This window comes from Manis pentadactyla, chromosome 14 (assembly GCF_030020395.1).
Source record: "Manis pentadactyla isolate mManPen7 chromosome 14, mManPen7.hap1, whole genome shotgun sequence".
Taxonomy (NCBI): domain Eukaryota; kingdom Metazoa; phylum Chordata; class Mammalia; order Pholidota; family Manidae; genus Manis; species Manis pentadactyla.
Genome location: NC_080032.1, coordinates 56086057 through 56157363, shown reverse-complemented (window position 1 = coordinate 56157363; position 71307 = coordinate 56086057). Strand labels below are relative to the sequence as shown.

General features: G+C 43.8%; 2 protein-coding genes and 2 long non-coding RNA genes across 7 annotated transcripts in view; 3 read left to right on the top strand and 1 right to left on the bottom strand.

Annotated features, from left to right (window-relative positions):
* Positions 1-6569: 6569 nt before the first annotated feature.
* Positions 6570-7886, bottom strand: LOC118922810 (uncharacterized). The gene is made up of 2 exons (XM_036905965.2): positions 7466-7886; positions 6570-7164 (listed from the first exon to the last, which is right to left on the bottom strand). Exons 1-2 carry the CDS (start codon positions 7648-7650, stop codon positions 6570-6572), a joined length of 780 nt encoding a protein of 259 aa, XP_036761860.2. The 5' UTR covers positions 7651-7886.
* Positions 7887-20995: 13109 nt separating this feature from the next.
* Positions 20996-59472, top strand: ACP3 (acid phosphatase 3). Of its 3 annotated transcripts, XM_036932503.2 has the most exons (10): positions 20996-21382; positions 31886-31981; positions 35461-35547; positions 35985-36137; positions 40828-40926; positions 47275-47367; positions 50199-50331; positions 54291-54373; positions 56197-56300; positions 57858-59472. In XM_036932503.2, exons 1-10 carry the CDS (start codon positions 21275-21277, stop codon positions 58048-58050), a joined length of 1149 nt encoding a protein of 382 aa, XP_036788398.2. In that variant the 5' UTR covers positions 20996-21274; the 3' UTR covers positions 58051-59472. The 3 variants fall into 3 exon arrangements, with proteins under 3 accessions (XP_036788398.2, XP_057348574.1, XP_057348573.1); XM_057492591.1 differs by lacking the exon at positions 35985-36137 and having other exon boundaries at positions 21176-21382; XM_057492590.1 differs by lacking the exon at positions 47275-47367 and having other exon boundaries at positions 21176-21382.
* On the top strand, positions 50338-54267 carry LOC130680884 (uncharacterized). Its single transcript, XR_008993908.1, has 2 exons — positions 50338-51137; positions 53028-54267. It is a non-coding gene; the product is annotated as an uncharacterized LOC130680884 (long non-coding RNA).
* A 10982-nt stretch (positions 59473-70454) lies between the features above and the next one.
* LOC130680683 (uncharacterized) overlaps positions 70455-71307 on the top strand; it is a 7690-nt gene continuing 6837 nt past the window's right edge. The window contains exon 1 of one of the 2 annotated variants that reach the window (XR_008993722.1): positions 70455-70658. This is a non-coding gene — a long non-coding RNA (uncharacterized LOC130680683). The remainder of the gene's footprint in view (positions 70659-71307) is intronic. The other variant, XR_008993721.1, reaches the window with a different exon arrangement.

Genomic DNA, 71307 nt, shown 5'->3' with positions numbered 1-71307 from the left:
AAGATATGATTGGCTTTATTAAGTGATTTGTGAATTGCAGCATCCCCTCCAGCATGTAGAGAGATGCTCTGAGGAATTGTACAGAATGGAAGAGTTTTTATAGACATGAGAGTAAAGTTATTAACAAAAGAAAAGAAGGGATTGTTTAAGGCAAAATCATTTTCTCTTAGGGGGACATGCAAGGGGCCTTACAATGCAGATGACTTAATATTTTAGGGCAGATGGGGAAGGCTCTGTGACACCTTATTTTATCAGTGACACTGACCAGAAAATTCTTGACTGACTGTGTTTCTGGGGGAAGTTGAAATGGTACTTGGGTTTAAGTACTAGGCCCTGGTTTGTTGACTCCATGATGGGCCTGTGTCTTTCTTTTTAACAAGACTTATGGTCATGTGATGAAGATAACTCCAAGTTTTGGGGTCAGTTTTACTTACAAATGACCTAGGTTTTCAGAGAATAATGAAAGACTGTGACACATGCATACAGAGGTCGATTCCACTGTTTTCCAAGCACTTCATGCCCACATGTTAAGTAACTATTTATGATTTCACATGCCTCACTTGGAAATACCTCCCAAAAGTGAATATGCTTTGTTTGTTTCTGTATGACTAGCATCTACCAACCGAAGTGCTCAGTAAAGTTCAGATTTAAATCAATATTTGTTAAATAAATGCATGAAAGAAAAACAATACTTTTTGCTAAGTTAAATATCAAGATAATACTTGAAAAAATTATCATGACTTTAAAATTCTGATTCTACATACCTTTCAGCAGAGATATGGCAGAATGATTAAAAATACCAGCTTTATATTTAAGAAATCCTGGGTTCAACCCTGACCCTTAACTCACTGTCCTGAGAAAAATCTGTTAACCTCCGAACTCTCTTCTTTCATCCATATGTTGGGGATGACACAGGAGGTCACAGGAGGTCATCAGAAGGATGTGACTGCTACTGACTCTTGAGCTGGCCCTGGGCAATGGAGGCTTCCAGCCCCTCTGTACCCTTGAAACGTGACTTCTGCCCACCTTTACCAGGGAGGGGGCTACTTTCAAGGACACAGTCTTGAGAGAGCAGCATGTTGTTGAGACCCTCTAGAAGGCAGGCATGCCTAAAGCCAGGTAAGGCTTCTATATAAACTGAGATTCTGTTTGGCTGATGCAGGAATGTCCTATCTTGGGGTGCTCAGGACAAGCCTCCCCTTGCTTATTACACTTACCACCCACCCTTCTGGAGCCTGCTTCTCCTTCAGTCTCTCCCTGCCCTCCCAGGGCCTTTCAGACCCTCACCCCCAAACCCCACGACTCCCAAAGTTGTAAACCAACCCTTTTAGAGTTGTTCTAAGGATGGTGTGAAGCCCTGGCCCCAGGGCCAGACAATAAAAGCTTTCAGAAGGTGCTGCGTATTGCCCTCTGGACTGTTTTCATTTAATTGTCTGAATTTAGCCTCCACAGATGGGCCTTATTAGAGATCTGGTGAGAAATTCACTAACCATTTTCTGTGGTTTAAAAAGTTGAAAGAAAAAAAAATGATGTAATGACTATACAAGAATGTAATACTCTAGCATGTCAAAAATATCAACAAAATTTAAACAAACTATGAAAAGTATTTGTAATACATAAAATATTTAATATTTAAAGACACGAATCAATTAACATGAAAAATGTTTAAATCCTGTAAAAGTGCTAAGCAACATCAACAAAAAATTTACCAAAGAAGAAATTTAAATGGCCAAGAAAACAGAAATTTAAAATAAACCTTTTATATTTACCCATGTTACCAAACCCCCAAATCCAAATTTGCCTCATTCACAGTCAGCCAGCCTCTGAGCCACGGGTTTAAAGCAGAGAAAGCTTTCTTATCAGACGGGCAGCCCGACAAGAAGGCGGGGGACCTTTCTCAAGTCTGCCTTGTCTCCTTGGGCTGAAGAGTGGGTTCACATATGATGGCAAGGGAGTGTGGAGGTCAGGGCAGAAACTGGAGGAGGCTTGGAGCTTCTCAGGATTGTGGGCCATTCCCAGCACCCTGGCACTGCCTGAGGGCTCTCGGCATGGTGCATGTTGACTCCATGTCTGGAATGAGCTCTGCAACTGAGACATTATCCACCATCAGCCCCCTCTCCCCACCTCCACCTTCCTACAACCACCTTCAGAGAAGAGGGCAAAGGACAAGACAAGGTTAACGATTCTTGCAAGGTCCTGCAGCTGTAAGATCACTATGGAGGCAGAACCTAGTGAAGGGGTAAGTGAATAAAGAAATACATGTTTGGGTTTGCCAATAACTGCAGGAATACCTAACAAAACAACAGAATCCTATCTTTTATATATCATATTAGCAAGCAAGAAAGAGAGAGATAGGGAGAGAAAGGGAAAAGAATAAGGGAAGGAAGTGTGGGATAAATGGAAGTTTGCACCCAGAATTTCCCTCCCTATTTGAGTATCAGTAGGTCATGGCAGGGCCAGAGCCAGGGCAAGGGGTGGAGAGCAAACAACCTTCTCTCCTCCACTCTGCTCCTGGTATATGACTGGCCTGCTGCCTGCCCATGGGGTTCCTCTCAGAAGGGGTGGGCAGGGGAAGCAAGCAGCCAGCAGTGGGAGGGGAAGGAGGGGGGTGAGGCAGCTGGTTTGCAAACCCAAGAGAGCTGTGGGCAATAGAAACCCTTTCTCACGACCTGCCTATCCCCTGTCCTCCTTCAGTGTCAGCAAACTCACAGGGAACTTGCCCCAGGTGGAGACCTGCCCTCCCCACTGGAGCCACAGGAAGGAAGGAAGGCTCCAGAGAGGGAGGGAGGGAGGGAAGAAAATATTAAGGTATAGAAATAATACACTTTCAACTGGAGTGACCTATGGCAATACAAATTGAAAGAAGTTTCCTAAAACAATTTTGCATTTCTATGAACAGCTTTATAAAAAGTCATACCTTTTAATAAAGTAGGTGCAACTGTGCAGGAAAAATTCATTAGTCACCTTGAAATAAAGATGAGTTTTATTTGAGCCAGAGCAAGGACTTAGAAGCATGGAAACATGAACTCTTATGGAGAGGAGAAATGTTTCAAGGAGCCCAAGTCTTACAAAGGTTTTTGTATCCTTGGGGAGACAGGCAAGGAAGACAGGGTTTCAGAGCGGCTCTTCTACTCACATAAACTATGTGATGCCAAGGAAAGTGGGTTGAAGGCAGTGTACATCTGGGCGCCAAAGAGCAGTAAGGGGAAGGGTGAGCTTCCTGCTTGTCTTCTGACCTTGAGCAGGAATCTGGACAGCAAAGGAGAAGAGATGTGGTGATGCGTACTTTGTTTAGCTTTAACTTGGTTTTAATTAACAAATGGCATTAGAGAGGACAAAAGTTTAAATTTTCAAGGGTGGCCATTTCGAGACTCCCAGAGTTGATGAAATTTCAACACTTAGGCCTTAGAAATCTTTTTGGTCATTCTTAGTATGGTGATCAGCTTTTCTTTTTATCTACACAATTCTGGAATTTATCCTGAGGAAATAATAAAAAAATACATATTATTTATATATAACATTTATTTCAATGTAATTGAAAATAAGGGGAAAAATTGGTAAAATACAAATGTTGAAACATTACACTTTATTATATGCAACATTAACATAATTTAAAAAACATATATAACATCTTAGGAAAATACTTAAGCTAATGTTCAGAAAAACTGTGGGAAACAAAAACTGGTGTGATTTTTGGAATTTGGGAGATTCTCATGGAATTTTGTGGTTCCAATTCTGTACATATTTATGTCCACTATATATATATGCCATATTTTATTGATTCTAAGACAGACATTTTCACCTTTTGAAACTGGAATCCAGTTAAAATCAATGATGTCTTAAATGCAGTGAACTACTGTTCATTTATGATACTGTTAGAGGCGCTAACAAAGCCTAACTCACTCTATTTTGAATGAAGCTAGGAAGTTAAACCTCTTTCTACATGTTGCTCTCTAACCAGAACTTTCTGAATTTTGGGAATTTTGCCTGGAGCCCCCTGGAAGCCATGGATATGAACATAAGGCAGCAGCGAAGCACACAGCCTTCCTGACCACGGGCAAGTCTGCCATAAGCCACTGATTAACTCCCAGGCCCTGCCTGTCTCCCCTCTGTTCCCCTTTAAAACACTCTTGTTCTGAATGGCCCTGTGGAGATGGTCTTGGGACACACATCTACAGTCTTCCTGCATCACCAGCTTCATGTGAACAAAGCCATCTTTGCTTTTCACCAACTCTTATCTCTCAAGTTTTGAACTTTCGAGTGACAAGCAGCTAGACTTGTGTTGGGAACTGGGCTATGACCTAGTAACAATACTATTTTCTCTCAACCACTTGTTGATGGTATTATGGGTAACTTTTCTTCTTTGTACTTCATTATTTTCATAAATCCACAATGAATGGATGTTTAGTGTCCTAATAGTATTTAGAAAGTAAAGAAATTGTAAAAAATTGACTGCCTGATCGATCACCCTGTGACAGAAGTGCTAACCTGTCAGTGAAGAACCAAAATCAAGCAGTCCAAGGCAAAGGAGAGAGCCTGTGGGGCGGTGTGAGCAGTGACAGCAGACGGCGGTGACGGCTGCGCCCTGGAAGGGAAGGAGACGGGATGTGGGTCTGATTATGTCTCCCCAGCAGGTGTTGGAGTCCTGATCCCTGGACCTGTGAAGTGACCTTATTTGGAAATAGGGTCCTTGCAGATGTCAAGATGAGGTCATTAGGGCAGGCCTTAACAGATATGACTTATAAAAGGGAGCATTCAGACAAAGACACGCTCCCAGGAAGAACATGGTGGGAAATGAAAGTAGAGAACTGGGGGACCATCTACAAGCCTCGGAGCACCAGAGGCCATGAGGAGCCCGGCTGGCTGCTGTTCCTTCATCTTCACCCCTCACTCCCATCCCAGGCGGTCTGACTGCTCTGCAGCCCTCAGAGTCAGCATGACCTCCTCTGGCCAAATCCAGTGGCCACTGCTTCTGTCCTCACTGCTCTTCTGCAAACACTCAGGGATTTCAAAACAGCCGAGCACCGCCCCCTGGGGCACCTTCTCTCCGGGGCACCTCTTCCCCAGGGCACCTCCTCCCAGGAGGACTCCCAAAGCCCAGCTGCTGTGTTCCTGCCCTCCACGTCCCTCCAAGGCCTCATCACACCTTTGCAAGCCCCCCTTCTGTTTGCACTGGAAATGTTGCCATGCCACCAAACTCTGTTCTCTTTCTAACATTATTGAGGTATAATTTACATATCATAAATTCATCCACTTTAAGTGTACAATTCAATGTTTTTAGCATATTACAAAGTTTTGCAACTATCACCACACTCTAGTTTTAGAGCATGTCTGTTGTGCCGTAAGATCCCTCCTGTTCTTCACAGCTAATTCTGGTTCCCACACCGATCAACTTTCTCTTCGTACAGATTTGCCTCTCCTTTTCTCTTTGACATCTCCCCATTAGTGATTTCACTTAAGCCTGCACTTTATAGACCATCTCTACACCCAGGATAAGCAGCTTTATGTCAGTAGTCCCAATTTCTCTCCCGGATTCCAGATTCACATAAACTATGGCCGCTCAAGGTCTCTACTTGGATTTTTAATAGGCATTTCAAATACTTCTATACAGGATTGTTGTTTCTTTATTCCACATGATATAGTGTCTTAGAGCATGGTATGTAGCCAGACATCCAGAGTTTGAATCTTGGCTTGATCTTAGGTAAGGAATTTAATCTTTCTGTGCCATAATTTCCTCATCTATAAAGTGGAGTTTAATATGGTACCTTTCTCATAGGACTGTTAAGAGAATTAAGCAGATTAACATTTTTAAAGCATTTTAAACAGAACCTGCCATGTAGTAAATCAAATTTTATGGCACATTAAGAGTCACTTGGGGCAGCTTTTAAAAATCCAAATGCCTAGCCTACACCCCATATCAATTGAATCAGAGTCCCTGGAGGTGACACCCAGACATAGGTATTTTTTTTATTCCCACATAATTTCATTGTGAGGCTGAGGCTGAGAGCCAGGGTGGTAAGAGCTATAACAGTTGCATTAAATAAGTAAACCTCCTGCTCTTCCCCATGTTCACAAATCTGTACCTGACATGATTGTCACTTGCTCACAGCATCCACAAACATTTTTTCTTGTGGAAAGGAGGCAAATCTTTTTCAGGAACCAGATGGCCATGTGCTTATGGGACGAGGCCCCTTCCTGTCTCCAGGGGATGGCTCATGGGTGGTCGGCCAGTCGCAGCGGTCCCTCGCGCACACCGCAGGTCGGTCAGGTGCGGCGGGGTGATACGGTTCAGTCAGCAAACATCTGTGGATGACAGGGTGGGGCTCTGGAGAAGGTTTTCTGCTCTGAGTGGATGAGCTGCGCCCGTGTCCTCCCCTGTATCCGTTGCCCTACCTGCCTGCCCCGGGGAGAGGTGCTGCAGGTGCTGCAGCTGCCACACCCGAGGCAGCCACCTTGTGAGTAGAGTTCATCTGAGGGAGAGAAAAGACGAAAGAATGCCCTAGACTCTGGGTGACATTGTTGAGCCCCCACACCCCCCACCCTCCATCATTCTGCCTCTGGGCTACGTGTTACATGGAGACTGAGGGAGTTCCCAGCAATGACCGAGCTTGGTGGGACACAGAACTCGTGCCCAGCTCCGGACCCCTCTGTTGCACCGGAGTTCCCACTCTGCGGGCTGAGGCTTCCTCAGCGCTGTGCTGCGCCTGAGGCTCTTTCTCCCTGGCGCCCTCCCGGCCACCTTGCTTTCCCGGGCGTTGGACCGTCACCTCCGCCTGGGCCCCAGCTGCCCGCTCCCTCTCCCTGTCCCCTTCGGGGGCTCTATTCCCAGTGAGGGGCTGTGCCTCTGACTCTTGGCATCCGCCGGGCTGTGTCTGGCGCCTGCGATCCTCTGTGTGTGTGTGGGTGGGTGGGGGGGCGGATGGGAGAGAAGCTGCGGGGCCCTTGCGAACAGCAGTGGCGGGGGCGGCGCAGAGCCGGGCGCCGCCTCCCTGGGGTCTCCTCCGCCGCCTTCTCTTCCTTCTCCCTCGCTGGGGCTTCGCATGGATACGCGTAAATCTGATGTTCTTTCCTTTGGACTCCTGCGTTTGCTTCCACATTCCTTCAGCTGCCACACTGATTTTCCTGTTGCTGACACAAAGCCGTCCACAAAGCTCTTGGCATTTCCTGAAAAAGGAAAGAAGAATTCTCTCTCATCACAAGAGTATCTCCGGTCCCTTGGCAACCCCAGAGCTGCCCTCGGGAAGCGGCCTCCGAGCAGAGGGCTACCTTGCCTGGAGCTGGCCTTGCTGGGCTCCCCCGCGGTGATCTTCCTTTCATAGATGCTACTTGGTTCTCAGTATTGTCTCCTTGGTTTTTGCTCCCAGATACCCCTATTCCACTACCCTGTACGTCTTCTATTCTATCCTTGGTTGATGAAATGGAAAGAGCAAAGATTTTGAAGCTGGACTTGAGTTTGCATTCTTACTCGGCACTCTTTGAGGTATCTGCCTTTGGAGCATATGACTCCATGTGACACGTATAGATGACATACAATGTGCCATGTGCCTGGCAGAGTTCACAGCGTGCAGTAGACACTCCATAAATGTAATGCCCTCTCTGAGGAGCGCCTGTTTCTACCGGGTAGCATTTGCTCTCTGAACTTGACTTCATAATTACTATTCTTCATGCTCTTTACCATAATTACCCATTCTTTTTATGTTTGAGGCCTTGCACCACCCCCCACCCAACCTGTCTGCCACCCACTTCCTTGCATAGCTACATTCATACTGGAACTTTACAGTTCCCCACCTGGCTCTCAGTCAGAATGTCCCATTTTCTTCCCTCCAAAATGAGGAAACTATGATGACACCATAATTAACAATGTGGTACTAAGGAGGTGGTGGATCCACTGGTATGCTGAAGCCAGTTTACACTGGCTTGCAAGAACAAATTGTTAAATTTTCAGGAAAAATTTGCAAGCTGGTTGCTCAACACAGGCCACTATTAAAAACTAAACTACTATTAAAAAATAAATGTATAAATTAAACTTAAAACTAAATTAATTATATTAAAAATAAAGATGATATTCAAAACTCACCACTTTCAAATTATTTTACTGCATTGCATTATTATCTGTCTCTTAGGGTTTTCACACTCACAGTAAATGTATTAAGTATGCTGAGCTACTACACACGGACATATTGGTGGTGTGTTCCTCTCTCTCAGTCCCATGCTCAGTGGAGACACAGTGGTGGCTGGAGAGCAGCTGGGATGGGAACATTCACACCACAGAGCTGGGCAAATGTTACAAATCAGGTGTCTTTTTTTTTTCAGATCCAGTTATTAAACATTTACAATATATCATTCAGTGGGTCATTTTGAATATAGTCCAATAATAATCACCAGATTTATGAAAATAGCTGAAAACACAAGGTATCGGATATCCTGACCTGGCCCCTTGCAGTTTCCTTGAGGGCATCAGGCTCTCTCACTCCTCCATGTCTTTCCTGTTGACTGAAATACTTGGTCAGTAAATGATTAAGTCAGTGTTCCTCTTCTTAGCAACCATAATATTCTGTGCTTGTTTCACTGGGTTCATCACATTATAACTGTTTGTCTTCCCCAACAAGGTAGTATTCTCCTCAATGGAGGGATTGTGTCTGCTCAAACCTGGTGCTCCCATAGGTCTGTTCAGAGTGGGCACTCGACACAGGTTTTGAATCATTAACTTGTTTGTAGCAATAGTTCTCAAACATTTGGTCCCAGGATTCCTGTACATTCTTAAAAATAATTGGAGATCCTTAACAGCTTTTGTTTGTGTGGGTTATATCTGTTGATATTTACTGTATTCAAAATTAAAACTGAGAAATTTTTTAATGCAAGAATACACAAGCACACATTCAACTTGCTGTCAGAGTAATGATATCATCACTTTTTCTGCCTTTGGAAAACTCCAATAATATGCATGAGAGGATGAGAGTGAAAAAGAAAATAATATCTTAGTATTGTTATAAAAATAGTTTTGAACCCATGGACCCTCAGAATAGATCTCAGGAATCCAGTGAAAGGATTTCAAGGACCGCCTGAAGGGTCTCAGCATCCCTAACCCACACTTTGAGAACTACTGCCTAATAGTAATTCGTCATCTGAACAAACTGATTAAAAAACAAACCACTCTGTCCTGGTTACAGTGGACATAGCAAAAAGGATGATGATTTAGGTTTTAGCATAGCAACTAGGTTCCAGTGGGGTCTTTGAGAAGAGGTGGAGTTGGCAACCATTTGATATGTATCATTGTTTTGTGGATTACAAAATGGGATTTTGTAAAGCCATACCATGGTACTAAATATATTAACCAAACACATTTTTGTTAGAACGTCTCTAAGCTAAGAATTCTTTTTTATACAGGTTACTTGCATTATTGAGCAACTGATATTTAGTATATATCTTATGACTCGCATTGCTTTTCCACAATGCCCATAGTAGCACTAACTTTAAAATATTTCAGATGAACAACACACTTGATCAGATAGACTTAACAAATATATATAGAACATTCCACCCAAAAGCAGCAAGATATACATTTTTCTCAAGTGCACATGGAATGTTCACCAGAATAGATCACATATTAGGACACAAAAAGTGCCTCAATAAATTTAAGAAGATTCAAATTTAATCAAGCTTCATTTCATATCACAATGTTATGAAGCTAGAAATCAATTACATGAAGAAAATAAAAACCCACAGACACATGGACTCTAAACAACATGCTTCTAAATAATCAATAGATCAATGAACAAATCAAAGAAGAAATCAAGCAATACATGGAAACAAATGAAAACAAAAATACAGCAGTTCAAAATATGTGGGATGCTGTAAAAGCAGCTCTAATATGGAAGTACATAGCAACACAGGCTTATCTCAAGAAATGAGAAAAACCCCAAATAAACAGTCTCACAACTAAACTCACAACTGAAGAAAATAGAAAAAGAAGAAAAAAATGAAACCTAAAATTAATAGAAGGAGGGACATAATAAAGATCAGAGGAGAAATAAATAAAATAGAGGAGAATAAAAAAAATGGAAAAAATTGAAACTAAGAGCTGGTTCTTTGAGAAGACAGACAAAATAGACAAACCCCTAGCCAGACTTATCTGAAAAAAGAAAAAAAGAGAGAGGACACAAATAAACAAAATAAAAAACAAAACAAAAAAAGGAATAGTTACAACATGCCACAGAAATACAAAGAATTATTAGAAAATTCTATGAAAATTCTATGCCAAAAAATTGGACAACCTCGAAGAAATGACCAAATTACTAGAAAAGTACAACTTTCAAAGACTGACCAGGGAAGAAAAGAATCTGAATGGACCAATTACCAGTAACAGAGTTGAATTGGTAATCAAAAAGCTCCCATCAAACAGAAGACCAGGTATAGATGGCTTCACAGCTGAATCCTACCAAACATTTAAAGAAGAGCTAATACCATCCTTCTTTTTTTAAAATTTTTTTATTGAAGGGTAGTTGACACACAGTATTACATTAGTTTCAGGTGTACAACACAGTGATTCAACTTTATATACATGATACATGTATTTATATACATTTAGATACATGATTTATATACATGATAATTTTAGGTACCAGCTATCACCATACCAAGTTGTTACAATATTTGGACTATATTCCTTATGCTATACATTACATCCCGGTTACTTATTTATTTTACAATTGGAAGTGCATGTATATATATATATATATATATATATATATATATACTTTTTTTTTGTGAGGGCATCTCTCATATTTATTGATCGAATGGTTGCTGACAACAATAAAATTCTCTATAGGGGGGTCAATGCTCAATGCACAATCATTAATCCACCCCAAGCCTAATTTTCATCAGTCTCCAATCTTTTGAAGCTTAACGAACAAGTTCTTACATGGAGTACAAATTCTTACATAGTGAATAAGTTACATGGTGAACATTACGGGGGCAGTCATCACAGAAGCTTTCGGTTTTGCTCATGCATTATGAACTATAAACAGTTCAAATATGAATATTCATTTGATTTTTATACTTGATTTATATGTGGATACCACATTTCTCTCTTTATTATTATTATTTTTAATAAAATGCTGAAGTGGTAGGTAGATACAAGAAAAAGGTAGAAAACATAGTTTAGTGTTGTAAGAGATCAAATGTAGATGATCAGGTGTGTGCCTGTAGACTATGTGTTAATCCAAGCTAGACACGGGTAATAAAACATCCACGTATGCAGAAGATTTCTCTCAGAACGGGGGGGTGGGAGGTTCTAAGCCTCACCTCTGTTGATCCCCATTTTCTCACCTGATGGCCCCCCTGCGACTGTGCCTGTCTTAGGTTGTTCCTCCCTTGAGGAATCTTACCCGTCTCCGGCTAACCAGTCATCTTCCGGGGCCATACAGGGAAATGTAAAGTTGATCAGTGAGAGAGAAGCCTTATTGTTTGAAAAGGTTAGCTTTTTACTTCTTTGCATATTTATGCCCTGTGGCTTCTATGCCCAGTATTTGTCTTGAGGTGTCTTTACCCCTTGGAAGAATTATGATACTCGGTAAATTCGATATATGGCACGAATTCTATTTAAGGGTTGTAATTAGGAAGGAAGAAGAAAAGCTATAGAGGTAGCAGGCGGAAGAAAACATGGGAAGATTGATTATTTCTTTGACATACCTTCTTGTAGAGTAACTTCAGCATGTATAGTTTTTAAACTACTAAGTAAATTGTGCACACACATTAACATAATAGGAGTATAGTTACATAACCAAAGCATACCTGTAATTACCAGCCATCTCCAGTGAAACCAAGAAAACCAGTTAGGCACCTTAGGCATTTGTGAAAACTTATCTATGATATGGTGGATAATGTCCAACTGAACTTGAACAGTCTGAGAGAATTCAGATAAATTAAAACAACCCATTCCTGGGGACTGTTCACATCCCACATGTTCTTTTAACAGTAAATAGTCTGTAGTTGTAAGATTTTAGAGTGCTACAATTTGCACTTCTCCTAATTCTTGTTTGAGTTCCAACCGTATAGATCCAGTCAAATTTGTTGTTTTACTGTATGCACAGGCCAGCTTAGATATCTCCTTCTTCATTCCCATGGCAAGTCCAGGAATTGGTGGGATGAGTGCATCTACACCTGTAGCAGTGCGTGAATCTTTGTTGGGGTTTTTTTGATGATCATCTTCTGGCAAGAGTCCTCCCGAGAGTGCTGATGTTGAAAGTTCTTTTTCATATCGTAATACCATCCTTCTTAAGTTTTCCAAAAAGTAGAAGAGGAGGGAATACTTCCAAACTTATTCTATGAGGCCAGCATCACTCTAATACCAAAATTAGACATACACTATAAATAAAGGAAAAGAAAATTAAAGACCAATGTCCCTGACGAACAGAGAAATAAATAACCACAACCAAATATTAGCAAACGGAATTAAAAAGTACATCAAAAGGATCATCCATCATAACCACATGGGATTTATTACAGGTATTCAAGGATGGTACAATACTTGTAAATTAATCCATATGATGTACCATATTAACAAAAAGGATAAAAACCATATGATCATCTCAGTAGATGCTGAAAAAGCATTTGACAAAATCCAACATACATTCATGATAAAAGCTCTCAACAAAAAGGGTATAGAGGGAACATACCTCAACATAATAAATGCCATATACAATAAACCCACAGCTAACATCATGCCCAAATGGTGAAAAGCCAAAAACTTTTCCTTTCAGATCAGGAACGAGACAAGGATGTCCATTCTCACCACTTTTGTTTAACATTGTACTGGAGGTTCAAGCCACAGCCATAAGTCAAGAAGAGATTAAAGGCAACCAAATTAGTAAGGAAGAAGTAAAACTGTCATTATTTACAGATGACTTGATACTATATATAGAAAACCCTAAAGACTCTATCAGAAAAACTATTAGAACTACTAACTGAATTCAGCAAACTTTCAGGATACAAAATTAATACATAGTAATCTGTTGTATTCCTCTATACTAACAATGAAGTAGCAGAAAGAGAAATCAGGCAAACAATTCCATTCACAATTGCATCAAAAAGATAAACCCTAGGAATAAACCTAAAGAAGCGGGGGAAAGACCTGTATTATGAAAACTAAGACATTCATGAAAGAAATTGAAGAAGGCACAAATAAATGGAAATCTATCCTATGCTCATGGATAGGAAGAATTGTGTTAAAATGGCCATCCTGCCTAAAGCAATCTACAGATTCAATGCAGTCCCTATTAAAATACCAACAGCATTTTTCAATGAACTAGAGCAAATAATCCTAAAATTCATATGGAACCACAAAAGAAACCAAATAGCCAAAACAATTCTGAGAAAGAGGAACACAGCTGGGGATATTATGCTCCCTGACTTCAAGCTATACTACAAAGCTACAGTAACAAAAACAGCATGGTACTGGCAAAAGAGCAGACCCATAGATCAGTGTAACAGAATAGAAACCACACATATATGGTCAATTAACATATGATAAAGAAGGCAAAAATATACAAAGGGGAAATGACACTCTCTTCAATAACTGTTGTTGGGAAAACTGGACAGCTGCATGCAAGAGAATGAAACTGGATTACTGTCTAACTCCATTTTACAATCCATTTTGACTTTATAAAGGTAAAGTTGAAATGTACTGAAGACCTAAATGTAAGACATGAAACCATAAAACTGTTAGAAGAAGATGTAGGCAAGAATCTCTTGAACACAAGCATGAGCAATTTTTTTCTAGACAAATCTCCCTGGGTAAGGGAAATAAAATTGAAAAGTGGGACTATATCAAACTAAAAAGCTTCTGTTCAGCAAGGGACACCATCATCAGAACAAAAGGCAGCCTACAATATGGGTAATATATTCATAAATGATTTATCTGATAAGGAGTTAATATCCAAAATATGTAAAGAACTCATATGACTCAACAACAAAAAAACAAACAATCCCATTAGAAAATGGGTGGAGGACCTGAACAGACACTCCTTCAAAGATTCTTCTGTTGGCCAAATACAGATGGCCAATAGGCACGTGAAAAGTTGCTCCACATCAGTAACCATCAGGGAAATGCAAATCAAAGCCGCAATGAGATTATCACCTCACACCAGTCAGAATGGCCACTATCCAAACAACAAGAAATAACAAGTGTTGGCAAGGATGTGGAGAAAAGGGAACCCTCCTACACTGTTGGTGGGAATGTCAATTTGTGCAGCCACTGTGGAAAGCAATATGGAGGTTCCTCAAAAAGCTAAAAATAGAAATACTACATGTCCCAGTAATTCCACTTCTAGGAATTTATCCAAAGAAAACAAAATCCATGATCAGAAGATACATGAACTCTCATGATTATTGTCACATTATTTACAATAGCCAAGATATAGAAGCAGCCAAAGTGTCCATCAGTAGATGAATGCATAAAGAAGAGGTGGTGCATATACAGAGTGGAATATTATTCAGCCATAATAAGAAAGAAATCCTGCTATTTGCAATAAAATGGATGGATCTGGAGGGTATTATACTAAGTAAAATAAGCCAGGTGGAGAAAGACAAATATATGATTTCACTTATTTGTATAATCTAAAAACAAAACAAAATGAAAAAAATAGCAGTAGATTCACAGATACTGAGAAAGGACTGGTGGTTACCATGGGGGAGGGATTTGGGTAGATTAAGTGGTGGGGAGGTGGATGGGAATAAAGGGGCACAAAATTCTCAATCATATAAGTTGGTCGCAGGGATTGTAGTACAGCATGGAGAATAAAGCTGATGATTCTGAAACATCTTTCTATGTTCACAGATAGTTAGGTTGAGGATTTAATAATGGGGGGAACTGGTGAACCACCGTATTGTATACTTGAAACTAATATAAGATTGGATATCAACTATACATCAATTAGAAAAAAACAGTTAATGACATTTAAAAAAAAATCCTTCAGCTGTAAGGACCCCAGTCTTCTGTCACACATTCTGACAATGAAAAGAAGGGGTCAGGGAATGGAGTCTCCTGTGGTTTTCATTTGAGTCACAAGACTTTTCTGATTGAAGCAGTGTTGTAGCCATGTAATCTGATCTTTCTGTACATTACTGCAATAATTTCCATGAAGAGTTTGTGTTATCCAAAACTGGGACTATAAAAATCTTGTTTCCTGTATCTAAATGATATCCAAATACTTATGTTACCAAAGTGCTTGAATTTTTCTCATGCTAAGAATATTTTGTGTTTATTATTTCTAATGAACAGTGTCAGGTAAAGTACATGAACTTCAGGTTATTCAATTTTATTTGAGTAAATTTATTCTAATAAATTTGTTGAGAAGTGAAGAAGGATGAAATGGGGTAAAACAGATATATTTAGAACGTTTTGGAAGCCTATGGGCAACCTCACGGTGATGTGGCAGAGGCTACCCTGCAGCCCACCATGAAGCTTTCCCCATCAAGCAGTGTGTGGTGAACCACTGCATATTATAAGAAAGTTTCAAAACATGTTGGCAGTTTTTTGTAATAAAGGAGTTGATTAGTAAGCCTTTCTCATTGAACAAATGTTTACTGAGCCCTTCTGTGTGCCAGGTATTGCTGGGGGACCCAGCAGTGAACTCCCCTGCCCTGGTGGGGAGACAACAGGCCAAGCACAGGTAGATGCCATGGTGTCAGGTATGAAAAGGGCTATGCTAGAAATGACACGGGCTAGAATGACGGACTTCTGGGAGCTGCTCGCTTAACTGAGGTGATCAAGGAAGCAGTGAAGTAAGAGCATCTGCCCATCTAAGGAAGGAGAGTGTCAGAGGGGTCTGCAAAGTGCATGTGGAGTGTGTGACATGGCCCATGGCAGCTTGTCTGAGGGGCACTGAGGCCCATGTGGCCACAGTGCAGTGAGCAAAGGAGAGAGAAGGCATAAACTGGAGAGGCAGCAGGAACCAGGCTTACATGGGGGGGATTTTGGATTTTATTCCAAGTGTGGTGGGAAGCCAGTGGGAGGTATTTAGTAGGCAGTGACCTGATTTGATTCAGGAAATTCTTAAGGACAAACTGAGGACTTTCTAAGTGGATATTGTGTTATCCTGGGAGGTTCATGATACTCCAAGGACTTGTAGAGTCTTTTTAATACAAGACACATCCAAAGAAGGAAGATGGGGACATGGGCACAAATGGGAGCAAGAAAATGAAAATGTTCCCTCTTATGGCTTAGGAACCAGCCATGTGATAGGAATAGACAGGTGAACAATGATATATACTGAGTTAGCTTTCAGGCCCACCTTCTATAACTGAGGACAATAATCAAATGAGAAATGGTATATAGTTAATATTAGACACTTTAAATTTTCTTTTCTGATTTTAATAAAAATATCTGTCATAAGAAATTTAGAAAGTAGAGAAAAGTAGAAATAAGAAAATGAAACCATTTATAATCACATAGGCCATAAAAACTCACCATTAAAATGTGGGTGTGCAGTCTTTTCTTCAATACACATTTATACTAATGAGAGAGGACGGGCTTTTGTAAGTTGCGAGTTCTTTCCCTTCCCTTTGAAGTACTATAGAACTGATACCATGCTCAGCATTTAATGCTGTAGTACCGGTGAAACAGCACAGGACAGTGTTTGCCTGGTTATTCCAGTAACTAGAGCCTTGGAATGACACACAAGGTGATGTGGCCAAACACAAGTGCCCTTTTTCCTGCCAGCACCTGAACAATGGAAGCTCATTCCCAGGGGACAGTTTCAGAAAGACTGGACCCAGCCGTGCTTTCCAAGCTCCTTCTCAGTTAGGAGTCGCTGTCACCTCTTTCTCCCGGGCTTTAGGTTCTGAAGTGTGAGAAAAGCAGCTTTGTTACAAGGGGAGGCCTATGAGAGGGGCTGCCAGTGCAGGTAATTGCAGTCCAGGGAGCAGTGGAGGCTGGCTCTGCTCAGTCCAACACTGGGAAGGACCTGCTTCCCTTTAATTCTGATGCCTCATCTAGTCATCCAGACCTGGCCTACCTTCCTTGGAGACAGAACCAGAGGAAGTCGATCATCTCATCTCCAAAGGAAAGAGTATTTGCCCCCCATCTGCTAATAGAATCACATCTGGGAACCAGGGTAAGGAGAGTGAGGCATTAAGGTAAAGGAGGGTCAGAAAACTCCCTGATCAAGATAAATAGTAGTTAAACATAATATTTATCTTAAAAATACTGATTAATGTACAACAATTTATCATTAAAAAAAAATCAAAATCAAAAATTTTTCCTTTTGCCTCAGGTGCCAGTATACTGGTTAGGTGACCACTGTAACCAGTCCTCACTGAGCTTCTTGAACTAGGCCCAGGAATTTGCATTTTATTAGGCTCCCCAGCGATGCTTATCCAGGTAGAGTTAGAGAAGTTCAGAAAAGATGACCTCTGAAGTTGCACATGACTTTTGTGACGTTCCAGTGACATAGTCATTGGTGGTCTGGGGGGTGTTTGTCTAAATATAAAACAATAAAATAGTCACCTGATGCCAAGGGCAAACAGAGATGTGCGTGCACGCACATACATACACACACACACACACACACACACACACACACACACACACACACGCACACACAGAGTGACTGGTTGAGGTTGCGGGGAGGGAAACTTTTACTCCAAGCCCATCTTATATTATTAAATTTTGTCTCAAGGCAGCTAACAGTGCAGTAAGGTTCTGATGCAACAATTTGCCTGTGTATTGACTGTTGATTAATCAGTATTATTGAATGCCCAATAGTCCAAAGGGCACCAAGTGCCAAATAATACAAATGTGAAAAACAGCAAGTCAGAGAGTTTAATCACAGCCTTCCTACCTGAACAATGAAAATATACCCACTGATGGATCTTAACTCCAACCCAGAATTTTACTATGAGGCACATTTATGTATTCATAGCCCTTTACCACTGAGGATCATGAATTTTTCTCCTATAATTGTTCCTGTACAACTTTTTCCTACAGTTGTCCTATAGTGTCACGGATTCTGCTACACCCCCCAGGTCTCCCCTCATGAGCCAAAGGATGAGTTCCCCACAGCTCTTGGGAATTTGTTGTCTGACATCACTCAGCTGCCAGCTCCTTGGAGAACTGCCATGGCAGAAGGAAGCCACCTTGCCTACAGTCACTCTCCCTGCCAGGAGCAGTCTCTGTTGAATGACTGGCTATCTTGCCCCAGTTCGGGAGAACTCCAGAAGGCCATGTCAGCATCAGAACTTCTAGCAGATCAGCTGAGGACCTCTCCTTCTGCCCAGCCCTGCTTATTTCCCTTCCCCTTACCACTGTGGACCCAGAGGGCATCCCTAATAAGTTCCTTATTTGCAAATCTGCATCTGGGAGTTTGCTTTCCAATGAGCCTAGGCTGCTCTCCTGGTGGAAGCCCCACACTACTGATTGGATCATGTAGTGGCACACTTAATGTATGGAGAAAGAATTGCCACAAGGGAACAAATGTGATTCAACCAGTAAATTCTGCTAATCACTGGCACTAAGATCATCGACACTCTACATGAGGAAGTCCTTACCGAGGAGGTAACACAGAGAAAGTAAGGTCTGGGTTGGAAGTAGGGTTTATCCAACCACACACAACCTGGCATAGGTGGGTTAGGGAACCAGAGTTATTGCCAGGGGCACTAAGGCTATATAGCCAGGATAGAACCAGGCATCAATCTAAGGGTGAGACAAGGAAGAAGATAGAACAAGGAGCCAAGCTGATCCTTGAGAAAATAGGACGTTGAGCAGAATCAGGTGTCAGACACAATGGAAGGCGCATGGCTCAGAAATAAGCAGCACCGACGCTGGGGTCAGTGCGGCCGCTTCATCTCTGCCCTGAACCACCTCCCAAATCTTCATCCCCTTTCCCTACACCCATCTCAAATTTCCCTGCATCAAAATCTCACCCATTAAAAATGACAGTGGGGATTGGCAGGTGGAAAATGTGATGGCAAAGAGAGGGCTACAAGCCCCCTTAATGTCTGATTTTAACCACACACACATTCACTCTTCATACATTTTCCACTCCAGAAACACCAGCTGCTCCCCCATACACATTCTAGGGTGTCTTATGATCACACAACAGCAGAACCCTCCTATCGCAGGTATGAGCAAGTAGAACAGGCTGTGGGAAAAGCCACTCTGCCCCCTCTACTGAGGGGTGGAGGCAGTTCAGTGGGCAGCTCCCCCAGCAGCCTGTGCGGGCAGGGCCCGCCGCCTGGGGGAAATGGGGACAGATTCCCTCAGCCCACGATCCTCATTTGCAGTCTCGATGGGTTCACAGCTGGAGAGGCGGTGGTATGACTCACCTGGAATGCAGGCTCATGGCCCGAGCTGGTGGGTGACAATAGAGTTGGAGGTTAGTCTGTAGTTAAACTGTGCCAGGGTAGGAACGGTACTGCTAATCCTAATTCTGAGATACCACAGGGGAGCCCCAAATATCTTACAGTGCGACTAAAAATGTTCAAAATTCATTGCTCTTAACTTTTATTCAATTTAAAAATACCTCTTATAGGCCATGTTGAAAAGGAAAATTTGCCCCTCCAGGTTCTTCCCATGCCTGAGAATCAAATGGACATGAGAAAGATGAGCAGGAGAAGATCAAATTTAATTTTGTACACATGAGAACCCCACATGCATGAGATGTTCAAAGCAGGGCCAAATGCGGTGTGCCTGCCGTCCTGAGCTAAGGAATAGGGCGGGTGCCTGGGCTTCAAAGGGGAGGCGGCTGACTCACAGGGTAAGTAAGAGCAGAGGCTTGGTGATTAGGTGCCTGCCTACAGATGGGTCACTCAGATAAAATTTATCTCCGGTAATAGCCCTTATTTTGGAAAAGACGCCAGTTTAGACTATTCTAGGTAGTTAAGGAAGAGGCATAGACTTCTCTTGAGCCCCCCACAGTCTTGATTGCTCAAAATAGTTCATATGCCAAAGTGGCATGTTTTCAAGAGGCTTGTTCTGAACCCCTTCAGTCACATGAGAGTTTTAGAAAAGGGAGCCGCGTTTGTCCGGAGGAATAGATCCCAAATGCGCCCTCCCTGCAGGTCCACCGTGATTCTTCCCCTGTGATTCTGGACTCAGAGAAGATGAGGAATCACTAAGCTAAGGTTTCCAAAGCTGGTGTAGACCCCTTTCCCAACTCACAAGACGAATGCCGTGTCATACTGATGTCGGGGTTCTTGTTTGCGGAGCCGAAGAATGAGCTTCACAAACAGTCAAGGTAGGAGAGCAAGGTACAGGCTTTTATTTAGAGATACAGTGAAAGGACAGAGCTCCCGGCTCACACCAGGAGGGGACAAGAGAGTCCATAGTGGTGTGTTGTCTAGGGGTTTTATAGCTGGTTGAGGATTTTTCGAGAACATGAAAAAACTTAGGGGTGTGGACTTGTTAAGTGGTCCCTGAATATTAAAAATTAACTTAACATAAGGAATTTCCAGCCTTGATTTCTCCCTGGGACACCGGCGCCTTGGTCTGGGAGCCTATCAAAAGGCTGCCTGCCCAGCCCCCAAGGTGGGCTGAGGTATTGTCTACTTGCTAAAGAATCTTGCCTCTTGAACTTCCTGGGTGTTGAAATGCAATCTTATCTTTAAGATGGAATTCTTCCTGCTTTTTACCATGCCGTCTACAGCTGGGTCTGCATGCTAAGCTAGTTGCTCAGTTTGCAAAATCACTTTGTCAGATCTGAAGGAGGAAAGACAGCACATAGGCCTGGGCCTTTTAGCATGCTAAAGTGAATCTTACACGTGGCTACAAATGATTAGCATAATAAAACATGTGCTGCTCTTCTTTATCTGGGGAACATTAGCTGATCTCACTGAAGAATGATTCTAGAGCTCAATGTTTAACATAGAGTTTTAGTAGGGGGGGTTTCCTTGACTGTAGTTACATTGCTCTGACTGCAAATATCCCGCGACCCCTCCGGAGGCCCTCACCCTACTCTGACTACATCCATGGTCCCCGTCTCAATATCCCATCTAGAGAAAAGATGAAGTGAAAAACACTTCTGCCGAGTGCTCTGTAACCCCAAGGAGCTCCCGACTCCGGGCCCCAGCGCTCTACCTGAAACCACAGCCCCTGATCTCCGCCCCCCAGCCCCGGACCTCCTCCCGGCGCTCGCCGGGCCCCCTCCCAGGCCACCTGGAGGCTCTGCCAGTCCTGGGCGGGCTCCTCCCGGGCCCTCCTTCCCTGGCCAGGCCTCGGTTAAGAGCCTGCCCCGCCGGCGGCTCCGCACCGAGGCGGCACCTCCCGCCTCCCGCCGCCATGAGAGCCGCGCCGCTCCCAGGCGCCCAGGCGGCAGGCTTCTGGTTCCTGCTCGCCTGCTGGCGAGGACCAGGCGCGGCGGCCAGGGACCTGCGCTTCGTGACCGTGGTGAGTAGGCGCGGCTCCTTGCTTGCCCGCAGCCTAGCGTCGGGTCGCAGCCCGCCTCACTTCGACCCCCGGAGGCCGAGCTCTGACTCCCGCCCTTCATTCGGAGCCACTCCCCACGGAGGACCGGCCCCGACACTAAGGCTGCGCTCTGATCATTTTGCTCTCGCTGTATATAGTCACTGACTACGTAACACACGTGCCCCTTCGGCGTTTGAGCTGTTTTGAGCTGCAGGCAAATCAAGACTCTGGGGGGCTCAAGAGAAGCCTTTGCCTCTTCCTTAACTACCTAGAATAATCTAAACTTGGGTCTTTCCGAAAGTAGGGGCTACTACCAGAGATAAATTTTACTTGAGTGACCCATCTGCAGGCAGACATCTAATTACCAAACCTCTTAGCTGCCTCGAATGCAGACTCCGCAGGAGGCCAGGAGAAGCCTTATTAAACCGGCTTCATTCAGTTTAATGATTACTTGTTGGCAAACCGAAGAACAGTCATTTTCTGAATTAAGTAGCCCCTTCCCCTTTTGTTTAACAAGAAATTGGAAGATATGCTAAAATAAACAGCTTTTGAAGCATAAAAGTTAAACTAAGCATGAGATTTCTGACTTCCCCATACCACTGAAATCACGTTTCCCCACCCAGGGTATGTGTGACAAGTTGTGAAAAGTAGGTGAAGGCTTAATGCACGATGTTAAGGAAAGAAAATACACCGTTGGCGTTGTTTGAAAGTAGAGAGTTTGCAAAGGGGACTTAACCATGTTACATCGAAGTCCTGGAATTAATTCCTGTGTCCCTTTGTTGCTGTCTTAGATTTCCCTGTACCTCCATTTCTCCTTTTCCTGTTTTGCTCACTGTCCCTCGGCTCCTGTCCCTCTTCTTGTTTTTCAATCTCTCTGGAACTCATTGTCTTCCTCACAGTTTATCTTTGATTGAATGAAAGCATGCTGATAAATAGTAAATTTTGTTTTGTAAGTATACTCTAATTTTATTTTTATAATTTGGAGTGAACTCACATTTTTCTTAAAAAATTAAACCTGAAACTTATGTTTTCTGAATGGTGTTTTCAGAATTCCTTTCTACAGAAAAATTTCATCACCACATATTTATGCATCCATCATTCCTAGTTCAGTAAATCTTTACTAGGTCTTGAGTTAACAATGAGAGAACCAGAGAAATATACCATCAGTGTATCTATAAATGATTCACCAGCTGTCAGCCGTCTGTGGTGAAAACTGTAATATTATGTACCATCCGTAGGGAAATCCATGTGTCAGACTCAGTACTATCCACGGGTTTCTTATCAACATGCACATTAAGTAAGTGCAAGGACTCCACAGAAATTGCACTGTCAACGCTGGAAAGCTGTGACAAGCGGGTGGCATGGGGATCCTCTCCGAGGTGTTGCAGCACACTCTCAGCTGGCGTCACGTGGCTGCTGCTCCGCTGCGCAGCTCACCAAGGCCCAGGCCCACTTCCCTGGGCTGCCGGACTGTGTGGGCCTTCTTTCTTCCCTTCCACTCTTGGCTACCATATGTTCAGGGACTATAAGTTGGTTTTTCCCTAAGAAAAACCTTACAAAGTTGTCTCTCTTGGAGGTAAAAAAATTAACAATTACTACACAAGGCTGATGTTCACAGGTTTTCTGACGGACTTTCTTCCATTCGTGGTAGATGGACAGTAACTCAATACATCTTTCTTGGCCTTTACAAAATACTTTCTATCTAAGGACTTCAGTGAGAAAATATCACTTTTTAACTCATATAGAAAATATATGACTACAAATGGTTAAATTACATGCCTAGAGAAATCCTCAGAAAATGATAACAAGGAGAACCAGAATAAAAAAAAAGGTGCCCCTGAGTGAAGTGGGGATATTAATGACAAGAACCAATGGCTGCTGTGTGCTTTCTGTGTGCCAGGCACTGTTCTGAGAGTTCAGGACAGCTTATGACACAATATCCTCCCAACAGCCCTGTAGAGTTACCAGGGAGCACAGGATGCCCAGTTAAATTTAAATTTCAGGTAAACATCATATTTTTTTTTAGTATGCATCATGCACTATTTGGGCATTCTCCATTTCTGTTTGCCAAGTCTGGTAGCTGTTCTGTAAGGTCAGGATGCGAACCTGGCTGTGTGGCCCAGGAGGCCATGTTCCTGCTGTGTGGGTGACGCAGCACAGGGGGCTAAGACCCCCCTGCAGGTGCCCGACTTACTGTCTGACTCATGAATTCCTTGCTGTTGCTCTGCGGCCCAAGAACAAACACTCCCAGCTCTGAGAGGCTGTTGTCAGAAAGGGTGGCAGCAGTCCTCAGTTGGTCCTTATTCTCTCTCAGGTACAGAGTTGCCACATAATCTCCTAAAACATGTTCACCTACATGTGCCTCCAAGGAATGCTAGTTTGACAAGTTGTTAATAGGAGTTGCTTGGTAAAAAATGAGTTTCAGTAGTCAAATGGGCTTTGGGAGCAGAACATTGGTTAAACTGTATTTAAAGGTGTCTTAAGTGCAGGACTCCTCAGAGTCTTAATATTCTAATATCTACCATAGCTTTCAAGGAAAGGGTTTAGTAAATTGTATTTCCTAAACTTTGTCTACAGAATCTACCTCCTCCTTTTTTCCAGTGTCCCACAGAAAACCCTTAGAGAATTACTATTTTTGTCTGTATGTAGAAAGGATAATAAGTATGGAGAATCCCCGTGTATCCATCAACCAGCTTCAATAATTATCACTCATGGGTAATCAATCTTGTTTCACACACACCCACTAGATATTTTCTAAAGGAATCTCATATATTATTATTCCATTGATAAATAGGAAATGACATTTTAAGCCAGGGGAAAACTGTAAGTTAAGGTGACCTCAAATAAAGAGAAAAATTCCTTCTCATTCCACCCGGGTTTTTACAGAGAAAGGGCTGATGGTTATTCTGCATGGTTGGCCATGCAAAATTCTTATTCAAGTCATAGAATATCATTGATGGAAATAACCTCCAAATCATAAGCATTTCATCTTTGTGGTGGGATGGGTAACTTCCTGCTGTGGTTGTGTACCTGCAAAGATCACTGCACCTCTGGGACAGCAGCTGCCGCACTCCTGCCTCGCTGCTCCTGGGAAGGTGAGGAATGGGCGGTAACTCCCCAGGCTGGCAGTCCAATACCATTACAAATTTTCTAATACTGTTTACTAAAATGAAACTAAAAGCCGCGTCTAGGAAAACATTGAATTTTCATTAACTCAGATATGGGATCATGGGCTAGTCACTTAGTCCAGCCGAGTGTCAAGTTCTCCAAACTTAGAGTTGGGAATAATAATCATAATTTCATGTTTCCTACTTCACAGACTTGTTAGGTTCAAATGACAGATGCAAGTATGAATCACGATACAAATGTAAGGTGCTACTGGGCATCATCAGTCTGCAACAAGCTTTCCAACTTTCTGGATAAAATCTAGATTGTCATGAATTATTCCTTTTCAAAAAAAATTGTGGCAAAATACACAGAACATAAAATTTTTCATCTTAACCATTTTTAAGCGTACAGTTCAGTGGCTTTAGGTTTATTCGCCCTGTTGTGCTGCCATTAGAACTATCCATCTGCAGAACTCCCCACCTTGCAAAACTGAAATTCCTTATCCAGTCAACAGAAACTCTGCGTCCTCCCTCCTCGCCGGCCCCTGGCACCCACCAGCCTGCCTCTCTGAATCCGACTGTCTCAGGCGCCTCTTCCGGTGGCACCGCACAGTGCCGCTCCTTCGGGACAGGCTCTCTTGACTCACATCACGGTTCGGAGGTTCTGAATGACCCGCCATTAGACTGGAGCCCCTGAGTCGGTCAGGGGCCGGTGTGCAGCCAGAGGGAGCCTGGAGGGAGAGCCTAGAGGGAGAGCCTGGTGGGGGAACCTGGAGGAGGAGCCTGGAGGGGAGCCTGGAGGGCGAGTGTGGCAGGGGAGCCTGGAGGGGAGCTTGGAGGGGAACCTGGAGGGGGAGTCTGGAGGGGGAGCCCACGGCGTCGGTGGCGCCCCGCCGGAACCGCGGGCTGGCTCCTGTCGGCGCCCAAGCGCCCCTCTTCCGTGCCGTCTGACCCGCTCTCCCTCGGGGGCCACACGCTTCTCATCAAGTGCGGCTTGGGTAGTGGAGGCCCTGGCGGGGATCGGCACAGTTCAGGAGGGGCAGAGTGAGGACCTAAGTTGGATCAGAAAGCAGTAAAACTGGAAAAGAAAGCATGAGTTTATTTTAAAACTTGTGAAGGCAGGATCCCTCCGGGCTGATGCGAGCCCCGAGGAGGAGAGGCACCCAACGGCCCTGCGTCTGACGATCCGGCCGCTGGAGGCGCTGCCGGTGACGCCTCAGAGGCGCGGGGCCAGACGGGCACCAAACATTTGAAATTCGTGGAGAGAAACGAGCTGTGCACACCAGAGGAGCCGACCAGGGGATAAGACCACAGACGCGCAGCGTGGCAGCTTTAGCCGGAGTTCTTCCACAGATGCGGGAAAAAGAAGTCGGCCTCGAGAAGCCCCTGCTGGTTCTCCCAGGTGCCGTTTGAACGCGAAGGACAAAGGCGTCTGTGTGCGGTGTCTGGAGGGAAGGGCATGGAGTCGGGGAGCGGCTCTGGGGGCCGCCTCTGCGCTCAGGAGCTCCCGGCCCCACGAGCTCTGCGACCCTGGTGAGGGCCTCCATCAGTCTGCCCTCAGGCACATCGTCAGTGCAAAGGGGGGCCCCAGTACCGCATGGAGTTGTGAGGCTTCAGTCAGTACATACAAGTGCTTACAAGCCTCTTTAGAAAGTACCCAGAACACTGTAACCGTTATTATACTTAGACGATTATCCCATGTGTGCGTTTTACAATGTTCATATAACCAGTAAATTAAAATGCCATTTTTTCCCGTTCATTCTCTTTATTCTCAAAAGCATCTATATGTCTTTTTTCTCTTATGTTTAACCAGTTTCTTCCCAGACATCTGGCCTGAAGAAAACCTGGAAAAAATATACATTTGAAATGTGACTCAAGAGTTAAACAGATTATCACTCTTTTCAACCATTGTGCACCTGTTATTTAAAAGATGTTATTACCCTCTAGATGGCTTTATATTGTATTTTGAGTCCCCGAGGGCCCAGTAAGACCTGGAGTATTGTCTCGATATCACATAAGAGTAATAGAAACGGAACTGGAAATTCTTGGCGCTGTACTGGCCGCTGCGACTCGAGGTGTGGTGTCGGGGGCGCATCTCCTGCCGGTGGGCTGGCGTCACACATCCCAGACCAAACCCTCCGCTGGAAAATACAGCCAGAGCTGCTGCCTCCACTCACAGGCAGCTCTGCAGGCTCACGGCTCCTGCTCTTTGGCTCCTGATCACTGCGGCTGAGGCGAAGGTGTCTGCAGAGACCGTCAGGATCTGCAGGGACATTTGCTGGGCAGCACTGTGCCCTGGGTGCTGGCCAGGCAGGAGGTCTGTTCAGTTTCTTTACACAAGTTTCTCCCTGGTTTTATGCCAGTGCAATTTGCAAATTTTCAGGGTGGTGAACTGATCAGATAAATTATATTTGGCTCAAGACATTTCAGCCAGCCAGGTTGTCACTATAGGCACTTCAAACTTTCAAAGTGTCCTAAGTCCAAAGGAGTAAGTAGTTCTTCCTCTCAGTCAAGAAAATAAAAATGGGGGACACATGATTAGAAATTAATAGAAATACTTCTTGAAGGAGAGGGTTACGTTTCCCTTCTCCTCCACAGGTTCTCATCTGCCTTATCTGCTGCTGTGAACTCCTGCCAGCAGGAAGAGGAGAGAGGGTGGCTAAGCTAAAGGCCTGAATATGTAACAAGTACAACAAAAATAATAATCATAAATCACATATGCTGAGTGCAGCCTGGGTGTTCAGTCCTATGATGGCAGCTTTGTAAACATTCCACATTTAATTCTCATGGTTCTCCTGCATGGGAAATAATGATTTCTTCATTTTACACAGAGGGAAATCGAGGCATGCAGAAGTTTAAATCATTTCCCCAGGGTCACTGGCTGGATCTCGACAAGGAGGGAATTGAACCCAGGTCTAACTGACTCAAAGCTCGAGCTTCTCTGAGCTCAGTTTCCACACCGCCTAACACATGGTTCTCCCTTTCCTCTCCCGCAGGCCCCGTGTTCTTCCTGGGCCCTGGGAGGATGTCCCCAGGGAGTGGCCCTCCTGCCTTCCTCCTGGAGTGAGGACATACTCTCACCTCGATTCCTCGCACAGCTACCTTCCCTTCTGCTCCTGCATGGTGTTCCTTCACTTGACTCATTCATTTCTGCCCAAACTCTTTTCCTTTTTAATTCTCTTGACTAACAGGCTTATTTCTCAGTTCCTAAAAGAAGAAACTGGAACAGACTTTTACTCACGGCCAGGTTTGTGCAACAACACTGTTGCTTGGAAGACTCCCAATAAAACAGGGAGTGGGGCTTAGCGCCGTGAGCCACAGTCTCTCCCGGGTTTCCTGAGCCACCCCAGAGTTGTATGATGCGTCTCAAACCCCATGCCTAAAAGGACAGCATGATGCTTTGTTAGGCACTAGCCTAGCTTGGGGTGACTCATTGTTTCAGAAGCAAAGGCACAAAGGAGGTGTCAAGGGCACAAATAATGGAGCAGAAGAAAGCAGAAGAAAACACTGTGTTGATACATAGGGAGGAAAATCAAAAGCCTTATGAATGAGAAGACTGAAAAGAAAGCCATGTGTCCTGATGGAGCCAGACCCACCCAGGGCTCTCTCCTTCATGAAAACAGGCATTTTGTATGTGTACCTACCTCACACTGGCACTGGCCTGGGGCAGGCGCTGTGCCTGTGACAGCAAGGGGTCTGATTCCAAGTTGTTTAATGGGAAGAGAGGAAGCCAGATACTTACATACACATACGAAAAACAAGAAAATATCAGGCATAAAAGCAAAACTGTGTGATGAGAGAGAGCAAGAGTTTCCTCATAATGGGAGTCAAGGGAGGCCTCTCTGCAGAGGCTCCCTTTCTCAGGAGGGACCTGAATTCAGTGGTTGAGCTTACGCACCTGGAGAAGCAGCAGAGGCAGGATGTTCCGGGCAGAAGGCCGTCGGCCCCGAGACTGAATGAACCGAGTGTGTGGGTCGGACAGCAGGGGCCTGTGGCTGAGCAGGCTTAGCAGAGTTTAAGGTGGGATGTCTAGAGGAGCAAGGCTTTGAATTACACAGGAACAGAGGGACATGTTTGACTGTCTGGGAGTCATGAGGCTACAAATGCCACATGAGTCAATGATTGATGGAGCAAGTGGTGGGCTCATAGGAGCTCATTATAAAAATGTCTACTTTTATTATGTCTTTACAATTTTCTGAAAACAGAAAACAAAACCCACAAAGTTGTAATAGAATGAGAGGACATTAGAGGGTTCCAGGCAATCACTAACCTACTTGGATGGACGTTTCTCTAGGAGCTCCTGCTGGCTGTGCAGAGAGAAGGACTGGGCCAGCTGCCTTCCTGGGCCTCACCAGCGCCTCCACATTCCGCATCCTGCGGGACGTGCCAGATCTGCTTAGCAGACTTGACAGGGAAGGGCCACTTGTGTGGGTACCAAGCCATGGCTCCTTTGAGAACAGTGAGCTGTGACTGAAGGGGGTGGAGGGAGCGTGATGGGGCCAGCAGTCGCGACCCCTGGGAGGTCGGCGCAGCTCACTCAGTCTCTTTGCGCCCAGGGCTCCTTATTTGTTCAGGTGGTAACAGCGCCAGCTTGTCCCCACCAGGGAGTTGTGTGAAGCAGAGGGACAGCAGGGGACAGGACTGTACAAAGCTGTGGAGTTGCACAAGCCTAGGGGGTAGTTGTTATCTTGGATGTCTTCCTATTGCAGTGACCACCGGTGCTCATCACACACTTCAGGCTGTGAACGATGTCACGGTGTGGTTGCACAGCTGAGCAGAGGAGGTGACTTCCGCAGAGCTGCAGTGACGAAGGCTGCCTGCCACAGACTAAAAGAGCACTTAGGCCAAGTCCAAAGGCTGCAGCTGAATTGGAAAAACTCAGGAAGCTCAAGAATGCTTCCTGCACTGGGTGCATGGAGGCACTTGTGCCCACCAAACACAGAGGTCCTAATCTTAGAGGAAGAGGCCCCAGCCCCAGGGCATCACTGTGGGCCCTGAAGGTTGTGCCTATGCACAGGAGTAGTGAGCCTCTTACACAGGGGGTGCTGGCATTGCTGCACAGCCTAGGTGTGGATGTACGCCCTGCCGCTTACACACAGGTGGCTTTGGGCAGGTCACTTCTTTGCTGTGAAGTGAATATCACAACGGTAACTGCTGTGTGGAGTCACTGGTGCCTTAAATTGTCTACAGGGCCAATCATTCAGAAAACAGTGAGGGGCCATGGTCACAGGCTGGCAGGAACTGGTGTCAGTGTCTCCCTGCTGACCCCTCTTTGGCTGACTCGGGGCTTTTGGCTGGGCTGGTGTCACCCATGGGGGGCACTGGCAGGTCTGGGGATTTCAGCCGTCACAACTGGGTAGGCTGCTGGCATCTAGTGGGCAGAGGCCAGGGGTGCCGCTGCTTATCCCACAGTGCCTGAGACAGCCTCCCACAAGGACTTACCCAGCCCAGAATGTTAACAGAGCTGAGGTCGAGAAACCCTGGAAACTAAACTGTACAGTAGATTTTATAATCTATTGAAACCATACAACTTTAGTTATTCAGATCTGGGGAAGTATTTTGCACAATCACCTGGGATTTGAAAAGTCTAAAATGTGTTTTGATTGTAGAAACACGTAGGCACTAACGATCAGCCTCACTGATTTCCGATCATGGCCAAGTCACCTGTAGTGACTAGTGACTGCAGGTGCTCCTCAGAAAATATGCAGCCTTTCCTCCTGCCATAAGGGAACCATGCAGGACAACAATTCCCTACCTGACCTAAATGATTTCTTAAGATCCAATATACCATGTCCATCTGTTTGCTGTTAGCCTGTTCTACTGAGATTTTAATTTCTCATCAGGTTAGGGGCTAAAAGATCAGTTTTCTTCAGATATCAGAGATACTCCCCAAGTTTTGGGAGCATCCCTCACTTTCAGGGAATCTCATCTCAAAGATGACTAAAATTTGAGACTGGTCCTCATTCTGTGTCTACTGAACCATTTTACAGGATTTCAGAGGGCAGCCCCATGGCTCTGTTTGAGTGGAGCATGTGACACAGGGAACATTGTCTTGCCAATGGGTTTCAGCCCCGGGCAAGTTCACTATGCATTCAGTGTGACCAAAGAAATCAGAGTAGAATGTTCTTGGGGTGAAAGGGTTATACCCAACTTTATTTCCATGGTGGCCGGTCAATCACTGAAATCCCGTTCACTCAGAGCAAGTCTGCATGCAGCGAGCTGGGCTCTGGGCTTTTCTGCCCTCACAGCTGTCCTCTGGGCCTCTCCACCCACACAGCCATCCTCTGGCTCTGTCCTCGGCACTGCCACCTCTCCAGCCTCTGCTCTGCTCTCCTGCAGCCTTGCAGCCATGCCACCATGTCACCCAGAGCACTGGGCGGAGCTGTCTATATGGAGTCAATAATGATGCATTGCCCACATGTGTAGTGAGCCAGCCAACCAGGGCCAGGTGAGAATCCTGGCCACAGGAACCTTCACTTTATCCACACATATATGACAAGTGCAAGAAATCACAGCTAATGCATGGTGTAAGGCAGCCCCCCTCTGCATTAAAAATGTTTGCTACATCGCTGTAGCTTTTATTTCTTGAGTGTTTTACTTCCCTTATCTTTGCTTCCAAAATAGCTTTATGTTTGGTTTGGTGTTCTATTCAGAAAGCACATTAGAATTGGATAGTGAGGTTTCAAAAGTCCAGACTACTCTCCCCAAAGAGCAAAATGGGCAATCAAAAGACATGCATACAAAAGACATTTGTATGACATGCATACAAATCCAGAATGTTCTTTAGGTGTTAAAAATGAGCTTTTCTAATCTCCCTCCACCCCAAGTCCTTTATCCCTAATGTCCTTAAGTTAATCATTGGCTCAAGATGGTCATGAATTGTATGTAACACTTAAAGGCCACAATTTTTCATACATGTAGAATTTTAACACCATTTATTACTTAACTGTAATTAAGGAAGGAATGTAGAGTTTGTCTGTAATAAAGTGATCTTGCTAAGCTTTGGGTTCCTTCCTGCCCTGTTGTACAAACCAGTGTCCATGCACCAACCGTCTGCCTTCTAATGGCTGATCATCTTGTTACTACATTACCTGAAACACGGGAAAAGCATCAGGAAGCTTAGAACAGTGCTTCTTAACCTGAGACTTGCCTGGGAAGTCTTTAGAAGTCTGATGACCTGGCGACACCCCAAACTAGTTAAACCAAAATCACAGGTCTGGGATCCAGACTTCAGAACTTATTTTAATGCCTGAGTTGATTCAATGAGCAGCCACAGTTGAGAACCAGTGGTTTAGAAGAAAATCTATTATGATGAACAGAACAGAATCTGTTATGATGAAGTAAGATTTGTAACATTACTGTCTCAATCTATTTCCAGGTGTTTAGGCATGGAGACCGAAGTCCCATCGAAACCTTTCCTAATGACCCCATTAAGGAGTCCTCGTGGCCCCAAGGATTTGGCCAGCTCACACAGGTTGGTAGGTCTCCCAGCTAAAGCTTGCCAAGAGTCTCAACGGAAACTAAGTCCTGCTGGAGTTTGTAATATATTGAAACCATGTAGCTAATTTCTCAGATCTAGGAAAGTATTTTGCACAATTATCTGGGATCTAAAAGCCTAAAATGTGCTTCAGCTGTGGATGGAGAGGCACTAATGGCTAACTTTGGTAAATTCAGATAATGACCAAGTCCCCCTTATTGACTAGTAACTGTAGGAAAAGTGTATAGAACTGTCTACTTTGATTTCTTTTACCCTGTTGGCTTTATTAAAGCTTAAGAGATTTGAGTGGGTGACAGGAGAATATGTGGGCTTAAAGGTGCTGAAGACGGCTGAGATACTGACAGGCCAGCCCTAGTTTCTCAGCCTCCACCTGGGAAATAGAGAACATGGGAAGGGCTGGGAAAACATGATTTCCCTGGAAGAGCTGATACTGAATTTGATTTCTTCTCAGTAGGATACATTGGGATTGAGCCTTTCTTATAAGTGGTCAGTTGAGCCCAGGGAGCCCTACTTCCTACAGAGTGCTGAAGGGCAAGGTGGGCTTGGGAGCAAGGTGTGTGGCCTCCACCCCAGCGCCCCTACCCATCATTTCTAAGAGAGATGGCTTTTCTGTTTAGAGCCACAAGGCCATGTGCATTGCGTCTGTCCTAACCAAAGCACTGTTTAAAGATATTTTTTAAATGTCATAGAATGTTAGAGTTGTATGTCTCCAGAATTAATGGGTCTTAATCTTGGCTAAACATTGGAATTATTTGGAGAGCTTTAAGAAACATTGATGTCTGTCTAAGAGGTTGTTATTTAATTGGTTTAGGGTATGGCTTGGATATTGGGCTTGTAGAAGCCCCTCAGTTGATCGTTCAACTCTAATGTGCAGCCAAGGCTGAGAATTACCGTCTTAACCTAGCCACAAAGTTTCATAGAGGAGAAAACTCAGGCTATTGGAGGTCAGCATCTTTTGGCTCCCCTTCAGAGCTCTTCCCACCATAGCCTACCGAGCCTCTAGCTCCTTAAATGAGAAAAGGGTTAGGAAAATTTAGGGCTGCTATTACTATGGCTCCATAAAGACTCCTGTTCCCCTGCTCTACTTTTCCAGTAGAACCAAAAAATTCTTCCAATCTGTAGGATCTAGATTCTTCTGGGAGTCTCTTGACTAGCCATCAGATTCTCCTAGTGTTTAAGCTCTCAGGCATAAATGAGTCATTTGGGGATCTTGTGAAATTTCAGATTCTAATATTCACAGGAAATAAAAACACTTGCTCAAAAGGATACCTCCACCCACATGTTCATTGCAGTGTTACTTATAATAGCCAAGACATGGAAACAAACTAAGTGTCCACTGACAGATAAAATAATAAAGGAGTTGTGAGATATATGTGTGTGTATATATATTTATATATATGAAATATATATATAATGAAATGAAAAAATGCATATATATGTAATGAAATATACAGCCATTAAAAAAAAACACAAAGAAATCCTGTTATTTGCAAAAACATGGATGGCTCTTGAGGGCATATGCTAAGTGAAATAAGTCAGAGAAAGACAAATGCCGTATGATTTTACTTACATAAGGAATCTAAAACAAACAAACTCATAGAAAAAGATCAGATTTGTGGTCACCAGTGGTGAGAGATGCAGAAGGGGGCATCAGGAGAAAGGCGATCAGAAGGCACAAACTTCCAGCTACAAGATAAATGAACACTAGGGATGTGATGTGAGCACAATGGCTCACGCCTCAGTGAGCACGCGTGAAAGTTGTTAAAGAGAGCAAAGCCTGGGTTCTCATCACAAGGGAAAAACTCTCTTTTACTTTTTCTTTTCATTGTGTCTACAGGAGATGATGGGTATTAACTAAACCTATTGTGGCGATCATTTCACAATGTATGTAAATCAAACCATTATGCTGTACATCTGAAATTTTTACAGTGACGTATGACAATTATATAAATTTTTGTTTTCCAATAAAGCTGGGAAAAAAAGAAAACGTGGTTTTGACCTCAGCAGGTCTGATGTGGGGCTGGAGACTGCATTTTTGACAGTTCTAGGTGATACCATGCTGGGATGAGCCCACTCTTGATGTAGCAGGATTCTAGAGCCCAGAATGCTGCCCTTGGCCAGGTATTTCCCATCTACACGACAAGGCAGTGGCTCTCTAGATCAGTGGTTCTCAAAGTGCAGCCCCTGGACAAGCAACCCCATCAGCACCTGGGATGTGTCGGAAACGTGAAATGTGGCCCTACCCATAAGCTAGAAACTCTGGAGTTAAAGCCTGAGAATCTTTGTCCTAATGAGTCTTCCAGGTGATTCTGTGCAGACTCACATTTGAAAACCACTGCTCCATAGAAGATGACTATTTCTCCGAAGTCAGCTGTAAGCTAGAATAACAAATGAGACACAAATACCTCCTTCTTCAACTATCACATCATTTAGGAAACTCACAAACCTCAAAGCACACATTATTCTTTTCCTGTCTCCTTCCCATCCTGGGATGTGGTGATGATTGTGATAACCTGGAGTGACAAGCAGATGAGTGGGCGGGGCCAAGCAGAAGCCAGAGTGACCATAGCCTCTGAATCCTGACGCTCAGGCGAGGCTCCAGATTAGACAGACTCGAATGCGGTGTTTCTCAAAGCATGGTGCTCTAATACATGGATCTAAATCTCTTGGGGCATGTGTTAAAATGAAGATTCCAGAGCTACCCACAGGATCTAATGAGCAGGCATCTCTGGGGAAATGCTGAGGAATCTGCATTTCAACTAGTACCCCTAGATAATTTTGCTTCCAATGCACAGTAATGTTTGAGGATCACTGAGCTAATGAAATGCTTCTCAATGATTATTGGCCATCAGAATTTTAGTGAGCTTATTAAAAACAGATTCCTGAGCTCCATCTCAAAGATTCCAGTTCAGGAGGGCAGGTGTGGGGTCCAAATTTAGTTTTTAACATACTCCTAACATATCATCAGTAAGTGGTGTTAGGTGCAGATCCACAGACTGCACTTTGGGTGACAGGCTGTAGTTTTTCATGAGCCAAGCATAAGCAAACTGTGCAGGTAATAAATCATTGCACCCAGAGATGGAAAGAGATCTTCAGATTCACCAAACTCAACTTCTTATCAGATAGTCGAATTTCTTCCACAAAACTCCCACATGGTCAACCAGCCCTTTGAGTGCTCTGCCACACCAGAGATGAGCCATTTACTCAGTCACATCTGCCAACAGCTGTTTATGTGCAAGGCTCTAGGTTAAGTAGTAATGAAGGTGAAGGAGTTTTCTCAGGGAGTCATGACTCAAGATTATAGCTTTCTTTTTCATTTAAAACTATGTTGTTATTGTGGAACTATTAAAACACACTATTATTCAGGTTACACATTCAATGAGGAAAGATGAGCCTCATAGAGGAGATTCATAGGACTTACTTTCACTAAATTTTGCTTTTCTTTGTTCCCATAGCTGGGCATGGAGCAGCATTATGAACTTGGACAGTATCTAAGGAGAAGATATGGGAAGTTCTTGAATGAGTCATACAAACATGAACAGGTAAATTGGGTTGGTAAGAGTAGGGACCTTGTCCCTTGAAAGGATTTAACATCGTGTTGCATTTTTTAAAAGTGCTTTGTCTGTTTCCCAAGTAACTCAGAGCTCTTATTTACAAATGTATTCCTCTTCATACAGATATGTTGTTCTTGAAAAAACTTATGAATGTAAGTTATAGTCATAACTTTGATGGACACCTGCAGTACATACTTTGGCTTGGCAAGTAGCCACCACTTAGTTGGTCTCTTTTCTCAATCAACTATTGGCACACCAGGTTGCTGTGTGCATGGCTCGCTCAGAATATGTCTCCCCCAAAACTGATACTATGATCCTGATGCTACCACAGTGTCTGTAATATTTTGGAGTGCATGTCCTGCCCTTTCTCATAGGTTCTTCACTCCACAGGAACACACCCAGTTTCACTGATTTTCCTACTCTAGGTTTATATCCGGAGCACTGATGTTGACCGCACTTTGATGAGTGCTCTGGCAAACCTTGCAGCCCTATTTCCCCCGGAGGGTATCAGTGTCTGGAATCCCAATCTGCCCTGGCAGCCCATCCCTGTGCACACAGTCCCTGTTTCTGAAGATCAGGTCGGTATTCCGGGAAAACCAGGCAGTTGCATTGGGTCTGGAAGGACGAAGGCAGGCTACTTGGCACTTGGCAGACCTGGGAGTCTGGTCACTCCTGGACTGTACAGTCTTGATTCCTTCCTAAATGAAAGTGCAAAGGACAATGTAGGACATAGGCAGCCCTAGGCAAGAAAAGTAGGAATAGGGGTCTTCTTTGGGTCTTTACCACCCATTTTGCTACTCTTTCAACTTTACACAGACACAAGGCTTCCAGTGTTCTGCCTTCAGTTCCTGGGCTTTTGGTCCCACACAGGGTTCTCCTCCCTCCAGAATATCTACAAAATACCCCTCCACCCAAGAAAGTCTCCATTCCCAGGTAGGTATAAAAGGAAGATTTGAGTACATGATTGGTGCCCAGCGCTTCATAGGTGTCATCCGATTTACTTTTCATAATAACGTTGAATGGACAATATTATTGTTCTCTTTATATTTCCACAGAAATGAGTGATCAGAGAAGTTAAAGAAACAAAATGGGCTCTAAGCCACACAGCTGGTAAGCATCTCGGCCAGAACCAGATGCACTAGGCCCATCTCATTCCAGAGTAATTTCCTTCCCTCTTAACTAGTGGTTCTCAAAGTTAGATGCATATTAGAATCAGCTGAGAATTTAAAAAATCCTGATGCCTAGAACATTCTCCATAAGTAAGCAGAATCTCAGAGGGTGGGACCCAGTCATCAGTATTTTAAATTACTTTTCATTAATTAAAATCAAATTAATTCAAACTAAATTTTTAAATGAATTTTAACTTAAGTAATTAAAAAAATAATCATCAAAAAGATGATTTCAATGGACAGTCAAAGCTGAGAACTAGTGCCTTGCCAATGGGTTTCAGCCCTGAGCAAGTTCACTACGAATTCAGTGTGACCAAAGAAATGACAGTAAAATGTTCTTCAGGTGAAAGGGTTATAGTTAACTTTATTTCCATGGTGGCAGGTGAATCACTAAAATCCTGTTCACTCAGAGTGAGTCTGCATGGAGCAAGCAGGTCTCTGCCTCTGGGCACCTCTGCCCGCACAGCTGTCCTCCGAGTCTCTGTCCTCGGTGCTGCCACCACTTCAGCTTCTGCTCTGCTCTCCTGCAGCCTTGCAGCCATGCCACCACATCATGCAGTGCACTGGTCAGGGCTCTTTATACAGAGTCAATAATGATGCATTGCCCACACATGTGCATGAGCTAGCCAACCAGGGCCAGGTGAGAATCCTGGCCACAGGAACCTTCACTTTATCCACAACCAGGCACCATAAACCAAGCTGCTTAAATGAGGCTGTTTGAGAGAAACTCTCAAATTTGTTTGTGGTGAGACTGACCAAGAACCCTTTAACTTTTGCAGAGGAATTGCCATTTTAAAAATAGCAATAAATAAATCTAATGTCCAGGTGTGAGATTTAAGACTATATGAAGGAAATAGGGACATAGAATTCTGCAATCCTTCCTAATTCCTCTGCAGCCACATGGTAATCACGGCCACCTTATCTCTCTGTGGCTGAGCCTAAGAGTGACTACTGGGCCCAGATGGTACCACTGACTGCTGGGCAAGGTGCTGAAGCTCTTTTCCCTGCCAGTACTCCTAGAAGTTTGATGTAATTGTTGCACCTGGTGACAAGAATTCCTCCCAAATGCTTTGTAGAAACAGCCTGAGCCTGTCAACCTCACTCTAGTTAATCTATTCCAACATATTTTTCTGGTATTTCCTGCAAAGACAGGATGATTTATTTATGGTTTTCTTCCTTCATAGAATCCAGGAGTAAAGTATTATGATTGTCAGTGTTCATAGGAGTTTGTGAATATTTTCTTCCAACAAGAAAAATTAATGAATCACTTTTACCACAGCTTTTTATACATAGAGTCTGGAACAGCAGCACCAGATTTAGCGAATGTAGACCCAAGATAGCTATATAACCCTTAATCCTGAAAGATAGTAATTAAATTACATCACAAAGAGAATACAGGTGTTGTCAGGGAGACACAAGGAGGAGAGGGAGACACAGCGGATCACTTGCCTACAGCCTACAGCCACCTACCCACTGACATGAAAACAGTCCTAACATCAACTAAGAAATCTAACAAATTCAATCATACAAAATTATTCCCAGAGCTCTGCTAACTGCTGTAGAGAAATATAAGGGAAATGTGAGGCCAGACTTCTTCTCTAGTTTATAATCCATTTAATGAAAATATATTTGCATGTGTGAAGTGTATAAAACACAATACAAGTCAGTGGGTGATGATTTCAAGTACAAGCCGTTCGTGCTAGAGGAACTCAGTGAATGAGACTTTTGTGGACCTACCAATGGCAGCCATTCAAGTCTTCATGGAGAGAATGAGAACTTGAGGCAGCCCTCAGAAGGGAAGGGAAGATAGCCCCAGACCACGGCCAGGAGCAAATGTACAGGGTGCTTGCCCTTCTGTGTCCAGAGTTGACATTTAGGAATAATGAGAATAAGACTGAATTGAATGAATAAGACACTAGGCACAGGTTAGAGAATCCAAATGTAATAGCAAAAAGGAATTCTTGAGACTGAAACACAATGTGATGCAGAAGGAGGGCTGATTTAAAGCTGGGAAACCTGGGTCTAGAGCCAAGTACCACTTCAGATACTTGACTGAGTCGCCTCCCTGCACCTGGGTTCCCCGTCCTGTAAAATGGAAACAATACCCACCTAGCTTCTTCATAGGAATTTGTGAGAACCAAGTTAGTTAAGAAATGGAAAAGACTTTGTAAACTGCAAAAGCTGGACAGATGTTCAGGTGATTCTTTATATTTATTACCAGCCTGACTCTTTCAATATGTGAGGTGAGAAAACTAAGTCTAGAAAGGTTAAGTAATTCATGAAAAACTAGATCTTTAAATGAACAGTCCTGTGCCTTTTCCCTCAAAGTCATTTCTCCTATGGAAAAAATTGAAATCCTATGTGGGGACATTTAGATGTAAAGCAGAGGACATAAAAGATGCCTGCGTGTGTTCCCCAGTACTGCACACGCAGGAAGATGGGGCTTTGAGGCACTAGTCTGACCAGCTTGGATGTCAGAAGCTTCCGGGAATGATTGCTGAAGCTGTTCAGGAGTGAGGAAATGGAGGCCTGAAATCAGTGGTAAAGATGTCAGAAGAAGGGGAGCAGGGTAAGACAAGCTGACAGAGAATCAGTAATGACAGGCAGGAAGCAATCTATTCATTTTTTTGAGTTTTCTGAGTAGCTATTAGTATTTCAGGCCCTGTAGCCATTGACAACACAGTAGTGAATGGGACAGACAAAATCCTGGCCATCCTTGAGTTTATGTTTTATGGAGTATAGAATATAAAGAAGTAAATGAGTACAACTTCAAATGGTGATGAGTTCTCTGGAGGCAGGAAAACAGAGCAACATGAGAGTGACCAGGGAGGATGGCTGGAAGACCTGGGCTGGGAGTCAGTGGGGGGAGTGTCTCAGACAGGGACAGTTCACAGACACCAGGCCTGTGTGCCCAAATGGGGTGGGCAGTGAGTGGGCAGTGGTGGGCCTGCTGTGCCACTGGAGGAGAATGTGGGTGCGGGACAGGGGCAGGAAAGCAGGGCAGAATGGTCTCTAGGGCCTGAGTTTGTACTTTATTCCAGATGAGATGGAAAACCAAAGAAGGTTATAAAAACCACAGAATGGTGTGATCTGATTGGTATTTTAAAAAGATTAGTATTTACAAAAATGAAATATAAAGGCTCAGTGTAGCTACTAGGCAGATTATGAATTTTAAAGGTGGACAGAGTGGACACTGGCTGACCAAAGAGAGAGTATGGTGGCTCGCCCTGGGCGGGGACAGTGTGGGTACAGAAAAGAAGTCTGTTTTAGATCTATTTTGAATGTAGACAAGCAAATGGTGACTAGTATATGAAGTACAATGATAAATTTTGCCATTGGCAAAAGTAGAGAATTAACTAAGAAGCCATCTTTAAAAATAAAGAGGTTGAGTTTAGTTATGTCCTACATTTAACTGCAAGGAAAGGAACATCACAGCAGCGACACCCACCCAGGGCTGGAAACGTGGGACCAGCAGAGATGGGATGTGAGGTCCACAGGCTGAACTCAGGGGTCACCAACCTCTAGTTTATAAGTTAAAAGGAAAGAGACTGTTGAATTTAAACTCTTTCAGAAAGACCACTTTGTCCTTATGATAGGTTTTTAAGTATATGTTTCTGTATATTTAGTATATGCCCTTATTTTAACAGTCTGTAAATTTGTAAGAACCTAAGTTAGCAAATGGTTAGTTGATTTCTTAAGATTCCTTCTGGAACCACTAATTCATTTCTCTATACTTGTGTGTGTGTGTGTGTATCTAGGGTTAGAAATGAGAGAGGTTTGGGAGGGAGCAAGATAATTGAAAGCCAATTCATACGGAAAGCCAGAAAGTGTAAATATTTACCAACAGCCCAGTCCTATTAAGGCAAGTTCATGAAAGGGGAAAAAAAGCTTTTCAGTTCTGGGTGCATATTCCTATGTTTAAGGCATGTAGACCATGTAGCAAGTTTTCCTCATTTTAGAATTTCCACTCAGCCCCAAACACATTTGAATCCTTTACTCAGGTTGCTTTGCACCAAGTGAGACTGAAAATATGGCTGCAGCTTTTTTCATGATGTTCTTCTGACTCATAAAGGATTTATGATTTTTCTTTTGTCCTCAGTTGCTATACCTGCCTTTCAGGAACTGCCCTCGTTTTCAAGAACTTGAGAAAGAGACTTTGAAATCAAAGGAATTCCAGAAGAGGCTGCATCCTTATAAGGTTAAAAAATAGTGTCATTTAAGTGTATGAGTGTGAAGCCAAGACAGGATGAAGCTCTGGCTTCTTAAAACTGTGGGAAGAATGTGCGAGAGGCAGTCCCCACATGGGTCAGAGCACTCACTGCCCGGCCCCCGACCCAGCTGGGGCCACAAGCCAGGGAAGAAGGCAGCCCCTTTCAGATCGTACACCTATGTCCCTGAGAAGAACCAGGTGCAAGTGTGTGGCTGGAACAGGATTTTATTATTATTATTATTATTACTAATTAATTTTGTTGTCATTAATGTACAATTACATGAAGAATATTATGTTTACTAGGGTTCTTCCTTCACCAAATCCCCCCCACATACCCCATTATAGTCACTGTCCATCAGCGTAGTAAGATGCTGTAGAATCACTACTTGTCTTCTCTGTGTTGCACAGCCCTCCCCGTGCCCCCACCACATTATACATGCTAATCGTAGTGCCCCCTTTCTTTTTCCCCACCCTTATCCCTCCCTTCCCTCCCTTTCTCCCTAGTCCCTTTCCCTTTGGTAACTGTTAGTCCATTCTTAGGTTCTATGATTCTGCTGCTGTTTTGTTCCTTCAGTCTTTCTTTGTTCCTATAGTATTTGGGTTTGAGGTGAGTCTCTTATAAGCAGCATAGAGATGAGTCTTGCTTTTTTATCCATTCTATTATTCTGTGTCTTTTGATTGGTGCATTCAGTCCATTTACATTTAGGGTGATTATTGAAAGATATGTACTTATTGCCATTGCAGGCTTTAGATTCGTGGTTACCAAAGGTTCAAGGTTAGCTTCTTTAGTATCTTACTGTCTAACTTAACTCACTTATTGAGCTATTTTAAACACTGTCTGGTGATTCTTTATTTCTCTCCCTTCTTATTCCTCCTCCTCCATTCTTTATATGTTGGTTGTTTTATTTTGTGCTCTTTTGTGTTTCCTTTGTCTGCTTTTGTGAATAGTTGATTTTATTTTTTGCCTTTAGTTAGTATTTGATTGTTCTGCTTTCTTTGCTATGATTTTATTTTTTCTGGTGACATCTATTTAGTCTTAGGAGTGCTCCCTTCTAGAGCAGTCCCTCTAAAATACCCTGTAGAGGTGGTTTGTGGGAGGCAAATTCCCTCAACTTTTGCTTGTCTGGGAATTGTTTAATCCCTCCTTCATATTTAAATGATAGTCATGCTGGATACAGTATTCTTGGTTCAAGGCCCTTCTGTTTCATTGCATTAAATATATCATGCCATTCTCTTCTGGCCTGTAAGTTTTCTGTTGAGAAGTCTGATGATAGCCTGATGGGTTTTCCTTTGAGGTGACCTTTTTCCTCTCTCTAGCTGCCTTTAAAACTGTCCTTGTCCTTGATCTTTGCCATTTTAATTATTATGTGTCTTGGTGTTGTCCACCTTGGGTCCTTTCTGTTGGGAGTTCTGTACACTTCCATGGTCTGATCGATTACTTCCTCCCCCAGTTTGGGGAAGTTTTCAGCAATTATTTCTTCAAAGACACTTTCTATCCCTTTTTCTCTCTCTTCTTCCTCTGGTACCCCTATAATGCAGATATTGTTCCTTTTGGATTGGTCACACAGTTCTCTTAATATTGTTTCATTCCTGGAGATCCTTTTATCTCTCTCTGTGTCAGCTTCTATGCATTCCTGTTCTCTTGTTTCTATTCCATCAATGGCCTCTTGCATCTTATCCATTCTGTTTATAAATCCTTCCAGAGACTGTTTCATTTCTGTAATGTCCTTCTGGACATCATTCCTTAGCTCTTGCATATTTCTCTGCAGCTCCATCAGCATGGTTATGAGCTTTATTTTTAATTCTTTTTTCAGGAAGACTGGTTAGGTCTCTCTCCTTCTCAGGGTTTGCCTCTGTGATCTTGGTCTGTATCAATTTCTTCTGCCTTTTCACGGTGATAGATATATTTGTGCGGAGCTGGTGCCTGTGTTGGGTAAGAGAAAGTCCCTTCTTGCCAGTTTATGGCCCTCCTCTCCTGGGAAAACAGTGGCCTCTAGCGGCTTGTGCTGGGCAGCTGCATGCAGATGGGGCTTCTGATCTTGCCTGGCTGCTATGGAGTTTATTTAGCTCTGCAGTTGCTGTGGGCGTGGCCTGCCTCAGGCTGCTTCTCCAATATGGTGGAGCCATGTCAGAGGGGGAACAGGTGGGAGGCTGTTTATCACGGTGAGGGACCTCTGAGCTGCGTTGCTGGGGTTTGGGTGCCCAGAGTTCCCCGGGATCCCAGCTGCTGGGCTAAGTGTCCTGGGACGCTTCCGTCCAGCTGTGCAGTCCCTTTCCCTTTAAGACTTTCAAAAATCACTCACTTTTCTTTGTCCCCGGGTGCACCGGCTGCAGGGACCCGCCCCGCTCACAGGTCTTACTGTCCTGCTTCCCTAGTTTCCAGCACCCCACGGACGCACAGTGTGTCTGCGCTCCGGTGCGGATGGCTGGGGCTGGGTGTTTAGTAGTCCTGGGCTCCCTCTCCCTCTCCATTCTGACTCCTCTCCTTCCACCGGGAGCTGGGGTGAGGGGCGCTCGGGTCCCGCCTGGCCGCGGCTTGTATCTTACCCCTTTCACCAGGCACTGGGTTCTCACAGGTGTGGATGTAGTCTGGCTGTTGTCCTGTGTCTTCTGGTCTCTCTTTTAGGATTAGTTGTATTTGTTGTATTTTCAAAAATATATATGGTTTTGAGAGCAGATTTCCGCTGCTCTACTCACGCCACCATCTTGGTTCTCCTTGGATAAACGTGATTTTAAAATGACCTGCGTTACTGAGGCTGGGGGGCTGGGGCTACGGTTGTCATAGACAAAGGACAGTCTTTTATTTTGTTTTCACTTTGTGGAGTATCCCTTTTCAAGACTATACAAAAGGTAGGTTAATGCTTTGTACTTTTAAAAATAATATTTTGGATCTATAATAGGTTCACACCATTCAAAATTGGAAAAAATCTAAAAGGGAATACAGTGGAGTGCCTCTTAGTGGCCACTGGCAGTGTTTCCTGCATAGCTGAGCAGTTCCTTATGCACAAGCAAATAAATATGAATGTATTCTTGTGGGTCCTGCTTTTGTTACACAAAAGTGATCTGCTACTCACAGGATTGGATGCCTTGGGTTTTTTTTCATATAACAGAGTATTTTGAAAATATCTGTACATAAGAGCTTCCTCATTCTTATTTGTACAGCTGTGTATATGAATTTATGGATATACCATAATTCATGTAACCTGTCTCTATTGATGGAAATGTGAGTCATTTGCAATCTTTTACAGTCAGCATGAATTTTTTATTTTTATTTAATTGAAGGGTAGTTGACACACAGTATTACATTACATTAGTTTCAGGTGTACAACACAGTGATTCAGCATTTATATACATGATAATTCTAGGTACCAGCTATCACCATACCAAGTTGTTACAATATTTTGACTATATTCCTTATGCTATACATTACATCCCGGTTACTTATTTATTTTACAATTGGAAGTGTGTTTATATATATATATATATATATATATTTTTTTTTTTTTGTGAGGGCATCTCTCATATTTATTGATCAAATAGTTGTTAACAACAATAAATTTCTGTATAGAGGGGTCAATACTCAATGCACAATCATTAATCCACCCCAAGCCTAATTTTCGTCAGTCTCCAATCTTCTGATGCATAACGAACAAATTCTTACATGGAGTACAAATTCTTACATAGTGAATAAGTTACATGGTGAACAGTGCAAGGGCAGTCATCACAGAAGCTTTCGGTTTTGTTCATGCATTATGAACTATAAACAGTCAGTTCAAATATGAATATTCATTTGATTTTTAAACTTGATTTATATGTGGATACCACATTTCTCTATTATTATTATTTTTAATAAAATGCTGAAGTGGTAGGTAGATACGAGATAAAGGTAGAAAACAGAGTTTAGTGTTGTAAGAGAGCAAATGTAGATGATCAGGTGTGTGCCTGTAGACTATGTGTTAATCCGAGCTAGACGAGGGCAATAAACATCCATGTATGCAGAAGATTTCTCTCAGAACATGAGGGGGGAGGTTCTAAGCCTCACCTCTGCTGCTCCCCATTTTCTCACCAGATGGCCCCCTGCGACTGTGCCTGTCTTAGGTTGTTCCTCCCTTGAGGAATCTTACCCGTCTCTGGCTAACCAGTCATCTTCCGGGGCAGCATGAATTTTTTAATATAATAATTTCATGATAATATCTATAGAATAATATCCCAGAAGTAGAAATTCTGGGACAATTTGAAACATTATCAAATTTCCTTCCAAAGAGCTCATGGCAACTCCTGTTCCTGTCAGCAACACACAAGAGGGACTGCTTCCCACAGCTTTGCCGACAGCATGTAGACAGCCTCACCTACATAGGGCATGTGTCAGCCTGTGAGGGAAAGGTGGTGTCCCTAGAAGTGTCCCCTGTACAATCAGGAGACAAGGAAGCCCAGTGTCACCACTGTTGGAGAGCACTGTGCTGTAGTACTTTCATGAGTGAGCTTTGGGTATTTTTATTCAGGTAAATACCATTGATATTTCCTCTTCTATTCATATCTCTTGATTGTTTTTCTTTGTAATTAGTAGTTTCCTTTTCCTATAATTTTTAGGAGATTTCTCTATACATTTTAACATATTTTCTGGGACATGAAAAGCATTGCTTTTATTGTTTGCCTATTGATTTTGTCCATAGTATTTGCCCGGTAGTTGTAAGCGTGTGGATAGATCCATATGTGGTTTACACACTTGTTGTCATATATAGGAAGCCTCTCCCCACTCCTGGGTTATAAAGGAAGTCTATAGTGCTTTCTGCTAATTCTACTGTATCTTCATTTCTGCATTTACACATCAGATCCATTTCCAGTTCTTACTGGTGTGAGGTATGAGGTGTATATCCTGCCTAAGTTTTTCCCAGAAGATTGCCTGATTGCCTCACCACTATTAATTGAATAGTTCATCTTTTTCCACTAATTTGAGCTATTGTATATTAAAATTCCCATATGTATGGGGTGTATTTCTGGAATTTTTATTCTATTCAATTATTCTTTCACTTCATTAGCCAAAACCACACTGTTGTTAATTATTAAGACTTAATATAAGCTAATTCTCCATTTGCTCTGAGTTTTCATGGCTATGTTTTTATTTTCTTTGTGTACTTTAGCATCAACTTACCTAATTCCAGGAATATTTTTTAAAACTTTTTCGTGTTCTTATTGATCATATTACATTTATGAATTAACTCTGGGAGGACCTGCAGCTTCAGGTGCTGAGTCTGCTTTTCTAAAAATGTGGTTCATTTTCCTATTTGTTCTTCTCTTCAAGATTTTTTCAAGGTTTTCTTCATATAGATCTTTACATTTTTTGTTAAGTTTATTCTGGGTTTACGATATCTGCAAATAATTGTGGTTTACTCTACTTTTCCAGTATTTACACGTGGAATTTCTTTTGCCTTTTTACATTGGCCAGTATTTACAGTACCGCATTACATCATAGTATTGGTAGTAGGCATCTTGTTTACTCTGGATTTTGGAACTGTTCCCCTATTAAGCATGGAACCAAATACATTTTTATCAAGTTAATGAACAAGCGATCTGTCCTGTTTCCTTGAGTATTTTTATAAATGCTGGTGTTTAATTTTTTGAAAGTTTTTTTCACCATTTTTAATATACAAGTAACTTTTGATTTATTATATTCACTAATTATAAAATTGATTATATTCTAAATTATATTATGAGATTAATTGATTATATTCACAAATTTACTTACTATTGAACCAGTCTTTACATGTCTAGAATCAAGCCCCTTTCTTTTAATGATATTGAATTATTTGCTAATATTTTACTTAGATGTTTTGCATTGATCTTCAAAGTAACTTTGGCTTCAGACCAGCCTTCCCCCCCTTACCTTGACCACCCATGTGCATGTGAGTTACACTTCACCTACTTCCAAAAGGCCTTTGAGGCAGCGCTTTATCTGATTCCAGGTGGCAGTAAGCCAGCCCATATTCTTAATATGACAGTGAACAGTGATCCTGTGGTGTCTGTCGAAGTCATTGGGCTGGAGTTATCATAGCAGATATTACTGATGCACTTTTACGTGAAGAACTGCTGTTCTCAGTGGGGGCAAATTTGCCCCACCAGGGAACATTTGGAGATGTCTGGAGACACTGTGTGTTGTCACAACTGAGGGATTAGGGATGATGCTGGCATCTAGTTGGTTGAGGCCAAGGATGCTGCCAAACACCCCATAACATGCAGGTCATCCCCCCTGACAAAGAATATCCAGTCCAAAATATCAATAATGCTGATGTTGAGAAACACTGGTGGATAAATTTTTTTTTCCTTTGTGTGTTTCAGGATTTTATAGAAACCTTGCCAAAACTTTCAGGATACCATGGCCAGGACCTTTTTGGAATTTGGAGTAGAGTCTATGACCCTTTATTTTGTGAGGTAAAAGGAAAAAAATCAAAGATTAACTTGCAATCTGATTTTATGACTATGCCTACTTTGAAGCTGATGAATACATTTTCAGTTTTTTGCAGATGTATTACTTATACTTTTGACATTGAAACATAATTCAAGACTTCTTTATATCAATGTAAAAATTCTGACTTTTCTCCGTTATTTGTTTTTCACCCTTTAGAAAATTGCAAGCAAAATTTTTTTCTTCTGTGCCATGCCTCTTAACCTATTTTTCAGTTACTCAGAAATGCTGGGCTCCTGTCATGGATTTTAATGTGAAAAGCAATGTTATTATACAGGAAGAGAAAAAAATTACCTGATTTCTGGATATAGAAATAGGCAAGCCAACTTTAAGCCATGTCATTGAAGTGGTTAATTGGGAAAGAATCTCTTCCTTGCGGTGCAATGCACATGCAATAATCTTTGCAGCTAGATAAATAAATTTCAAGACTACATGGTGTTTTCCACTCACCATGCTCAACCTGCTGGCCAGAAGGAGTACTCTGCAATCCTGTTTTCCCAACCAGTTGACTGAATCCTGGGGCAGAGTTCTGACCACCCACATATTTATACTCACTCCTGATTTTGAGGTCATTGTGAGTGTCTGGGGTGTAACAGTTACCCTCAGAGTTCCCTCTCTATAACAAATGACAGTTTATCCCTCTTCATTGTAGAGTGCCTTGGCCCAAGCCCATGCTACTTTCCCAGTATTTTTAGCTTATCATCCAGCATCTGTTTTAAGGAAGATTGTTAGCCTTATAAAAGATTCTTCAGTGGAGACAAGAGCCCATATTTTGGTTCAAGTCTTGATTTTTTGCTGTCTTCTGTACCAGTTAGATCTGACCTGTTCCATATTGGGGCCACTTCTTCTGCATCTCTCTCTCTCACTTATTGCCTCTGCAGACCCCCTCACTTTGCTTTCCTCTCTAAAGAACTCTCTCTCTCAGTCCTGCCTTTGAAACTGGGGAATATTAATCAACATTTCATAGCAGATAATAAATATTGGCCCACAATCTGTGCTTGTCCCAGTGTACAGCTTATTCATCCATTTAACAGGCATTCACCAAGTATCCACTGTGCATGTCAGAAGCCCAGCATTTCTGAGCGATTAAGTGAAGTGGTGAGGCATTGGAAGAGATGCCTTGAGACCGTGACTCCTCCAAAAGGCAGGGAACTGGAAGCTGATAGGAGTGGGAGTGTAGTGTTGAAGGCTCCAGTTATATATGACCTTTTCTAGCTGTCCTCTTGTTGTTGGGCAGCTGCATCTGGGGAGGTCTCTCCCTGCACATTAGATAAAACCTCAACTCAGATGGGGAAGGATTCTTGACTGATCACAAAAGAATTCCCAAACAGGTCAGACAAGTATAGGTAAGGAAGGAATTCATTAAAGCAAGAGTAGAAGTGAATGGCAGCAGCTGTGCAGACAGCAGAGAACAAGGAAAAGCAGAGGGAGGGAAGGGAAGCTCCCTGAACTCCTGCTCAGCATGGGGCAGATGCCTTGCCAAATCCTGAAGCCAGGGTCACCTGGTGTCCGGTGTCCACATGAATCTGCACAGCATGGGAACTGAGCCCCCACCACCCCAGGATTTGGGGGAGCTGCAGAGCCCTGGATGGAGGGAGATTATGTTCTGAGAACTTCCCAAAGGCAAAGAAAGGAGATCATCAGGCAGGCTTCTAAGGAGCATGATCATATAAAATCAGGCAGTGGGAACATGCAGGCCCAAAGCAGAGACCTCAGCAGCCCCTCCCGACTTGTCTGAAGTAGGACAGAGAATGAAGACTTGTGCTTGAGTCTAGAAAATTGAATGAAATAGCAAAGTAACAAAGACACTTAACGTGGGGAAAGAGGGTCTTGTATTAACTTCCCAAGAGCCTTGGAAGAATGCAGAGACAAAATGCAATAATCTGAGCAACAAGAAGTCTTTATTTAAGGCAAAGTCCATACTCAAAGGAGAGGGGTGGGTGGGCAACCTCAGAGAAGGTTAAAGGCTTAGGATTCATGGTTTTTAAAGATTCCAAAAATGAGGCCAAGAGCCAAGGGTGCGTAGGCTCGCCGTGTGGCCTCGGGGCCTCTGCAGGGAGGGACATCATGTCGCCTGCTCAGTCAGCACTCCACATAGTCTGTAAGGTGAGCTTAACACAAGGAATTTCTTGATCCTGTTCTTCTCTAAGACAATAGTTCCCCTCAAGCAGTGGAAACATGGTGTTTAGAACTGCTTGCCCTGCCTTAAAATAAGGTCAGTTGTTGGCTAATTACAATAAAGTATGTTTGAAATATTACCTCCTAACTCCCTGGTTTTTAAAATGGAATCTTAGCCTTCAGATGAGGTCCCCCCATTCTTACTAGACTGTTTGTATCTGGGCATTTTCCCCGTAGGCAGGACGACTTATGACGGTGCTGTCCTAGGCCCTGCCCCGCCTCCCTCTCAGGCCCCTGACGCGGCTCTCGAGGAAACAGCATCCCACCCCGTTAGATGGGTTCCTGACCTTCTGCACAGAAGAGAGAGATTCCTAAACCTTTCAGAAAGGGATGAGGCACGTTCTCGCCCTACCGCACCCTTACTCACAAAACAGGAATCACTCCTTTGACCCACAGTGAAGCCGAAAGCTATGGACTTGTAGAAAAAGGAGGATTCATTTTGGTGAATTTTCCTTCTGAAAATGCCACTACCACTTATAACAAAGTAAAGTTTTCCTAGAATAAATGGCAGGACAAGAAAGGTTGGACCTAGTAGTTCCCGTGGGGAAAAGGAGATCAAGAAACAATGAGGATAGTCAGAAATAAAAATGTACACTTTTTTCCTTTTTCTTTGTGACAGGGTGTTCACAATTTCACTTTACCCTCCTGGGTCACGGGGGACACCATGGTTAAGTTGAGAGAATTATCAGAACTGTCCCTCCTGTCCCTGTATGGGATTCACAAGCAGAAAGAGAAATCTAGACTGCAAGGGGGTAAGTATACAAACTAATGAGAGGAATGTATTGGATTTGTGACCTTGAAATTGTCACTTAATCACTTCTCTACCAGTTTCCATTCTGCAAAATAGGGTAATGATGACACCATGTCACAGGCAGTGAGGATTCAAATGAATGTATATATTCAAGAGGCTTAGGACAAACAGTACCTGATAATACATTGTCAATAAACATTATGTGTCATTATAATAATTTCTAGTACCTTTAGTTTACCCTCTGGGCTTTAGTTTTCTCATCTGGATAACAAAAGTTTTGGGCTTAAGCTAAATAATGCTTTTCATCCTTTCAGATCAAAGACTCAACAATTTTGCATCTAACAATTGTGTATCAATTGTTCTGATGGCCTATAGGATGAATTTTTCAAGTGGGAGATATAACAACAGTGGTGTGTTTTCCTCAAACCCTTGCTGGCAGCCGCTGTTAAAGCTAATGAAACATGCTCTGCGGTTTTATTTTGCAGAGTAATGCCTGGTGCAGTTCCTGCATTTATGGCACAGCTTAAGTCTTCCATTGGTGCTGAGAGGTGTTTTATTTCTCAGTGATGCACTTCTCAGCTAGATTTGGTCCTTTGAAGCCCAGGACATCCTGCCGTGATGAAGGCAGACCCAGAAAAGGCGGTGGAGCCCATGATACCAGGACCGGCGGGTGAAGGGAAGGAGCCAGGACCAGGCAGCCGGGGGGCCGCTGGTGGCAGCTGGGCAGGCAGGCCGAGGCCCCGGAGGAGTGTGAGGTTCGGGTGTCAGTAATGGAGAGCCAAAACTAAGCATGGAGAGCAAAAGGAGGTCCGTATGTCAGGGTGGCCTGGCAGTGAAGGAATTCTAAGCCACAGGACATGTTCCGAGTCATATACTCTGGACAGTTTGAGGCAAATGGTACAACCTCTTGGGACTCCAGCCACTGCCAGACCCTGTTCACCATGAGGTGAGGACAAGTTCAGCAGAACCCCAGGAGACACCTAGAGGAAAAGCATCCTGGGGGTCGGGCCAGAATGGAAGGCTGCTCACTGAGGGCTGTGTGTAGGGACAGAGCCCAGGAAGCAGCTTAATATTATGTCCTAAACAACAAAGGACTCAAAGGGTAGACACAGGGCCCCATCAGTTATACAAGCACCAGGTCTCCCCCCTGCACCAACGGGTGCCAGTATCAGGACTCAATCCCAAGCCACATCACATGGTAGGGACAGGACTGCTGATTTATTTCCCCCCGTTTATTTCCCTAGGCATGATGGACTTCAGAATTCAGCTCCTTTTACTCAAAACACTGTCCATGGCCAGATACCGTAAGATCACCAAGCCTCTGGCTAGAAATGCAGAGTCACAGGCCCCACTCCTGACCAGCTTAATTAGAATCTGCATTACAGTGAAATCCCTAGGTGTTCACATGTTCATTAACCTTTCAGAAGCACTTGTCTAGACGCAAGAGATGTAAAGGAAAGTGCAGGGAAAGCTAGGCAGTAATTGACACTATTCTAGTAATAGATATCAGGCCCACACATGAAGGAAAGATGGGTTTCCCTATCAGCCTGCCTGTCCTCCCACCTCTGTTCTCCTTTGGCTACAAGAGGTTGCATTTTGGGGGGGTCGGTTCTCCTTGCTTGGCCTGTTTTCCCATCTCATGGTTCTGCCTGTAGGAGTCCTTCCCTGACGGACTCCTTTGGTGTTGGGCCCAGAAGGCTCATGAGAACTCACCTGTCCCATGTTCTGGATAGAGTCCAGGGCTATTGATAAGCTGAGAAGTCATTTCCTGATTCCTGCCAAAACACAAGCCTATTGTTCAGATTTGGCTGGACAAGAGATTTGTCAGTCACATGTTTGTTGAATTATGAAGTGGTTGAACACAGTCATACAAAGAAAACCTGTCCTGTATTATCTGGGTGACATAGTCACATAGGAATATCAGGCATCTTCTGACCTTTGTCAAAACTTTTGCTCCATCAGTTTCAGAGGTGTCACCAGCAGTAACCTCCTGTGCTACACACACATGCACACACAGGCACACTTACACACACACACACACCAAGAAAATTTTTAAAGCTGATATATGGCTGGTCTTACCTATGTTAATGGAAACCTCTTCTTGCTGTACACCAGAGATGGCAAACTATGGCCTATAAGCTAAAACCAATCTTCTGTCCATATTCTGTAAATAAAATGCTATTGAAACTCAGCCACACTCATTCCCTCAGGTAGTTCTATGGCTGCCTTTGTGCTTCCACCCAAGAGTGCACAATCACAGCAGTCACATGCGCCACAAAGCTTCCAATATTCACTACCCAGCCTTTTACAGAAAGAGTTTTCCAGCCCTTGCTGTAGCCCCAAAATAAGGGAAGTTTATGTACAACCAATAGCATTTTGTCGAGTTCATGCAGATTCAATGAGTGGTGCACCAGGGTACTTGGACATCAGCCTGGCCACAGCAAGGCCCCGCCCCTCAGGGCGGAGGGCTGCCAGGCAGGACACGCTGGGTCCAGAGAAGCTCGGCTTTCTGCTCTCAAGTCTTGTGATCCTGGAAAAGTCACTGAACTTCTTTAAGCCTCAGTTTTCCTTCCTATAAAACACAGTTACTAGTACAGAGCCTGGGGATGGTCGTGGTAACCTAGTCTCTTCTGGAGCAGGGTGCACCCTCACCCCAGAACCAAGAGCTGACACCATATTGCACTGTTGGCCCTTCAGGGCTGCTGCCAAGGCTCCTGTTGGCGAGGACCAGCTGCTGACTGAAGACAGCTGTCATGGCCTCCAGAAACTTGGCCACAGAGTTCAGGACCAGTGTGGCCTGAAGATCATGCTGAAGTCCCTGAAGGACCCCCAGGAGGTGGCCTTCTCGGAAGCAGAGACAGGTGGACCTGCTGGAAATGCAGCATCTCACTTCTTCCATTCCTAGTCAAGGACATCCCACTATCTACAGGAAAGCAGACCACCCACTCCATAATTAACCCTTTATGGTGCCTAGGGAAGAGAAGAATAAGGTCTCTTCTTGCTATTTTATGAACTTTTTGAGGGCAGGAGCTACGTCTGATTGACCTAGCATAGTATCTGGCCCATCAGAGCTGCTCAGTGTGTTTTTGCTGAGCGGACCACCGAGCCTGGAATTGTTGTCAGTCTGTTAATATGAATGCTTTGCTAATTAAAAAAAAAAACTGGTCATCATTCAGCCAGGAGAGTACAAATGCAGTAAAGAGACCACCAAACAGAGACACAAGGAATCTTCAGGTGCTGGTGTGGACAGTCATGAGGTAATGTCCTCAAAACAGCACCCCTCAGCCTTCAGCATCCACCACAGGATGGAGAGACTCTGAGGCATGCGTCTGCCTTTCACGCTCCCCACCCCCTGGGGCAGTGGGTGTGACAGGCAGCAGCTCTCCTCCACCAAGGACAGACGGAACCCTCAGGTGAAGGCTCAGGGTGCTACCAGTGTGAGCCTGGGGACCTGGACAAACGGCCCACAGGAAACAGTGCAGGCATGCCGAGAGCTCATGTCCTCATGGCTTCCCACAGGGCCAGGTTCCAGAGAACAGAAGCAGGATGGGCGAAGGCAGAGAAGCACATGTCATGCTGTCACTTCAGGTCTATTCCAGAAAAGTGCACTGGCTGACAGCGGGGTGGAAAAGCCATCTGCAGCTCTTGCCGGCTCCTCAGCCCCCTGACACAGGCTTTAACAGAACCTGGACAGTGGAGCCCTCGGGTGCCAGTGCAGCTCTCCTTCCCCAGCTCTGGGAGCCGTGTCACGGGCCTCAGCTCCCTCTCCTATGAGCAGGGAGTACAAGTAGGATTCCATTAAATAACGTATGTAAATTATGCTACTAGCACAGAGCAGATGCTCAACCCAAATTTGTTCTTTCCCTCTTTTCAAATGTTGAGAATCATGAGACTCAGGCTTATGAACTAAAATATATGCCCATGTTCGGTTCAACTCTATGCTGGTTTGTCTTCTTCAAGGTGTTCTGGTCGGTGAGATCCTGAATCACATGAGGAGCGCAGCACAGCCCGCGAGCTGCCGCAGACTGATCATGTATTCTGCAGTAAGGATTTCTGTCTTCCTTCAGCATCTGGGTTCAAGCGTGTGGCCTCTCTAAGCAGGGCTCATTGTCCTCGCCACCGTTTCCTTATTGCCCACTGGGCGGCAGACACCTGTTCAAAGCTGTTAAATACTGACCTGTCAGAGCTCCTGGATATGTGCTTGTGTGTACATGGTTGGCTCTTTTTAAAATTTCATTTTATTTTTTAAGCTTAAAATTTTTATTTTAAAATTAAGTACATAATTCTGGCCCTTGAGGAATTTACAAACTAATCCTGACAAGAAGACAAGTAAACACATAAGTACCAGACAAAGCAGCATAGCAATGTCATGCAAGCAAACGTTTGGTGCCTCAGAGCGGGGACCATCACTTCTGCTTAGACGACAGCCAGGGCAGCAGGAGAGGAAAAGCTGAGAGGACCTGGGGATGGATCGGCATGTGAGTGGAGGGGGTGATGCACAAGGTCAAGCCACAGATGATGGTGGTGTTTTAAATCTTGATGGCTGGAAGGAGGGTGAAACTATTAACAGAGGATGTCGTGGGCCGGGAGAATGTACAGATTAGACAAATGGGCTGGAAATCACAGCAGAAATCTCCGGATGGTGGAGGGGATAGAAGAGAGAAAAGGACAAACAGCACGTTGAAGGTAGAGTTATGCCTGAGTGCAGAAAGAGAGAGGGATCCTGGAGACGGCCACCCCCGGGACCCTGATGGGGAGAAGGCTGCAGATGTGTCTGCCATGCACATAAGTGTCCATCCGTGGAGTTGGGATGAGCAGGGGGCAGGGAGCAGCAGGCGCCTCAGCCTCCCACCCACTTCTCCATGGCAGGGGACCTCTCCGATGGGCTTTGTCTGGAGAGAGCCATGCTTTCCTTTCTGCAGTAAAGATGGGAGAAGTGATTAAAGACAGGGAAGTTTATCATTAGGGGTTCTAAGTGATATAAACTAGAGAACATACTCTGCAGGGAACAAAGTGTAGGGCCTCCTGGAAAGAGGTGAGCCTGAGATCAGTCAGTTCTGCCGGTTTTTCTAGTTTCTGATCTGGTTTCCAGTTCTAACTCATGTGACTTCTAGCAAGTAATCAATCTTTAACTCCATTTCTTTTTCTAGTAAATCTGTTCTAACCTCTTTTGACTATGTGTACACTGCCACAAAATTTAAGCAATGAAATGTTATACCCATTTTGTACATATGGAAGTTGAAGGCTCTCAAAAGTTATGTAGTTAATCAGTGGCAAAACTGGGACTGAACACTATAGTACCCTCTGCTTTTCAGCCACTCTGGGATAAACATTTAAATTATTTTTACACTACAAGCTTACTTCCTTACCTTTTATCCTCTCTAAACACTTAAAATCTCATATATTCTTCCCTAACTTTAAAGTCACAGATTGTTCTAATCTATAGAAAAAATGTAATCCAGCATTAATGTTCCAAAATATTTTGAAACTTAATGAAAGTCAACGAAACAAGCTAAAGCAGAGATATGTTCTATTGGGAAAAGGAATGGGACAGAATCAAAGGACTTGACCCAAATTCCCTTTCTTCCGTCTTTCAGTTATGTGACATTGACCAAGTTACTTGATCTACCTGGGTCCATTTCTTCATCTTTTAAAGGGAAATAGTGGTATGTGTGTGAATGTCACTGTTCGACACACAGCGGATTCCCAATCAGTTTTCCCTTCTCTACTCGAGTCATTGGGAGCATGACAGATGTAACCGAATCACAAGCCGTGGCGGCACTTAGAGGTGCTCGGCGCATACGTACTGAACATGAATCTCAACTGGAGACAAAAATAAAAAATGATTTATTTCAAATCTCTGTAGCACGACACTACTGTGAGTGGCCTACAGATGGCGCTGGATGTTTACAACGGAATCCTTCCTCCCTATGCTTCCTGCCACTTAATGGAATTGTATCTTGAGAAGGGGTAAGTGTCTAAGAGGGGCTCTTCACAGTTAATATCACTGGACCTCAGTTTTTATTATTATGATTGGTATTGACTTTAATATAGTCTTAAAAAGTTTAATTTTTAGTTAAGTGAATAAAAATGCTTCTTTTTCCACTTTCAAGTTTTATGAAACAAATTTACCCAAACTGTATGTGTTTTGTCTTTACTGGTAGAGCCCATTTTGCACCCCAAAACCCGTTTTCCAGATACATTGGCTAATAAGGGTGATTTGGGCTGCTGTACAAATGAACCTCGAATCCTCAGAGACCCAGTGGAGATTGATTTTCCCTCACATGACAGTCTGATGCAGGTGCTCCCGGCCAGTTGGAGGTGACTCGCCATGCTGTGATTCACACATGTGCTGTGGGGATCCAGGGTTCCATTTCTGGACTGTGCTCACCTGCAGGTGCCTTGCAGAAAGGAAGAGAGGATGGATAAGGCAAACTGCTCATCAATCTCAGCCCAGAAGGACACAAAGCCCTTCCCCTTCCATTCTGGGTATAATTAGCCACTTCATCCCAGCTAGGTGCAAGGGGGTCTGGAGAATGTAGTTACATTTTCAGCCATAACTCTTTTCTATGGAAAAAGAATCACAAAAAGTTTCAGTGGAATATTAGTTTATCTTTGCATATCATCTTGAGATAGAAGATGCTGTCATCGGAAAAGTTATCCTATGATAAAAGTCCTCATTCACATAATATCAGGGAACTTTTAAAAAATAGATCTTATAAGTGACTATTTGTAGTTACTACTGTTTATTCAGCTTTTTAAAGAGATGTTTTAAAAGACTTGTTTATAACATTTGGAGTTGCCATGGTGAGGTCACCACACCAAGAAAGATTGCTGAATCCTGCTTGAATTTCCTTCCTGTCTCTTTGGCAAATGACTTCCACAGGCACCTCATACTAGCTTTGCAAGGTTGGTTCAGGCCAAACATTACATAGTTTTTTGAAATACAGTATTGAGAGAGCCCTCCTTAATATGAGAGAACACAGGACTTGAAAATACACCACCCCTTCTTTCTGAGTATAACATTGATAAAGCTTTGCTGGATATTCAAGCACATGTGATATATCATTCAGTTCCATGTTTATGGCCTGGTTAAGGAGAGGGGAGACACATTCATTCAGGCGAAAGGTGGAAAGAAATACTGAGAGAGTTAAAAACAGAAATGAAGGAGCAGATGAGAAGCATGAAAGGGAGAGAACAGGGGGAAACAACACCCAGTACCTCACTGGCCCCCCACTTCTTATTCAAAGGCTCCTCAAATCACCCCCAAACCTCTCAGCATCTTCTCTGATTGAGCACCTTGGTCTCCACCTCCTTTTCCCCTGCTTATCTAACAAACCAGACCTCTCATTTCTGCCTTCCAGGTCAGTCCCACCTGCCCCAGTCTCCCTATTCCTGTGCCTTAATTGGCCCACAGATTCTTCCAGTAGTCCTTCAGCTGACATGTTACAGGTCAGGAGGAAAGAAATTCAATGGCAGTTCAACAACACAGAGCTAACAGCTCTGTCCTCTACCCTCTTCCACCAGGGAGTACTTCATAGAGATGTACTATCGGAATGAGACTCAGCGTGAGCCGCACGCCCTCACTCTTCCTGGCTGCACCCCCAGCTGCCCTCTGATGAGATTTGCCAAGCTGGTCACCCCTGTGATCCCCAAAGACTGGCCCACAGAGTGTATGATCACGAGCAACCACCAAGGTACTAACAGCATTGTCTGTTAGTGCTCAGGAAGAGCTGTACACAAAGGATGGAAACTTCTTCTTGGGGTGGACAGTGCTTTGCTTTGAGAATATAACTTGGCCATCAACCCCAGCTTTGAGGGAAATGGGTTTGGGGTGATAACTGTATGTTTCAGGGATTCCCACAACTTCAGGCAACTCCTGCCTCTCCACGTGGCCCTGCTCCCACGTGGCCCTGCTCCCACTTGCCTAAACCTTGACTTGTGTTTTTTCAGTGCTAATATAAAAGGATACCAATGCCAGAATGCAATCAGAGGTAAAGCAGGTCAGCATTCCTGGGTCTGCCATGACTATATGATTTGCCATACAGGAAATTTTATTATTTAAGGGCCCCTAGATTTCATTTGAACAGGATTAAGTGAGGCCATTCTGTAAGTCTCTGAAGTGGAACAGATTTCAAACAAAATCCACCTACAGGATGAAGGCAAGGAAAGGAAGACTTTAATCCTTGGCTAATGGGCAAAGGACCAACTTACCTATTAGTCCCAGCCTTCTCACCAGGGGAGACAGAGAAATGAGATAAAGTGGATAGATCTAGAGATATCATCTACCTTGGGAAATTGGTACCATCCTTTTATATTTATGTTAAAACTATTGGGTGGCAGAGCTGAAAAATAAATATTTCTTTGTACCCTTTGGCCCTGGAAAATTCACGTGACTTTGAAGAAATCAAAAGCTAACTTGCCAGAAAACTTTGTTGTATATAATACATAAGGCAGCTCTTGAAGAGAGCAAGATATTCCAGGCACAGCACGTCAGAGATGAGACCCTGGCATGAGGAGAGTTTCTCTTGAAAATGATGGTAAGAGATGTTGAATCTGAAGTTGATTTAAGAGGACATATGATGACACACATCAAACTGGAACAAAGTTTAGGAATATAAAAATGTTCTGAACGCCTCCAAGATCAAAACTTCCTGGAATGTTGAAAGTGTGGCCGTGAAACCTGTTCTGAGGACAAAAGGAATGTATAACGCTTCCATTCTGTGACTTCAGAAAACCTAAGCATACTCACAGGTCTGGCTAAAACTACTCACTGTACAAGAAAATATCATGTTCCAGTGACACTCCTCAGAGTCCTGTAGATCTGCCAGGTGGCAGATGGAACACATCTGGAGAACACCGTGCTATGTCACTATTAAGGATAAGGATGAAATGGTGTCTAGAGATGTTTTCTACTGGATGCCAGAATCTATAGAGCAAAGCCATCCCCTCTCCTAGTTGATCATGGAATGACTGACACAAGACATTAATTGATAAGTTTATTTTTATTATTTCTTTCCCAAGTAGATGTGTGGTCTTGGGGCCATTATCTTATTATTCTTTCTCCTCCATGTGTGCAACTTTCCTCCAGTGGTGAGCCAAGTGTGAGTAGTAAATAAAGTCATTATTAAGAATTTCAAAAGCATTACTTTTCTTTGTTAAGTACTTAACAAGTATAAGTTATTTATTTATTTATTATTGAAGTACAGTTGGGGTACAATCTTACATTGGTTTCAGGTGTAAAACACAGTTGTTCACCAGTTACCCACATTACTAAATCCTCACTCCCACTAGTGCAGTTACTATCTTTCAACATAAGAAGATGTTACAGATTCATTGGCTATATTCTCCATGCTGTGCTGCCATTCCTGCAGAAAACTCGGATTATGATAGAGAATTTTTGTGCGTGCCCTTCATCCCCTACCCCCTCCCACCAACCTACCATAACCCCTCCCCCATGGAAACCACCAGTCACTTCTCAGTGTCTATGAGTCTACTGCTATTTGTTCATTTTGTTTTGGTTTAGCTTTAGATTCCACAAATATGTAAAATCATATGATATTTGTCTTTCTCCATCTGGCTTATTTCACGGAGCATAATACCCTCTAGGTCCATCCATTCTGTTGCAAATGGTAGGATTTGTTTTCTTCTTATGGCTGAATAATATTCCATTGTGTATATGTGATACATCTTCTTTATCCATTCATACACTGATGGCGACTAGGTTGCTTCCATGTCTTGGCTATTATAAATAATATGGCAATAAACATAGGGGTTCATATGTCTTTTCTAATCAGGGATTTTGTTTTCTTTGGGTAAATTCCTAGAGGTGGAATTACTGGGTCATATGATATTTCTATTTTTAGTTTTTGAGGAACTGCCATACTGCTTTCCACAGTGGCTGCACCTATTGACATTCACACCAACAGTGTTGGAGGTTTCCTTTTTCTCCACATCCTCACCAGCAGTTGTTATTTCTTGTCTTTCGGATAGTGGCCATTCTGATGGGTGCGAAGTGATAATTTCATTGTGGTTTTGACTTGTATTTCCCTGGTGATTAGTGATGAAAAAAATGTGGAGCATCTTTTTATGTGCCTGTTGGCCATCTGTATTTCTTCTTTGGAAAAATGTCTGTTCAGGTCCTCTGGCCATTTTCTAATGGGGTTATTTGTTTTGTTGTTGTTGAGTCATATGAATTCTTTATATATTTTGGATATTAACTCCTTATCAGATAAATCATTTACAAATATATTCTCCATACTGTAGGATGCCTTTTGTTCTGTTGATGGTGTTCTTTGCTGTACAGAAGCTTTTTGTTGGGTGTAGTCCCACTTCTTCATCTTTTATTTTGTTTCCCTTGCCTGAGGAGATGTACCTAGAAAAACTGCCCATACCTGTGCTCAAGAGATTTTTGCCTATGTTCTCTTCTAAGAATTTTATGGTTTCATGTCTTACATTCAGGTTTTTAATCCATTTTTAGTTTACTTTTGTGTATGGAGTTAGACAATAATCCAGTTTCATTTTCTTGCATGTAGCTGTCCAGTTTTCCCAACACCAGTTTTTGAAGAGGCTGTCTTTTCCCAATTTTATATCCATGTCTCCTTCATTATCTATTAATTGGCCATAGATGTATGGGTTTTATATCTGGGCTCTATATCTTAATCCATTGATCTATGGGTCTGTTCTTGTGTTAGGATCATACTGCTTTGATTACTGTACCTTTGTAGTACAGACTGAAGTCAGGAACTATAATATCTCCAGCTATGTTCTTCATTCTGAGAATTTCTTTGGCTAGTTGGGGTCCTTTGTGGTTCCACATGAATTTGAGAATTATTTGCTCTAGTTCATTGACAAATGCTGGATTGCACTGAGGCTGTAGATTGCTTTAGGCAGGATGGCCATTTTGACAATAGTAATTCTTCCTATCCATGAGCACAGGATGAATTTCCATTTATTTGTATCTTTAATTTCTCTCAAGAGTATAGTAGTTTTCAGAGTATAGGTCTTTTACCTCCTTGGTTAGGTTTATTAGTAGGTATTTTATTCCTTTTCATGCAATTGTAAATGGAATTGTTTTCCTGATTTCTGTTTCTGCTAGTTTATTGTTAGTATATAGGAATGAAAGAGATTTCTGTGTATTAATTTGTATCCTGCAATTTTGTTGAATCCAGTTATTAGTTCTAACAGTCTTTTGGTGGAGTCTTTAGGGTTTTCTATGTACAATATCATGTCATCTGAACATAGTGACAGTTTTACTTCTTCCTTACCAATTTGGATGCCTTTTATTTCTTCTTCTTGTCTGATTGCCGTGGGTAGGACCTCCAGTACAATGTTAAATAAAAGTGGTAAGAGTAAGCATCCTTGTCTTTTTCCTGATCTTAGAGAAAAAGCTTTTAGCTTTTAGCCATTGAGTATGATTTTAATTGTGGTTTTGTCATATATGGCATTTATTATGCTAAGGTACGTTCCCTCTATACCCATTTTGTTGAGAGTTTGATCATGAATGGATGTTGAATTTTGTCAAATGCTTTTTCAGCATCTATTGAGATAATCATGTGATTTTTATCCTTTTTGTTAGTGTGGTGTATCACATTGGCTTATTTACAAGTACTCTACCATCCTTACATCCCTGGAATAAATCCCACTTGGTCATGATAGATCACCCTTTTGATGTATTTTTAAATTCATTTTGCTAATATTTGGTTGAGGATTTTTGCATCTATGTTCATCAAGGATATTGGTCTATAATTTTCTTTTTTTGCAGTGTCTGTCTGGTTTTGGAATTAAAATGATGCTGGCTGCATAGCATGAGTTTGGAAGTGTTCCCTCTTCTTCTACTTTTTGGAAAACTTTAAGGAGGATGGGTATTAGTGCTCTTTCAATGTTTGGTAGAATTCTTCTGTGAAGCCAACTGGTCCTGGACTTTGTTGGGAGTTTTTTGATTACCAATTTGATTTAATTGATGGTGACTGGTCTGTTCAGATTTTCTGCTTCTTTCTGGGTCAGTCTTGAAAGGTTGTACTTCTTTAGGAAGGTGTCCATTTTTCCTAGATTGCCCAATTTATTGGCATATCATTTTTCATAGAATTCTCTAATAATTCTTTGTATTTCTGTGGCATGTTGTAACTATTCCTTTTATTTATTTATTTATTTAGTTTATTTGTGTCCTCTCTCTTTTTTTCTTTTTTCAGGTAAGTCTGGCCAGGAGTTTGTCTATTTTGTCTGTCTTCTCAAAGAACCAGCTCTTAGTTTCAATGTTTTCTATTTTTTTTATTCTCCTCTATTTTACTTATTTCTCCTCTGATCTTTATTATGTCCCTCCTTCTACTAACTTTGGGTTTCATTTTTTCTTCTTTTTCTAGTTTCTTTAGTTGAGAGTTTAGACTGTTTATTTGAGATTATTCTTGTTTCTTGTGGTAAGCCTGTATTGCTATGTCCTTCCCTCTTAGATCCACTTTTGCAGCATCCCACATGTTTTAAACTGTTGTGTTTTTGTTTTCATTTGTTTACATGTATTTCTTGATTTGTTTTAATTTTTTCATTGGTCCATTGGTTATTTAGAAGCATGTAGTTTAGCCTCCATGTGTTTGTGAGTTTTTAAAAATTTTCTTTGTGTAATTGATTTCTAGTTCATACAGTTGTGATCTGAAAAGATACTTGATATAATTTCAGTCTTTTTAAATTTATTGAGGCTCTTTTTGTGTCCTAATATGTTATCTATGCTGGAGAACATTCCATGTGCACTTGAGAAAGATGTATATCGTGCTGTTTTGGGGTGGAATGTTCTGTAGATGTCAGTTAAGTCCATCTGATCAAGTGTGCTCTGTTTCCTTATTTATTTTCTGTCTGGTTGATCTGTACATTCATGTAAGTGGTCTGTTAGAATCCCCTAATATGATTTGAGTTGCAGTCTATTCCTCCCTTTAGTTCTGTTAGTATTTGTTTCACATATTTAGGTGCTCCTATATTGGGTGCATAAATATTTATAATGGTTATTTCCTCTTGTTGGACTGAGCCCTTTATCATTATGTAATGTCCTTCTTTGTCTCTTGTTACTTTCTTTGTTTTGAAATCTATTTTGTCTGATATAGTACTGCAACTCTTGCTTTTCTCTACCTGTTATTTGTATGAAATATCTTTTCCCATCCCTTCACTTTCAGCCTGTGTATGTCTTTAGGTCTGAAATGAGTCTCTTGTAAGCAACATATAGACGGGTCTTGTTTCTTTAGCCATTTTGCCACCCTGTGTGTTCTGGTTGGTGCATTTAGTCCATTTACATTTAAGGTAGTTATTCATAGGTATGCACTTATTGCTATTTTATTCATTGTTTTCAGGTTGTTTTTGCAGGTCTTTTCTGATCTTTTCTTCCTCTAATATACTCTTCTCTTGTTATTTGCCAGTTTTCTTTAGTGGTATGATTTGATTTCTTATTTAAGTCTTTGTGTATCCAGTATAGGCTTTGTAAGCCGTGCCGCAACCCTTCTGTGTGTTGTGGTGGGAAGGCCATGCTCCCTGCCTTGCTGTGATGGTGGTGCTACCAGGCCAACAGGATGGGTAGGGAAGGTGCACAGGGCAGTGCCTCAGGGCTGAGCTGCCAGCAGGGCAGTGGAGCATTTGGGGCTGGTTCCTGTGAGTGCCCTGCAGCTGGACTGAGGGAGGGCTGCAGAAGTATCATCTGTCTGCCCTTTCTCCTGTGGGCAAAGCTCCATCCAGCCCCTGCACCTCTGGCACCCTTCCTGCTTCTGGTAAATCTTTCAAACTGTAGCTTCTGAGTTGTGTCTCAGCAGGACATATGGAGCATGCTGGTCCTCCACAAGCACCAGGAGTCTCAGCCTCCCAGAGTGCTCCCCTCTCCCTGGTGTCCATCCCTATTAATCACCAAAGCCCAGTGCAATGCGGACTTCTGTCCCAGGGCAGGTTTCCAGGGCCAGGTGTGCAGAGTTCCTGGGCGTCTATCCCATTCCTGCTCTGTTCTGCTCCCTCCTGCTTGTGGGCTGGGATGGAGGAAGGGCTTGGGTCCTGCTCGGCCATGGCTGTGCCACTTTACCCTTCTCTGTGTGGTCTCCTCTCCTTCCCCAGGGGTAGGTGGCCTGTTCTATGGTCTTCAGGTAGTTTTCAGAGTTAGTTGTTTTTGCTGTAGTCACTTCTTTGATGTGTATGTTGAAGGAGTTTTCCACCTTGCCTTCCTTCTCTGCCATCTTTTTTGCCAGAAATTTCTCAAGAGCATTACAATTACAATGCATTTTGAAAAGTGTGTGTGAGGTTTAAGTAGAATAAAATTCCTGAAGGACAGATTTTTATGGGCTCTATTCTTGTTTGGGGTTTTTATTTTAATGTAAGAGCAGGGAAAATATTGATATAAAGTAAAAATGATCCAGCTGGTTTAAATGAATATTTTATATTGAAAATGTTTTTAGTTGGTTTTGCTACTTGAGATAAAGGCCAAGCTAATAGACTGCTCTGCTTCATCTACTTAAAATGGAATTTGCTCAGAAAATGCCCTTGGTAAATACAATGTAGTGGGGGAAGTAAAAAGATGCATATTACAGAGAATAACAAGGGTTATGTCTTACAACTACAAGGGCTGCTATGGGAACAAGAGTTCCTGGATTGAGAAGGTGGGAGGCAGTAGGAACGTCAGGAGGAGGTGATGACGGCACCATCTGACTTCAGTTTGGATGGGGGTTTCTAATGGTGCAGTACAAGGTACCAGAAAGGCATTCAGCAAACGTCCTGGCAGCTTGAATCTGGAGAGGAGATGGGAGTTACTTGGCAGAAGATCAGGGTCCAAACAGATTCCCACAGGTTTCCTCAAGGGGCCAATTCTAACAATCTCCACAAGAGCAAGGCTTTGTATCTGTTGTGTCCCCTCCTATATTCTATCCTCAGCACCTAGAATGGCATGGATTAGCACTCAATAAATATTTTTTCAATGTATGTATAATTAGGTACATTTCCTCCTGGAATCTACTCTTTCTATCTTGATTAGAAGTGACATCCAATAACCTAGGAGTTACTTTTGATCCCAGCCTCTCTCCATCCACCACAGCCAATCTGTCCCCTGCTCTCATTAAATCTACTTATAGCATGATGTTTGTAGAATAATTTTCCTCAAGACATTATTCCATATCCAAATACAGTGAGATATAATTTAGCGGTAAATGTTAATAAAAAGAAAACTTAAGGATTGGTAGGCCAGAGCCAGATCAAACAGATCTCAAGAGTGAAATGTGTGTATTGCTTCTCAAGTCTGGGTGCAATGATCTCACTTCAGCAGTTTGCAACAGGTCATGGCATCGTGCTGCATATATTTTCATCACAGAAATTGGCATATTCCACAAATCAGAGTTCTGTTTTTTGGTTTTGTAGATCCAGCTTACTAACACACCACTGGTTTTAGCCCCCAGAACATTCCTTAAGAGTCTGTAACATGAAGAGGTCTCTAAAAAAGTGAGCTCAATATTTGAACTTCTTTAAGGAAAAAGAATTAGATTTGTTTTATATGGTCTTCAAGAGTGAACCTAGGGGCAGCAGGTAAAAATTTTGGGGTGACAGATTGTGTTCAGTGTTGGGAACTTCCTTGTACAAGAAGTGGCCATTTGCCTTGGCAGAGACTGCAGCTGTTGCTGGGGTGCTGGCCCAGTCCGTTTGTGGAGGAGATCGACCTTAAGGGCAATAAGACACATGTTTTAAGGACACCAACATAGGTAAATATTGTCCATCAGGTAGGATTCATGCAAGAGAGTGGTCCTGTGACAGGACTGTGGCAATAATGAGGTCCCATCCTGGTCTAGCATACCAGACCTTCACCTCTCTCACTGTGGGAGTGACGGGTTGATAGGTAGGGCTACTGGAGGTGCATGCACTGGCCACAATAATTAGACAAGACTCCCAGTAAGATGCTCTTACCTTCCAGCCATTTTGGGTACACTACCATAATATGCAGGAGGCCAGATCCAGGCCTTGTCCTCAAGGTGAAAGAAGGACAAGCCATCACTGGTCCACGTATAGAAATGTCCAAGGCCATGTAGTCTCAAGGGTTCTGTGGGATTCAGTCACACGATGCACCCCTGTGGGGTTCTGCTGACTTCTCCAAAACTCAGAGGCAGTTCTCACTGATGGCTACAGCCCACATGGTCTTCTGCCTTGGACCAAGTTATTTGCTTCATAATTCCCTGGGGAAGCTTAAGGCAAATAGCCTGCAAGCTGCTGCCAGAGGTCCAAGCCACTGTTATCATCAGTCACATGGACATCCAGCTCAGAGGACCTTGATGGGTCTGTCTCACTTAAGGCCTGTATGGCCTTGACTGCCCACTTTGCAATGGTGGAGGTAAATGCACATTTCATCCCACCTGATGCCCTTTCATGCCAAATGGCATAAAGACCCAGAATTTGTGTGAAGTGCAGGATAAACACTTTCCAGTAGCCTACAAGACCCAAACCTCTTGCAAGAATGCCACGGTTATATGTAAGAGAATCAGAGGTAAGTATAACAACAGACACAGGATTAGGTGCCCTATTCCAAAGGGATTCAGGCTTGCTCCACTCTGACAGTCCCACCCCTGCAACTATTTATAACAATGGGGGTCCAAGGAAACTGCTCAGGGTCACAATAAATCAGGGAGCATTTAGCTCGTGTGTCCACCAGAGCTAGTACACACTACATATTCACTGGGACCAATGATTTGCTAATTCAACATGTGGCCTCTGGTCCCCACCATGTCACCCAATGTGGGGGCCTTGACTCCCCCAGTCAAACTGCACCACCCAATTGTCTTCCTGTGGGGGTGGGGGCCCAGATGAGATCTGAGAACTCTCCCGTAGGAAGTCCTGCAGACACATGGGCTGGACATGTAGCTTTGCCCCCATTTCCATGTATTATATCTCAGAGGCTGGAACTGATGCTCCAGCTTTAACTGCTGCCATAGTAACATCTTATTGGGCTGTCCATCTACTTACTCCTTTACTCCCCCCACCTTTTTCAAAGCAACCCACATCTGGGTGCTGGAGACCTTCCCAGGGCCCTTGAAACCCTTTCTCAGCAGCAGACTGTATTTCCTTCCAAGCTCTCATCGTCTCAACCTCTCCTAGATCTTCTATAGAATGAGTAATCTCATTTATGGGTTTCCCTAAGTGAGGGGCAAGAATAATCACTAGGGACCCAAGAGAGATGGGGGAACTTTTTGAAGCATCACATTTCTCATTTCCACGGTGAACAACTCCTCATTTGGACCCTGATGGTCCATATTGTAGATGATATTTTTCATGCCCAACTCCCATTAACACATTTTGGAGCTCAGCACACATCTGCCATCTAGTGGTGAAAGATGGCAAATCACTCTGTCTGGGCCGCATGGGCCAGAAGTGCAGCAGTCACCCAGGCCAGAAGAGCGTGGTGCCCTGGAGTCTGATAGACATCTTGTAATCTCTGCCGGAGAGGGAGGGGTGTGTCATTAGGGAAGCCAGTTTCCCCACTTCTGACCCAGACAAAACAATGCCATCTACTACCGAATCCCCAAAACAAAAGCCGTTTAGGCAGAGGGCTTCTGACAAAAATGGAAGCTCAAACCCACCTGCTCAGCCTGGGTGCAGGGGTGGAGCAGGAGTGCTTCGCAACCTGGGAAGGGAGCTGCAGCTCTCACGGAAAGCCTCGGCTTAGAGTGAGGTGAGACTGCCATGAAAACAAGCCCTTTTCTTCCCATCTTCTCATCCCTGCCTTTGTCTCTTTGATTTCATAGTGAACTTGCCCAGTGAAGAGAAACCCCCCTACTCCAGAGCTACAGGGTGATAATGTGAAAAGTTGACAAACATGATCTGTAGCAATTTTTGCAAGTATATGGCAAGTATAATTATCCTTAGGGACATACATATGTCTTCCCAAGTTCAAATTAGACTCTGGGAAGTTGAGCCATAAAGTCTGAACTTGTCTTAAGCCTCATCCATGCATGCCAAACTGTTTTCCCAATTTGTACACAATTTACCTCCACGCACTTTATGAAAATGCCTGTTTCACCACATCTTCACCAGCACTGGGTTTTATCAACTTAAAAATCTTTACCTATTTTGATGAGTTCCAAACATTACTGTTTGTTATCCTTTATTTGGTCTCTGTAAGGCTACAGTTATTTTTATAGGTTTGTTAATCAGTCTGTCTCCTAAGAATGCCCTATGATGGAAGAACTGCAGGGCAATACATCTGCAGGAAAGGGTATCCTTGTTATACAGTGGTAGGAGCTTAGTAGAATTGTTATACAGAAAGCAGAATTTCTAAGTGGTGGACTTGGCTATTTAGTGGAGGGAAATTTCCAGGTGATTGTGAGAGGTGCAGCTCATTTTTTTCTTGCTGCTTATCCAAGAGGAAATCCAAAGATCGAGGGGAGAGTTAAGCAAAACAGAACCAGGATTGATGATCTGGGAGATTCTCAGCCTATTCATATTGCGAAAGAAGTTAAAATTAGGAGATTCAGTCAGGAAAGTGTCCACTGAACCATCTTGCCAGCTGGGCGATCTTGAGCATGTGTCTAAACTTCTCTGAGCCTCAATTTCCTCATCCCTGGAATGGGGATGAAGGTATTAGTACCCACTTCATAGGGATGCTGGGGAGGGTAACTAGGTAGGCTCATGTAAAGCACTTAACACTATTCCTGCAGGCCTGTGGGTGGCTTTGTGGGGAGAGTGGTGGGTGGGAGACTGCTTCTGTGCTCCATTTAGTACTTTATGGACCCCAATCCCTGTCTGGCTGCTATCAACCCCTCCTTCCCCCTCCTCTTAGGCCCCTAATTCCTCAGGCAGGGAAGGGATGGAGGATTCCAGCTGCGGATTAACAGAGGCAGATTCGAGTAGGCAGAGAGAGGAAGGAGGATCTTTATACCCATAACCCTTCCCTTCCCAGAGCCAGAGCTAGAGCAGAGTTCCCACCCCACTTCCTCTGGCTTCAGGTTTGTGAGAGAGGAGGCCGCTCCAGAACTTTCCCCCTCCCAGCAGGGGAGAAGCTTGGGGAACATTAGGACTAGGATTTTAGGCCTCTGACATGCTGGTTACCCAGAAGGTCAGCTCTCCCTCTTGGTCACACATTTATCTTCTGAAAACTTGAGAGAGGAATGTGTAGATAAAACGTTCGGACCACAGCACCCCGGACTGATGTTTCCCGAATGGCTGAGATTGGCTACACACAGCCTGTGCTTACTGAGTAACTACTATTAGGCAGGGCAGGTGTCACCAGCATTTGCCCGAGATTTCCGAGCCCCAGGAGTGCCCACCAATGCACACAGAACAAGGGTCAGCCGTGGCTCCGGGCCTTGTTCTCCTCCGTTGGTGCTGCCTGTGCCCACTCTAAACCCTGGCGTCCTCCACGGGGAAGCTGAGAAGGACTTCCCCAGAGGAGTCTGGATTCTGGAGCCCCAGGGAAGGGAACTGGGGTCGCAGGTAGGGGGAACCTCGGACGGGAGGATGACAGAATTTCATCCACCCCACTAGGTCTGGGCAACGCCCCTCCCCTTTTCCCTCAGCTGAGCCAGAAGCAGAGCTTGGGTGGGGGAAAAGGGGAGACACCTACTCAGCTACTCAGTGGAGGCCTGAGGAGGGAGATTGCTTGGGGGTGGGGTGGGGGCCCTGCAGCACTGTGTCCCAGCCCGCTGAAGCCCATGCTGCAAGGGTGGTACACTGACCCTCCTCTGCCAGTCGCCTACCCTACTGCAGAGGCATCGCCATTAATCACCATGGGGAGGGAGGGGGGATGCCTGTTTCTCCCACCTATGGAGCCCTGCAGCATGCTCCCTACCCCCCACCCCCACCATGCCTGGAATGCCTCCAGAGCCCCAGGGCACCCTGTCCCCCAGTCTGTCGCCCTGGGTCTCTGAGTTTCTCTGTCTGCATCTGTCCAGTCTTCCTGCTTTCCTGCTTGTGACTGTGTATTGACACCTGCCCTCAGGGTGGCTGGTGTGGTGGCCTGGGGTTTGGTCCTGGGAGCTGTTGTTAGGTCAGTCCAGGCTCTAGAGTTTCTTTCTACAATTGTCTGTCTGTGTGAATGTCTGGACGACACCCTATAGGCTGGGAGTCTGTGAATGTCTGGCTGACATCCCACGGATGTGAGAGCATTCAGGGTGCGTCTGTGTGTCCCCCGCAGGCTGTATGAGTCTGTGCTGGAGGCCTCCTGCCGGAGGGATGTGTCTGAGACCCCGCGCCAGCCTTGTGCAGGGGTCCCTGCGCATACGGGTGACACGCCTGCACGATCCGCCCCCTCCACAGCCTGCCCGACCAGCGACCAGCAACCCACCGCCATGGCGCCTAGCCGCCCGCCCCATGGCCGGGCCAGGGAGGGAGCGGCAGGTAGGGCCCGAGCCCTGGGCACCTGCAGCGCAGGGGAGAGCTGGCTTGGCGGGGACACCTGCGGGCCGGCGGGCAGGGCGCGGCCGCCCCTCCCTGAGGGCTCCTGCCCCCCGCTGCCGCCGACTCCTGCCTCTGGCCCCGCCTGGCCGGGAACCTGGTGGGCTGGCTCAGACGCAAACCTCTCCTCTGCCCGCAGCGCCGCGGGAAATCTCCACCCCACTTTCCTTTATGCCCGGGGAGTTTTTGCGGTGGTGCGTGGGCTCCCCGCGAAAGTTGCAAGGTCTGGGGGTGCGAGGGCGGAGTCTGCCCAAGGAGGGGCTCAATTAGAACCCCGCCCGCCGCCACCTACCCACCGTGGCCTGGGGCGGAGTTGGTGCCGGGGCGCAGCTGGGGACGTCAGGTGGGGGGACTCCGCACGGGCGCCGAGGAGTTGGCGGGGAGGGTGGGTCCCCTGGGCGTGGGTCCTCCCCAGGCCAGGCTTTCGCCTGGCCCCTGGTCGGGTGGGAGGCTGGAGCGCGTGACCCAGAGCGCCTGACCCGATTTCGGGGGAGAGTGGTTTGGGGCAGGGGCGGCAGCCTGGGTCGGGAAGGGTCGCATGGCGGGCCCTGCAAGGTGGGTGGCCCCCTGCCGTGCCCAGGCCAAGCCGAGC

What these genes read in the sequence shown, in the direction of transcription:
- ACP3 (XM_036932503.2), top strand. Translation starts at nt 21,275, where the DNA reads ATGAGAGCCGCGCCGCTCCCAGGCGCCCAGGCGGCAGGCTTCTGGTTC. An exon ending in TCCCTGTTTCTGAAGATCAG is followed by an intron (nt 36,138 to 40,827) that starts GTCGGTATTCCG and finishes TTTTGTCCTCAG; the next exon opens with TTGCTATACCTGCCTTTCAG. An exon ending in ATGACCCTTTATTTTGTGAG is followed by an intron (nt 47,368 to 50,198) that starts GTAAAAGGAAAA and finishes TCTTTGTGACAG; the next exon opens with GGTGTTCACAATTTCACTTT.
- LOC118922810 (XM_036905965.2), bottom strand. Translation starts at nt 7,650, where the DNA reads ATGAAGTCAAGTTCAGAGAGCAAATGCTACCCGGTAGAAACAGGCGCT. An exon ending in GATACCTCAAAGAGTGCCGA is followed by an intron (nt 7,165 to 7,465) that starts GTAAGAATGCAA and finishes TTCCTTTTTCAG; the next exon opens with GAAATGCCAAGAGCTTTGTG.